Source organism: Pyrus communis, chromosome 13, assembly GCF_041283825.1.
Source record: "Pyrus communis isolate YQ-2024b chromosome 13, ASM4128382v1, whole genome shotgun sequence".
Classification (NCBI taxonomy): Eukaryota; Viridiplantae; Streptophyta; class Magnoliopsida; order Rosales; family Rosaceae; genus Pyrus; species Pyrus communis.
This window is the reverse complement of record NC_142577.1, coordinates 18499940-18570799: the sequence shown is the minus strand read 5'-3', so window position 1 is coordinate 18570799 and position 70860 is coordinate 18499940. Positions and strand designations below refer to the sequence as shown.

Below are 70860 nucleotides of genomic sequence, written 5' to 3'. Positions count from 1 at the left end.
TTGGTTTACAGGCTCTCAAAGTTCGAGGTCGTAATTGGTTATTGAACTCTTAATACCCATGATTCCATAAACCTCCAAAGGCAAAGAGCAAGGCTGTCTCTTATAATTGTTTTAGTTCTTGCAGATCCTCATGATTGTGATTAAGGGTTTTTCATTTTATGTTACTAGACAAAATATAGCGAGGAAACGGCGGAATAATTGTTGTTGAGGGTACCACAATGGTATAAAATCACATCCACTCAAATTCCAAATGGAAAACCTTAGTCACTTCATTAGCCTCCACTAACTAAATTCAGTTTTTGTGATGACCAATTCGTCCCAATTCCCAAATAGATATGCAAGATTGGAACTTGCATAAAAATGCATTGTTTCCTTTGAAGTTCATATTATTGTGCTTTAACAGTCCTATAGGGGGAGGGGAGGAGCTGGAGCACTTACAATAGTGGCTAAGTCTCACAATAGGTTAGCAATTTTAGTTAGGTTGTTTATCCCTTTTTGTTGGTACTTTCCAAATCTAAAGGTAAATCAACATTAAATAAATACATTGGTTACAACATGTGTTAAATTATTACGCCGTGTAGTAATGTGAAAGTCATATAAAAAATATGTCTAGAAAAATAAACAAATGACCACTGGTCAAAATCAAGAAAAATTTGGCATTGGACAGAAATAATTTGTCAGTTTTAAGCTATAGTAAATCTTTGTTGAAAAATAAATCTAATGCTTAATATCAGCAATAGCCACTTTTTGTCAAAAAAAAAAACCCTATATTTCTAGGCTCCACCCAAAACAATATCCAGATTTTTCTGAATCTGTCACTGTACGCGCCCTACCAAGTTTTAAAACATGTAATAACGAGTGGACTTCCATTTTGTTCATCGAGGTGATCTAATCAGCATTAAATCATTTAACCTTGATGAAGTGGTGGTAAATTGTGTGCTTTTGCTTTTGTATGGATTTTAGGACGACATGGTTATTGTTTTGGTTCGCTTAGGCTAATGTGGGTCTTATGAAATGATTTGAAGCAATAACAAGAAAAAAGTGAAGATTGACTAGTGCAAAGAAACTTGTGAAAGTGAGAGGGATAATATCAAAGACAAAGGGTAATGGGGCCATCCCTTGCAATTGGAGATCTAAAGGGAAACAAAAACTCGACAAGTGACCCTACTAGGATTGGAAACATACTCCATTCTTCCACAGTTTGACAACCTTGACGATTGACGAAGAATTTCATGAAATGGTATCTAACAAAAATAATATTAGTTTGATTCAATGAGGACATGATGAAAAGGGAAATTTGGACATGCATACTCATCAAATATGCGCCATTATAACAAGAGAAAAGGATGCGAGCTAGTAGAGAATGTTTCCTTGTCCATAAATTTGGTTGCTTGTGTGCAAATAAATGATGCAAAATTGTAACAATTTTCATAAGAAATATTTCCTCGCATAATTAAGCATGCTATTGTGGATGCAAATTTCTTCCTTCTTGTTATTGGACAAAATTGTACCTACAAAAAACAAATAACACTTTAGGTCAAGGCTAAGAGCCTCACACGCCCACGATGAATGGGGGAGGGGCTTTGGCCGAAGAACCTCCGATGCCAAAGTTAGAATTTAGAGAGAAAAAGTGTTTGGAGAATTTTGAGTATTTAGCAAGAGTGTAGACCTAGGTTTTTAGAGAAAATGGGGTAGTATATATAGGGCATGGGGGGAGAAGGTGGCCGGCCTTTGTGGTGTTTTTGAGTGTATTTTGTAGTTAATTGGTAGTTTAATTAGCCATTAATAGATTAATTAGGTAATAAATCTATTAATTAGCTAATTAACATAATTTAAAGGGAATGTTTTGGGGGTTACCTTATGGAGAAGATGGATTAAATAGGTTTTGAATAAATACTTATTTTGGGCACTTTTGACTTGATTATAGGATGATTGTCCACTACTCGCGTGTGGGAATTCTGGTGCTCCTCAAGGGTAATTTTGTCTTTTCTGCTCAAAAATTCACGTGTCATCTCTTAATTATTTTTTGCTCCATAGCTATGTTATTAAATTGTTGATCTAAACATTAATCAAATAGCTTTTTGGTTTTTTTTTTTATAGTGTTGTTAAGAGTGTGTTTAAATTGAACTTTTTTTTTTTTTTTTTAACAAAGAATAGTATTAGTGTGTTAAATTGTTAAAAGTTGAGGGGGAGAGTTGGCGGAGATTGGTCCCACACAGGGTGCATAAGTATTATTACTTTTTGCCAACGTGGTAAAACGTCATCTACAGTGTGGTTAGATTGATGGGTATTAAGCCAAATTTCTTGTCAACCAAAATCCTTGGAAATACCATTTTAGCCCTTTATACATAATTGAAAAAAAAAGAAGATAATTACTAAAATTTGGCTTTTAATTCAAACCTCAACAAAATTAATTTCTTTTTTATTTACAGAAAAAAATATCAATTGCTTAACAAAAAAAAAAAAAAAATCTCATTTCCACCACTGTATAAACTGTTCATACTGTGCGTGCAACAATACTAGTACATGTTAGAAAACTTTTTTAAGACGGATCAACCGCATTGCAATATGATGATCCGATAAAATCGCTCACCCCATCCAAAAAAACAAAATTCTATGGTGCTCTTTTGTATTGGATATTTTGAGGTTTTTAACTGTTAAATCTTAATTTTTAAATTTTAAAAAAAGATGTCACTTAATACTACAGTTATATGGTATTTCTCTTCACTTGCAAGTGAGAGTCTTAAGTTCGATTTTCGTCAAAGGTGAGTTTGAACTACATTATTACTAGCCCATTGTGAGGCTAAGTCCACACTCTCCCCATTAGTGTAGATAATATCTTTTGTTAAAAAAAAAAGAAATTAAACAAAGACTTCACGGTTAAAACACTTAAAGTATCACATATTCCAGAGCATCGTAGGCAATCACATAATATCAATGAAATAAAGAACTATTTAGTCATCTAACAACTACAATACAACAAATAAACGAGCACAATATTTGCAATGAACACCTTAATGTTCGAGAATTGAATTGGTCAATAAATTTTTTTAGTTTTGTGAATTTTATAATGGGGATTTATAAATTGAATGATTTCCAATTCTTTAAAAAAAAAAATTGATGATTCTTAAATTGGGATCTAAAAGCTAGACGATTCATATGCGGGTCTTCATATGTGTTGTTGGGGTTCCAAGATGTTGCACAGTCGAGATTTTCGAAATCCTTAGAGTTCTCTCCATAGAAGAAACTTATTTTTCCTCCTCCACTTCGTCTAGTATGGTTTCTGTTAGTTGATGGAGGCTAAAATCTGGAATCCAGCTTCTTCGCCTCATTTGGTAAGTGCAAGGCCGAATCAAAGTGCGCCGAATCAAAGTGCGCAAGCTTCGCTTCACCTAATTGCCCTCGACTTCATCGATTAACCAACGATGATCAGTCGTTGCCTTGTTGCTATAAGGCCTTCCATAATAGGCTAAAAGTTTGAGTTTGTTTAATTTGATAGGAATCAAACTCCTACAATGGATCGAAAAATTTGATTCTATAAGAATGATTCTAATTTTGAGTTCAATATATTGAATTATGAGTTTGATTCCTACATAATAAATGAGCTACTTTTCTTTTCTTTTTTTTTCTTTTTTTTTTGTTTTTTGTTTTTTGTTTTTGTTTTTGTTTTTTTTTTTTTTTTTTTTTTGTAATCAAACGATAGTATTACACTAAGGGGGTGGGGGTGGGGGAGTAAATGAGTCCTACATTTGATAGTTAGAACTCACCTCTGTCAAACTCAAACTATTGTAGCAACTGCCTTATAGGAACATAAAAAAGTTGAGTGTCTTTTTCAAAATATAAAATAAAATTAAATAAAAAAACCTTGTCTTATAGTAACAAACAAACTCAATGTACATGATTCCTATATCTAGGAATCAAACTCACCTAAATTATTGTGGAAAGCATAAGTGTGTCATGTTCCTTAGCGATGATTTATTGACACCATAACAATAAGCTATTGATGTCTCGATATATGTAGAGGGTATTTTTGTAATTTTCTAATTGTTTTAGCAGTTTTTTTTTAAAATCATTTTGACAACCATGATTTAATTTATCAGTTTGCCCAATTTTTCTTTGTTTTTATGGTTGACAAGATGATATATGAAGGAAAATAGGTTGTATATGACATCCAAATTGCAATGAAAAGGTCCTACACTACACCTTAAAATCAAAATGTTGATCGATGCTTCTATAGAACACAAGCAGTTCGTGAAGTGGTATCTAGGGAACACCACGTTCATGGATTCAGACAAGGCATTATGAATCCATGATTTGAAAGGAAAAAAAAAAAAAAGAAGAAGAATGGTATATGGGAGTTGATTGCATCTAATTAGTCCCACTCATTGACTATGAGAGCATAGGGAGTGGCCATAGACCCTTGGCAAATCCCTTCCCTAGTTCCACTGTAAGCAACTGATGAAAAAAAAGAGTGATAATTTGATTATATTTCAATTAGCACCATCCACTCTGATGTTATGCATGAAATGAAGACATTTCTATTTAAGGCAAAATCCCCAATTATTTCAAAGGAAAATTAAATACTCTTTTGCAATAGGCTTTGGTTTTTTATTTTTTATCGTTGATGTGTTCAGATTCATCGTGAAATCTACAATATGCTTTCAACATTTATAATATTCACACGTACTACAAAGTAACATATGTTATTAGACATAATTACTACTTAGTCAAAAGAAATGGTGATATAAAATTAACCTCAAAGTTCCCACATGATTAAAAAAAATGGAATATAACATATATGATTACTTATCTTCTAAAGAGTAAAGATTAAAAATAGATGTTCACAATATTGTATGGCTATGAGAAGATTTGCGTTATCCGAATAAAATAAGATTCATGCAAAAATAGGTCAATAAAACATAAAGAAACTCAAGAGAAGATTTGGTACTGCTGCTTTTTCTTTCTTCTTTTATGTTTCCCAAATCACCCGCCTTGCCATGCCCTTGAATCTGAGGCTAAATAATGAAGATTTACGAGGCAGTCAAAGGTATCCGGCAATTGATTTTTCTTCCAAGATTCTTCATTGCTTTGTTTTTGCTCATTCCTCTTCCTTCTTTTTCTTTCATGAGATTTGTACCCGTTTTTAAGACATGGTTTTGTTCTTTGTTTTCAAAATGTGACAAAGCTTTCTCACATGTCATTATCCTTGGCAGATTCTCTCACCACAGGATCAAAACTTCATTTTCCCTCTGTGTTTGTACCAAATATTATGTATATAACCATTAGATGTAGACCACTCGCATACGTTTATCATCCCTTGGAAAAAGGAATTTATTTACACTATTCATCAAAAAAAGAAAAAGGAATTTACACTAATTTGTTTTTCTTGTTTATATATATATATATATATATATATATATAATTTTTGTATTTTGGGGATGAGATATGAGAACCAAATGGAATATTCATTGGATGGTGGTGCTTTCATTGCTTCATTGATTATATAGATGAGATTAGTTAAATTATCTATTACAAAAATTTCAAATTTAAACTTGTCTAACAACCATTAAAGAGGTAATGAGCATCATTCACCACCACTTAATAATGATGAGCAAAAATATTTCCAAGATTTGCTAGTAATTTAACAAGTTAATAATCCATTCAAGAGAAATACTTATATACGATTACCCTAGTGCATTAAGATTTTGAATCAGGGTCTCTCCCTCTCACCACAAAGTGTAGGATCCATCATAAAGATTAATCATTTTCTTACGTTTGAAGTGCACAAAACTCTTTCGCTAAACATTCCGCATAAACTAATATTCATAATCCTCCTAATGTGTGCACGTAAATCTCACAAATATTGAAATGATTATGAATAGTAACATTGTTGTGCAGTGATGATGTTAGAGATTTTACTCCTTGATCATGATCATCAGACCATTCTACAAACTAATTATTACCGACAATAGTTAAAATATCACTCACGATAGTTGTTGATAAAAGAAAAAAACAAGATATATAAAAGTAGATATATATATATCTTTGTAAATTGTATACATAATATATTATACATATGAACTTACTATATATACTTGACGGGATATTCCATGCATGCAAAAGGTTTGTATTAATCATACACATGAGAATTAATGTACATGGAGGAATATCAGAACTTTCTGTTGGTTTTTTCTTTACTTGTTACTTTTACTCTAACTATGCATATAGGAAACATGAAATTCTTTTGGCAATTATTATTACTTCACGTCCATGAATAATTGGATAATTATTCTGGACTATCTTTACGATATTGTTCTTCTTTCTCTTTCTCTCCCCAGTTTTCCACAGTTTCCTTTTGGGTTTACGAGAAAAAAATTAGGTTGTTCCTTTGTACATTCCCAGATCCGATTGTTCATTATTTCTGCAACTGTATCCTGATTGGTAAGTATGTATACCTTGCACGAGATTTATGTCAAGAACTAGGGCATGGTCCGGACTACGTACTCCAAAGTATATTTATATATAGGACCACTGTCTTTAGGGTTTTGAACAGAAATAAATCATTTGACGTAATCTAGTAATCTTTTTCTAGAAACAGCAACCTTTGAAGAGTTTACATGCTACCTATAATTAGTGTGACACTAATCATTCCTCATAATTCATAATGTGCATGCCAATATTATAGAGTGGAGGACTGGGCTGTACTTTAATCACATTTTAAAGGTCTGCAGTAACTGACTTTGGTTAACGGATATACTATGATTTAAGACGTCCTTTTGATTATTAACCATACCCTATTTAAATCAGACATACTTCATCTCTACATCTTACATGCTACAAAAGTGTGTGTGTGTGTGTGTGTGTACATTTGTTAGGGTGGCGTTTAAATTTTTTACTAAATTAGAAAGAAAAGAAAAAGAAAACTCAGACAACCAAATGTTTTATAGAAAAAAATATCAATAACTCATTGAAGAAAAAAAAAAACTCTCTTCCATCCACTATTTCAATTGTAATACTCTAATTTATTCAAAGTTACAAAATTCTTTTAGAGCACTTCTCCCATTAAGTAAGCTTGAATTTTTCGTTTAAAATAATAAGGTTTGAAGCATTTTTCCTCTAAAAATAATGTTATCAAAGACACATATGTGACGCAATCTAACGAATTAAGAAAAATAGGTACCATATAGCTTGGTTTAGTGTGCGATTTCAACTTAGGCTTCAAATCGCACACCTAACCAGAGAAATATCGCATTTAGTTTAAGCCTCAAAATAGTATGACGAAATTGGACTAATCCATTAGTATTAATAATGTTGGGTAAATTTGAACATAAAATTGACATTTGTGGTGGTCATCTCTTCCTCCTCCACAATGCATATCAAATCATGAGGTTCTGACCATTTCAATTGTCATCGCATGAGCTCCCTAACATGAGCATTCAATATGGATGAGGATCCTCTCCGAATCTTTTTTGTGAATCTCTAATCGTTCATCGTACATCGTACGGTCAGTTTTTGTTAGGTACTATTTGTGTTTAATTTTAAATAAAAATATTCAAATAATTTATAACCATACAATGTACGATGAATGACTAAGATATGCAAATCCCTAGGATCCTCACCATTTGCATCTGGATGATATCCAAATCCATTCATTATGACTCAGCCCAGGGTTAATAGATTGGTATATGGTAGATTTTGCGTTTAGGTCATGAAATTGAAATATATATATATATATATATATATATATATATGTACGTGACAACCCGTTCCAAATTTTACGTTTTTATTTTATTTTAAAAGCGTGAATTTATGAAAATGCCATAGAGGCAAAGATTTTGACTTATGTTGACCATTGTCTAGAGAGACGTATGACTTATTCTTTTAACATATTCTCGTAGTACTCGTTGGTGTGAACGCATAGGCGAAAGTCGTTTGCGAGTCCGGATTATAACAGTATAGTTACGGACGTTCGAAATTGGTTATTCAAGGTTTAGTTTTAATTAAATTAAAATCCCCACTTTGTGGGGGGAAGGAAAATCAGAAATAAGAAAGAAAGAAAGGAAAAAAAAAAAAAAGCTCCCAACTTTCAATGGGTTTTTCACTCGTGACCACCCATTTTCCAAGGCCGATTCCAGCCAACTCCGGTGGAGTTTTTCATCGCCATCACCACCATCTTGAAGCTCTCATTCCTCTCTACAAAATTCACCCAAGAACCACCTTGATTAACCATGGTATGTGGCAGTTGGAAGCCATGAAAGTTGACGAAAATATACGGTGCTCCGGCCACTCTTTTCAATTTTCCGGCAAATCGGCAAAGCGATGGCCGATGCCATCACTTGGGCTTTGTAGCCCATCATCCCAGGAGAAAAACCCAACCAACCTTGACCCCGTTGGACCACTGTAGAAGACGAATCGACACCGGGAAGTTTTAGGCACCTGCCGGTTGGGCAAAATTGACCATCTTCCGTCCACTTTTGAACTTTGTGGCAGGTATGAAAGTTGCTCCACTCACTGAAATCTTCATTTCTGTGAAGTTTGAGAATTTTTGGAAATAGTTGGATTTTCTGGCGAGTCGGGGCGGCCGACCGCCACCCGCAGCGGCGCGTGGCCAGTGGGCCGCCAATGCTATTTTTAGGCTATGTCAAAATTCTTGAATTCAGTTTTGATATTTGAATGACGTAGGTTGATCGTTGGAACCTAAATTCGTTATGATACGTTACTTAATAAAAATGTGAATCGACGATCTAACCGTTGGATCGTCACCAAACTTGGATACATTTTAATACATAATATTTAAAGATCATAGGAATTTATGGATCGGGAATCCGACATATGGATCTTCCCGAATTGGATTTGTAAGTTAGTAAAATAAATGTTAACCACCACTTGATTTTGGGCAATTGGCGGAGATCCAACCATTGGATCATAATGAAATTTTAATATGTTATTCTAGAAGCATATTGTGGATCTTTGGGAGTTGTGGATTGGAAATCTAATATACGGATCTTCCGGGTTGAGTTATATAGGGTGTAGACCCTACCGTCGATCAAAGATCAACGGTTGACTTGTGGTCAATGAGTCTCAAACTATTTTAGAATGCCCTTGAGGTTGTGTTTTATGTGAATTACGTATTCTATTGATAAGAGTTTTGAGATATGATTCGATAATTGGTCACAGGCGCCAATCATTCGGGACGCCTCGATGTGTGCGCTAGAGAATCATAGCGTGAACTCCAAGTGAGTGGATCTTTTCCTTTTTATCGTACATATTATTGAGAGTTCTATCGACACTTTTAAATTGATTAGGTATATTACCTTCATATAATTATTGTGAATGCTTGAAGTACTAATATGAACTACGAATGGTTTGATCCCTGTTTATGGTACGTAGGCAGTCTAACAAGACGTTAGATGCAGCCATAATATATTTGAGACAAAAGCCTTATTTGGGAAATTGAGTAATGCGAATGAGATTGGTAAAGGCAAGCTTTAGTTTTGTGAATTAGTTAGTTAAATTAGTGTTAATTGGGTTGTCATGGATAATTATCTCTGAAAATAAGTAATTCGAGAGTAGGGCGTTATTGATTGTACATTTCACACCGTATTGTATATAATTGAAAATGCTACGATATGGTTGAGTATTAGATTGCATCATGGTATATCCATATGTATATTACTTGCACATAATTATTAGGAATGCTTTCAAGTGCAAAGGTGAACGCAGGACACCCAAGTAAGTTCATGTGAGTTTATGGTATTAGTTGAATCGATTGAGTTATAGCATGACTACATTTATGTGTTAGGCAACTCCAATACTGTCGTACTGGTTGTCATGAGTTGCATATGTTATATTGAGATGCATTGAGAGCTCATAACCTGCACCCCGGTGTTAGTGCTCCCGCCTGTGGCCAAGGCACAGTCCTTCACGTGATGTTCATCTCCCGCACCTTACACTTACCTTGGATTCAAGGTAGGTGCACAAGCATGTCGTATAGACCACTATAGGTGGTTTTGACTCGTAGGTGACCCACGATTATTCACCCAGTTTTCACGTAATCGTAGCACTTGAGCATACTTATTTACACCAACTCCTGTCATACAGACCACTAGAGGTGGTTCCGACTCGTGTGCAGGGATGTTTGATGAGCTATAGATTAAGTCGTACAGGTCACTATAGGTGACTCCCGACTTGTATGCTAGTATTGATTGATAAGATATGGATACCTGCACCCCGGTGTTAGTGCTCCCGCCCGTGGCCAGGGCACAGTCCTTCACGTGATGTTCACCTTCCGCACCTTACGCTCACCTTGGATTCAAGGTAGGTGCACTGGCCTATCGTACAGACCACTATAGGTGGTTCCGACTCGTAGGTGACCCGCGATTATTTGCCCAGTCTTCACGTGATCATAGCACTTGAGCGTACTTATTTACACCCAGTCCTGTCGTACAGACCACTAGAGGTGGTTCCGACTCGTGTGCAGGGATGATTGATGAGATATGAACAAGTCGTACAGGTCACTAGAGGTGATTCCTGACTTATATGCTAGCATTGATTGTTGAGATATGAGAACAGTCGTACGGGTCACATTAGGTGATTTTGGCTAATATATCATTTTATATTGATCAAGTTCATTTGGCCTACTTGTTAATACATTGTAGAGTTTATGGACATAGCATACCCGTGGTTTGGGCCATTTTTTAGCATGAGTGGATATCTATATATATATATATATATATGTAGTACTGTCCTATAGAAAACAATAAGGGAATTACAGTGAGGGGTTATTATTGTTAGAAAGGTAATAGTTTTGGGAAGCTTGGTTTTACTGCTTACTCACACTTTCTGTTTTGTACCCCTTCAGGTTTTAACTGCTAAGTTTGTATTGACAAGGATATATGGCTAATCTTAGTATTGGTGGCTACTTTTAAGGGTATGATTCTTACCCACACTACTGTACTTTACTTATGCTCTGACATCGCGTGTGAAATGGGTTCGCTCCCACTCATAGCGCACTCTAGTATTTAGACACTTTTAGGTTCAAATTTATTCACATTTTATACACTATCACACTTTATGGCTTCGTCACCTTCCAGATGTCGGCCAACACAGCTCGATTTTGGGGTCCTAGTGGACATTCCGAGTCGGGGTGTGTCATATATATATATATATATATATAGGGATAAGATCAATGGACAAATATTTTTACACTTCTCTTTAGCCATTAGATTTCATAACATCCAAAGATCTTGATTAAGAGTAATGTGAAGGCTTTTCAACATTAAATGACGCGGATTATAATTAATAGTATCTAAAACTACATTAATGAAACCTTCTTTGTCAATCAAACGATGATGAAAAGACATATTTGTCTTCTAACACGATAAAAAAGTTAAAAACAGTAACGTAATTTCACAAAACAAAATTTTGCTTTTTTTTTAATCTCATCTACATGTAATTTTATCCTCTCTAATTAAAAAAAAACCTCTCTCCTTTAGTTTTAACAACCAAAGTAAAGAGATCACATGGGTTTCTAGAGTAAAGAGATCAGGAAGCTTTTTTTTACCAAGGATCAGAAAAATAAAATAAAATAAAAGACCAGGAGAAGATCCATATGCGGCAGAGCAATGAGGGATTCCACAATCTAATTTACCACTCAAAGATACCAGGAATGAAGAATTAGTATTTCGGGTTTAGTTTTGTTTACCAAACAAAATGATCAAAAAGATTAAGTGATAGTTTGATACGCTTTGTGCGTTTCTTAATTTTGTATCAATCAAATCAAATCAACATGTAGTGAAGACAATGAATTTTCTCTCCTCCTTCTTACGTTCTTGGCCAGTCCATATTCCTGGATTTCAACATTGTTTTGATTTTTTTTTTCTTTTGAGTTTTATTCTATTAGTTGATTCTTATTCATTTAATATGTTTATTTATTAATTATAATCCATGCACGTCATCATCCATGTCACTTAAGGTTTAAAATTTTCGACAATACTCTTAATCAAGACTATTGAGCATTATTAAATCTAATGGCTAAGAAGGGGTGTAAAAATATTTATCAAAACATTACATTCCTTCTTAGCCATTAGATTTAATATGAATTTTTATCACAAATAATTTTTTATATTTTGACAAGTTATCACTTAGGTCATTTATGTTTCGAACTCATCAATTCCATCATTCATCTTTTTGACACACTCCGACCCGAAATGTCCACTAGGACCCCAAATCGAGCTGTGTTGGCCGACACCTGGAAGGTGACGAAGCCATAAAGTGTGATAGTGTATAAAATGTGAATAAATTTGAACCTAAAAGTGGCTAAATACCAGAGTGCGCTACTAGTGGGAGCGAACCCATTTCACACGCGATGTCAGAGCATAAGTAAAGTACAGTAGTGTGGGTAAGAATCATACCATTAAAAGTAGCCACCAATACTAAGATTAGCCATATATCCTCTTCGATACAAATTCAGCAGTTAAAACCTAAAGGGGTACAAAACAGAAAGTGTAAGTAAGCAGTAAAACCAAGCTTCCCAAAACTATTACCTTTCTAACAGTAATAACCCCTCACTGTAATTCCCTTATCATTTTCTGTAGGACAGTACTACACACACACACACACACACACACACACACACACACACACACACATATATATATATATATATATATATATATATATATATATATATATCCACCCATGCTCAAAAATGGCCAAAACCACGGGTATGTCATGTCCATAGACTCTACAATGCATTAACAAGTAGACCAAATGAACTTAATCAATATAAAATGATACATTAGCCGGAATCACCTAACGTGACCCGTACGATTGTACTCATATCTCATCAATCAATGCTAGCATATAAGTCGGGAGTCACCTCTAGTGACCTGTACGACTTATCCATATCTCATCAATCATCCCTGCACACGAGCCGGAACCATCTTTAGTGGTCTGTACGACAGGACTGGGTGTAAATAAGTACGCTCAAGTGTTACGATCACGTGAAGAATGCGAATAATCGCGGGTCACCTATGAGTCAGAACCACTTATAGTGGTCTGTACGACAGACATGTGCACCTACCTTGAGTCCAAGGTGAGCGGGAGGTGAACATCACGTGAAGAACTGTGCCCTGGCCATGGGCGGGAGCACTAACACCGGGGTGCAGGTATCCATATCTCATCAATTAATACTAGCATACAAGTCGGGAGTCACCTATAGTGACCTGTACGACTTAATCTATAGCTCATCAAACATCCCTGCACACGAGTCGGAACCACCTCTAGTGGTCTGTACGACAGGACTGGGTGTAAATAAGTACGCTCAAGTGCTACGATCACGTGAAGACTGGGCGAATAATCGCAGGTCACCTACAAGTCGAAACCACGTATAGTGGTCTGTACGACAAGCCTATGCACCTACCTTGAGTCCAAGGTGAGCGTAAGGTGCAAGAGGTGAACATCACGTGAAGGATTGTGCCCTGGCCACGGGCTGGAGCACTAACACCGGGGTGCAGGTTTATGAGCTCTCAATGCATCTCAATATAACATGTACAACTCATGGCAACCAGTACGACAATATCGGAGTTGCCTAACACATAAATGTAGTCATGTTATAAGTCCATCGATTCAACTAATACCATAAACTCACCTGAACTTACCTGGGTGTCCTGCGTTCACCTTTTCACTTGAAAGCATTCCCAATAATTATGTGCAAGTAATATACATATGATATACCATGATGCAATCTAATACTCAACCATGTCGTAGCATTTTCAATTATATACAATACGGTGTAAAATGTACAATCAATAACGCCCTGCTCCCGAACTACTTATTTTCAGGGATAATTATCCGTGACAAACCCAGTTAACACTAATTTAACTAACTAATTCACAAAACTAAAACTTGCACTTACCAATTTCCTTCGCATTACTCAATTTCCCAAATAAGGCTTTTGTCTCAAATATATTATGGCTGCATCTAACGTCTTGTTAAACTGCCTACGTACCCTAAACAAGGTTCAAACCGTTCGTAGTTCATATTAGTACTTTAAGCATCACAATAATTATATGAAGGTAATATACCTAATTAATTTAAAAGTGTAGATGGAACTATCAATAATATGTACGATAAAAGGAAAAGATCCACTCACCTGGAGTCCATGCTATGATTCCTAGCGCACGCATCGAGGCGTCCCGAATGATTGGCGCCTGTGACCAATTATCGAATCACATCTCAGAACTCTTATCAAGTAATTCACGTAAAACACATCCTCAAGGACATTCTAAAATAGTTCGAGACCCATTGACCAAAAGTCAATCGTCGATCAAAAATCAACGGTAGGGTCTACACCCTGTATAACTTGACCCGGAAGATCTGCATATCAGATTTCCAATCCACAACTCCTAAAGATCCACAATATGCTTCTAGAATAACATATTAAAATTTCATTACGATCCAACGGTCGGATCTCCGCCAATTGCCCAAAACAAGTGGACGTGAACATTTATTTTACGAACTTACAAATCCAATTCGGGAAGATCCGTACGTCGGATTCCCGATCCATAAATTCCTATGATGTTTAAATATTACGTATTATAATGTATCCAATTTTGGTGACGATCTAACGGTCGAATCGTCGATTCACATTCTTATCAAGTAACATATCGTAATGAATTTAGGTTCCAACGATCACCCTACATCATTCAAATATCAAAATTGAATTCAAGACATTCAACATAGCCTAAAAATAGAATTGGCGGCCCACTGGCCACGTGCTACCGTACGCACCACCGTGGGTGGTGGTCGGCCACCCCGACTCGCCGGAAAATCCAACTATTTCTAAAAATTCTCAAACTTCACAGAAATGAAGATCTCAGTGAGTGGACAACTTTCATACCTGCCACGAAGTCCAAAAGTGGACGGAAGATGGTTAATTTTTCCCACAAAGTCGGCGGATGCTTAAAACTTCTCGGTGTCGATTCGTCTTCTACAGTGGTCCAACGAGGTCAAGGTTGGTTGGGTTTTGCTCCTGGGATGATGGGCTAAAAAGCCCAAGTGGTGGCATCGGCCATCGCTTTGCCGATTTGCCAGAAAATTGAAAAAGTGGCCGGAGCACTGTTGATTTTCGTCGACTTTCGTGGCCTCCAACCGCCATATACCATGGTTAATCAAGGTGGTTCTTGGGTGAGTTTTGTAGAGGGGAATGAGAGCTTCAAGATGGTGATGGTGGCGTCGTTCCATCGGAGTTGGCCGAAATTGGCCTTGGAAAATGGGTGGTCACACAGGGTTGGGCACAGGTGCACGGGAAGCTTTCCCATTTTTTTTTTTCTTTCTTTTCTGATTGGGTCTCACCCTCTCTCTAATTCTAATTGGTTCCTTGACCTTATACTTGATTAGTCCTTCCTATTTGTGCCTAAAATCTGATTGGCCACTTTCCCACAAAGTGGGAATTCAAATAATTTATAACTAAACTTTAAAAAACCATTTTCAAACGTCCATAACTATACCGTTATAATCCGGACTCGCAAACGGCTTTTGCCTATGCTTTCACACCAACGAGTACTACGAGAATATGTTAAAAGAATAAGTCATACGTCTCTCTAGACGATGGTCAACGTAAGTCAAAATCTTTGCCTCTAGGGTATTTTCGTAAATTCATGCTTTTAAAATAAAATAAAAAAGTAAAATTTGGAACGGGTTGTCACAATTTTCGTCTTTGCTGTTAGATTATGTTAAAAATTATGTTAATTTGCTTACCTAGCACATACATGAAAACCCCATAACCAGTTACAATAAGCCACATGTGTTATATAAAATATTAATTTTTAAAAGTGATTTAAATTTTTGAAAAACAATTAAGAAAAAAGGAAATAAAATAATATAAAAAACCCCAGCGGCCAGCCATCTTCCCCACCCCTCATCTCTTTCACTTCGGCTCTGCCATCTCCTTCTCTTCGAATGAAGGGTCAATCCAATTTGGACTTTGATATTAAAATTTGAAAAAATGAAAATAATGAGATTTAAACAAACTTAAATGAAAAAAATACTAGCTGCTGGGCTTTGGTTGTTTATAATAAGATTTAAACAAATTGGAAGACAGTAGGGAAGGAGATAACAGAGAGGAAGTGAAAATAGGTGAGGAAATTGGCTGGCCACGGAGCTTTGGTTTTTATTTCAGTTTTCTTTAATTGGCTTTTCAAAATTTAAAAACCCATTCAAAATTAATTTTTCACACAATACACATGGTGTAATGTGATTGATTATCAGGGTCTCATATATATGTCACGTAAGCAAGGTAATATAATTTTGGATCATTTTGGTTCCTGGTTCCTAATCAACTTAATTGTTAGACTAGAATCTTATTTATTTAAATATTTTGATCGAGGTCCTGAAGATCAATTAAAATATTTAACTCATGCATTTATGCATTTAATTTCTCAGAAATTATGCATGAAATTTAAACAAATTCAAATAATATTTTTAAAATATAATAAATACTTAAAATTAAATATTAGAGAAATATTGTTCTTCACAAAATTATAGCAAGAAAATAATGTACCCACATAATTATTAACATATTTTAAAAAATAACTACTGATGTAGTTTAAAACATAACATAAATACATATAATTAGCATGGGTACATTTAGTAAAATTAAAAATGGGTACAAATACAAATAATTTTTAAAAAAATATGGGCACTAAAAAGAAATTAATATATGGGTACAAATTAAAATTGAAAAGAAAATTCATACAAATTAAAAAAAGGTTGCAAATTAAAAATGGGAACAAACTAAAACTAAATTAATATATTTAGAAATAAAAAAATATTTTACTATTAAAATAATTAATGACGTTTATTAAAACCTAAGGACCTTAATCAAAAATTGAAAAGGAATAAGGTTTTTAATTAATGGAATAGCAAAAAGAAGGATGATAACCTAATTTCTTCTGTAATTTTTAACAAAATCTAACGGCAAGGACAAAATTGATATGTTTTCTCAAACATAAATGACGAAATTGATGAGTTTAAAACATAAATGACCAAACTGATGACTTGTCAAAACTTAAAAAACCATTTGTGATAAAAGCCCTACATATAATTATATATATGGTCCTATGGAGAAGAGAGGAGGGGCATATTTCATTATGGTATAATTTGGCAAAAAAGAAATATTTCAATTTAAAAGCAAATTAAATATTTGTTATGGTTGACGTAGAAACATGAAACACTAGGATGATCCTGTAATTGCGACAACACAGGTCGGCACAACACATGAGACTAAGTTTTACCCAAAGGCACATTAATGAAGGAAAAGTGATTTTTGCGCACGCAATTTTATCTTCTACCCCTCCAGTTTACTTATGGTCTTAAATGAGAATTAAGTGAAAAATAATAATAATAAATATGAGAGTGCAAAAATCATTTCCCTTAACGAAAGATATACCGGCCGGAGTACCTAAAGATACTGCAAAACCAAAGAAATGAGCTCATTTCCAATGGGGTGGAATGTACTCTTGGAGCCCACCTGGAGATGAAGTGGACTCTCTCTACAAACCATTCAGCTAAGTAATGGGCGAGTTTGTTCATCCTTTTTCCGGGGATTTCCTTGTGCACTCAAGGATTTGATCATTACCCCCTCAATCCCCAAAATTTTTATTCTTCTTAAATTTTCAAATTCCCCTTAAATGTACTTCGTCCGTTAATTGAAAAAATCAAAAGAAGAGAAAGAAATTGACCGGTGGCCGGAATGTTCTGCTCCCCGCCTTATAATGCTCTCGGCAATTGTCACTCCGAGAACATCCGATTTGTTCTATTTATTTTGCAACAACGGACAAGGGAGGTTAGAGGAGGAGTTGGGCAAATGCTCACCACCACTAGAGCTACAAGTCGTCACGTATATTGAGTTCTAGATACAGTAAACAATTGGGTGTATTTAGAAGATCGTTTAGTGGGTGTCCAATATGTCCAAGCCCCTTCATATCTTTTGTCATTTTGGCCATGTTGGATTGTTAGGTATGAAGTTTAAGGCTTTGTGCGTTTGCAAAATTGGGGAGGGAATTTGTGGGGGTTGTTTATGTCAATTAGACGGGTGATATTATAAGCAAAGTGCAGGCACACGATATACACAGAATGGCTCTAACGATGTGAATGGCTGGTAAAAATAAAAAATAAAAAAAATCTCTCTTGCAAAATAAGAAAAACAAAACTCTTAACAATTTTTTTTTTTTGAAGAAGTGTGATGCACATCTTAATGACAATAGATCCTACTTGTGCTTTGTAAATAGTTTTAACGAATTTAGATAATAGAAATAAGTGAGACACAACATGACTTGAGTTTTGAGAAATTAAGTAAATAATTTGATTTTTCAAAGTTAAAAAAATATTGCTGTAAACAAGCATAACCTTCTTAATTATACCCAAATAGATCATTTAATTCGTTATCAAAATCGAACCGTGCCTAACCCTAGATGTCCAAAAGGATGCTTGGATCATTGGGGGAAAGAGATCTCTTCCTCCAAAGTCAGGGATCAAGTGATTCGGATTTTAAACATTTCGATCAAATAATTAAAAACAAAAAAGTTAGTAAAAACTTTTAAAAGGTATAATAATTATTAACTATTAGGTCAAATTTTAAAAGTTGGATCACTTGATCAATGAGTTTTGAAGAAAGAGATCTTTTCCGAATTCCAATCATCATCAATGACAATGAGGGTTCGTAGCGTTTGTAATTTAATAGCCAATTCTAATACAATTTTCTAACTTTAGGACCAAAACGGATGGTTCTGTGAGTACAACCAAGTCCGGCAGCGAACCCGAAGATACGAGCTTTGGCACCTTGAGTGTTCGAGAGACAAGAACCAAATCATGACCTTTTCTATTGTTGCTTTTCTTCTAATTTTTGTTTGACAATTCTCACAAACGCAACAACAGCAGCAAAAACAGAAGCGTTTTTGGCATCAGTTTCTTTTGTTTTGGCAAGAATCTCAATTCTCAACCCAGAAACAATGGCGGCATCGTTGATACTCTCCCGAAGAATTTCATCTGTGGGCGTTTCTCGCACTCTCCAGGGTATGTTCTTCCAAACCCACCTTTGTTTTGCACGAATATGTTGTTATTTTTTGTTTCAGTTTGTTGGTTTTGCACATATAAGGTGTTTGGCTGCTGAGAAAATGGTGGGGAAAAGGCAAGCTATAAGTTGTTGTTTTCTCTTGTTTTCCATGGTTTTGAAATGTTCTTCTTTTAGGATAAATGAAAGTTAAGAAATTTGATTGTAGTGGGATTAAATTGACCACAAGTATTGAACTTTGCATTCAGCATTCAATCTGAATTGAGATATGTTAGCCTAGAAGAAGGTTCTAATTTTAAACGTTATGGTTCATTCGAGTAATTTGAGAAATTTCTAACCCCTGCGTTCATGAGGCTAATGAAACCATTTGACTTGGTGATCTGATCATGTTAATTGTACCAATAATATACTTTCATAGTTTGCAATAGGAGGGATACATCATTTACCATTTGTAGTTTGTTTCACATGTCAATACTTCCAAATGTTTTGAATTTACTGCAAAAATTGGAACATTTATATGTATCCCCATTCTCCAATTCTCGTGTGGGTTACGTACCGGAAACTTAAGCAGTTTTGCTTTACCAACTTTGTTAAGCAACAAGGGAAAGTGAAGCGTTAAAATCAAGTTCAATCGTATGGCTTTTACTAATAGGTCCAGATATTTCTTTTAAGTCCGATTTTATCTTTTTACCATTGATAGAGGTGTGTGCAATCCTTGTTTGGATTGAGAGAAATGAGGTCAGAACCTCACTTTCTCATTTTCCATACTTCTATTTCTCTCCAAAAGAGTGGGGAGAGTTGAAGAGAAAGAGAGATAGCTGTTAAAACGTTCGTGATCCAAATTTTTCAATGTCGTTAGCTGTTATAGCCAACATGATTTTACAATAGTATCTGTACAGAATATTATGACTTCTTGGTATTTGCTTATTTTAGCTAAAGTTCTGGATGGACTTATTTTTGAGTTGATCATCTGATGGTCACAGCAACTAATTTGATGTTTCATGTTGTTTCTTATTGTTCCAATTCCACAGGTCTAGCAGGTAATGTGCGGTCCTCTTGTCTGCACTTGGAATTGAAGGTCGCGGCTTTGATTAATGTTGTTGATAAAACAAAACAGTATAGCGGCTCCAGTGGTACAAAGCAGTTTGATTTTACTGACCTGACGTAAGAAATTTGTTCCCACAACTATTGAAGATTGAAACTAGTTTTTCCTTGGATATGCAATTGTAAATTATGTAAGACTTTTAAGAATCAAAGTATAACTACCAATTTCCAATTCTCTTGTGTAGTGTTCTATTCTTCTAGATGAGTTGCTCTTTTTTCTATTTCTTTTGTGTTTTCACCTTAGAAATATTTTTCTTTTAGATTTTGTTGGTTAATTTGGCTACTTTAAAATGTCATTGCTTAATAATGTAGATTGTAGTATGCGGGATGAAAATTTTGGGACTTTATATAATGTGAGTTCGCAACTTTTAGTGGATCTCTGTAATTTTGGGTCCGTCATTTTGTACATTATGTGGATATATGGAGGTAATGCTTGAGTTTACATACAGCTGTAGCTCAAAGCTTAGAATTTAGGATCCAACGATGAATCAATTTCCCCTTTGTATTTTTTATTGTTAAATTTACTTTCATGCTTATCTAACATCCTTTAGTTTTATCCTTGTAATTGAATATGGTCATATTCCAGTTCTCCTCATACCTGGTATCCAAAAGCTCGAAGTAAGCAGCGCAAGGTTATCCTGCACATGGGTCCCACAAATAGTGGTAAGACGTACAATGCTCTGAAGCGACTGGAATCAAGTCCATCTGGTATGTTGTGAGTGCTAAACTTGCAGTGTATTGATTATATAGTTTACCTAGTTATTAATTGAAAACTGCTATAATAATGCAAACACACCCGTGAACATAGTTCGGTCTTTTTCCTTCCCTACAGGAATATACTGTGGTCCTCTGAGATTGTTGGCTTGGGAGGTTGCAAAACGGTTGAACAAGGCAAAAGTTCCTTGTGATCTTATTACAGGACAAGAGAGAGATGAGGTTGATGGTGCAAAACACAAGGCTGTGACAGTTGAAATGGCTGATGTAACTTCCAGCTACCATTGTGCCGTTGTTGATGAGATTCAGGCAAGTTGGTTTTATTTATGTGGACTCTAGGGATTTGCTTCCTACCATATATCAGAATGATTTTAAAGATCAGTTTGTGTTGTTCAATTTGAGATTGTCGTGTTTAGTGGAAAACTGAAAATGCATAATTATTGAGGTATAAGGACTAGTGAAAAATACTATTGGCCTGAACATAGCAAAATACTACCATCTAATAGAGGTCTGTGTTGATACAGCTGATTTTTCTTATGGTTGCAAGTCAACATGCATTCTGCCACATAGCGAAATACTATGGTCCTGAACATTGCTTTATGTATTTTAATAAGTTAATGTTCCTTCTTTTGGACCAGATGTTGAGTTGTAAGACAAGGGGCTTTTCCTTCACACGAGCTCTATTAGGAATATCTGCCGATGAACTTCACCTTTGTGGAGATCCAGCTTCTGTTCCTCTTATTCAGGAAATATTAAAAGTGACCGGTGATCATGTTGAGGTAATAGGATATTTTTGCAGCTAGGTTGGTTCAAGGTTTTTCTTGTTTAGTAATTTAGTTATTCTTGGACTAGAGTGCTAAGGATGCTAAATAATTCTCTGTTACTGAATTTTTTTCTTTGTGCATGGAGTTTATACATTTGAACTATTAATTAAGTTTTAGGCATTTAGTATTTACTGATCCCAAATGGTGTCCATATGTAAGTTCATTTCACTTTGATTCAGTAATATATCAGTAATACATCTACTGTATTTACTGATCCCAAATATTATTTATTCTGGATTCTGGTTTCCGCTTTTAAAATTCGGTTGTATGCATAAGAGTAAGGGAACAAAAGAATCTGAATGTTATTCTGAGAAATTTGAGAATGTCTACATATTTTCCTTAGATTATTCAACAAAGTATAGGGTGAACATAACTAATTTATCTGAAATTTTCATGTTTTGACTTTAGAATGATATTGTATTGGTTAAGTGCTTTTATGAGTCTTATGCGTTCAGTATTGCTATGCCGATCTGCTTTTTGTGTCTCATGTTATTCTCTTTGTTCCTCATGGTATTCTTGTTTTTGGCTTTGCTTTAGGTTCACTTCTATGATAGACTTTCGCCTCTTGTTCCAATGAAGGTTCCTCTCGGCTCTTTTTCTAATATAAGGACAGGCGACTGCATTGTAACCTTTTCACGCCATAAAATATACAAATTAAAGGTAGTGATTGGCAGTTTCTTGTATTTGTTTTGGTATTCCATGAAATATGTAGGTGCATGTGTGTGCGGTTTATGTTTATCAAGATATCTTTTCAACATTTTTCCCAGAGGTTCATTTTCTTACGGTATGAATATGGTATGAGCTTTTAAACTTTCTAGGTATGCTTCATGCATAGCTATATTTAGGTAGATAAGAAGAGTTTCTAGAACTTAGATCAGATATAACATAAGATCTTTGCTGGAGGGGGGAAAAAGTTGTAACATCCAAGTTTCTAACAGGCTGGCTTAACCTAAAGGATAGATTTTGTAAGACTGATTGATTGGATATATTTGTACGAGACGCATGGCTTATGTTTGTTGGTTGGATGAGAAAAATTGGTCTCAGAATAAGCTTTTCTGAATCTTGATAGTGAGAAGATTCACTACTTTGAGGTACATGGGAGATGGGGCTGGGAAGAGAGACACTTGAAAGAAATTGGGACTTAAAGGACAATCTTGAGTTCAAAATGGTCATTGGTTGATGAAGCACCATTCTATTCTCCAGAGTGTCAACCCGAGAGTCTGAACAGATCACACGTCCCTGATATATTAACATTCAATTTTATTTCTCGTCTTGCAGAAAGGAAATCATTTTGATGTTTTAGTTCTGATGCTGTTTCAACTTCTGTTGACCACATTATTTTGTACTAACTTCTCAAAGTGAATTTGTATTGTTTATCGTATTGCTAGAAAGAAATTGAAACTGTGGGAAAGCATCTTTGTTCGGTTGTTTATGGTTCGCTTCCACCGGAGACTCGAACGAGACAGGTATTAGTTCTTTCCTGTGTATATACAGCTCATCTTGCCATGCTGCAATTGGTTTTCCTTTAGTCAGAAGTTTTTTACTGTCATGTGTGAAAAAGTAAATGCAGATTTCTACTGAGTTGTGGATTTGCGGTCGTGATTATTGATTTATAGTTTCAACCCTTTGTGATCACCACATTTTCTGAGTTAATACACCCTTTAGGACTGCAGGCAACCATGTTTAATGATGCAAGCAGCGAGTTTGATGTTCTCGTGGCTAGTGATGCCATCGGGATGGGTCTTAATCTGAACATTTCACGGATCATATTCTCAACAATGATGAAATTTGATGGTTTTGAGATGCGGGAGCTCACTGTACCAGAGGTCAAACAAATTGCAGGTACTCTTTTCTTTGGCTAAGTTATGCTGCATATACGTTAGACTTCTAAGTATATAGCTGATATTCGAATTTTACCCTGATGCTAGTGCAAGGAGCCTATTTGCAAGTAGATCGTCATTAAAAGAGATAATGGAGCTTGAGTGCTATTTTGCTCTATCCTTATCTTTTTAAGTCGACTCATGAGATCTGGGCATCATTCATTTCCCCTGCATTTAAGAATCCCTGATTTGCTCGAACACCTTACTGTCTCTCTCTTAGCTATCGCCAGAAATATTTCATAAATGGGAGGATAACTTGGCCTAATAATAAGAACTAAAATCATAGCTTTCCATTTCATTGAGGTGTATCTGTAGTTCATAAAGTTGCTGTTGTGTGTTATGCCGTAAACTTTGTAATGTGCACTAACCTATAGTTATTTGGCGCAAATGGTAACTTGTTATTCTCTTACCTTGAAATGGTGGATTCTGTATATAAGGACAGACATGGTTTTTATTGCAGGAAGAGCTGGCAGGTATGGATCAAAATTTCCTGTTGGTGAAGTGACTTGTTTAAATGCAGATGATTTGTCCTTGCTTCATTCATCGCTAGAATCCCCATCTCCGACTCTCGAGGTGATTATACTATAATGAAAATGTTCATTGCATCCACTTCTAGATGTCAGTTTGTGGTTAAGTATGGTGTTACCTGTCTTCTAATTGGGTGCTGTTGTTATACTGCAGAGTGCTGGATTATTTCCTACCTTTGATCTTATGTATATGTATTCACGTTTACACCCAGAATGCGGCCTCTACCAAATTCTGGTTGGTTTCATTTGATCATTTCTATATTGCCATGTGTTCTATCTTTAAATGCTTGCATACAACCCACGGGGGCTCAGTGGCCATGGGTGAGGCACAAGGGAAATTATAGAGCTATTATGTGATTAAATTTCAGTTGTGCTTCACACCGATAGCAATTTGGTTCTGGCTGCTCGTTGAACCCAAAGATATAGATGATTTCAGAATAGTGCGGTCTATCTAAGTGGATCTGAACTTTTTAGGTGATACATTTCGAGTTGAATCCAAAACTGCTCATTTTGTGTTTGCTATGAGTCTATAACAACTTCAACCAAAACTTAATTTATCATCTAATGAAGAATTAATTTGATTGTTTGACAGTCTATTTAACTGAATTTTAATCCTCTTGTTATATATATATATATATATATATATATATATATATATATATATATATTTACATATCATTTTCTTCTCCTACGTGTTGACAGGAACATTTTTTAGAGCATGCCAAATTATCAGACAATTATTTTATTGCTGACTGTGAAGAAGTATTGGTATGCCTGTCAACCTCAATGCTATATTTCTTCTTGCAAATCACGTACGACAACTGACTTTGGTAATTTTTTTTTTCTCCCTCTGTTGCTTCCACCTTCACTTTGATCAGAAAGTTGCTGCTGTTATCGATGCATTGCCTCTTGGGTTGCATGATAAGTACCTTTTCTGCATAAGGTAAAAACTTCTGCCTGAGTTTGCCTTTGTAAAATTTAGTTTGCCATGTATGGTTGGTAGATTTCTGTACCTTTCTCGAATTCAGATTTATTCATCATTGTGATTTGCAGCCCAGTTGACATGGATGACGAAATTTCATCCCAGGGTCTTACGCAGGTAACATTGTAATACTGTTCATGAGTGTTGTGAATTGTTTGTTCTTTATCAGAAATCATTATAACCATTCTGTCCTTTTATAGTTTGCACAAAATTATGCACAAAAGGGCATTGTTCGGCTCCGGGAAATATTCACGCCAGGATCACTTAAGGTACCAAAAACGGAAGCTGCACTCAAGGAGCTTGAATCCATTCACAAGGTAATATAGTTTGTTTGGATTGCCAATTTTGTGAGACAAATGGGGTTTTAATTTCCAAATTTCACCAGTGGAATGTTCACCCCCAGTCGATGGAAATTACTAAATTGTAGCCTGTAAGATTCAGATGTGGTAATCATTTTAATTCTCACTTTACCTGAAGGTATCCTCGTCTGTACTATTTGTTCAATAGTAAGACTAGGAACCAAAAGATATAAGTTTTCTGTGAGGCGAGCTTCTGATAAGTTTTCTGTTGGTGCCAAAATTGAAGGTTTTGGATCTATACGTTTGGTTGAGTTTCCGATTGGAGGAATCATTTCCAGACCGCGAGCTTGCATCTACACAGAAGTCCATCTGCAGCATGTGAGTTCACTTGTAACTAGCATTGGTTTTTTGGTCTTCAATTGCTTGGGATCTCTAATTAGTTCAACTTCGAAATTGTAGGTTAATCGAAGACTTTCTGGAGAGGTTAGGATGGCAGAAGCCGAGAAGCAAGAGATTAGCCTCACGTACTCCCTCAACTTCACTATTGTCCCGGAAAGCCAGACCGTACTTGTGAGATTTATTGTCTTTAAGTGTGTCCATTCCTTCTCGTCGGTGGTCAGTTGAACCATTCGTGCGTCTTCTCACACAAATCACTAAGCTCCAATCTTTGAAGAAAAGTTCACTACTTTTTAATTTTTAACAGCCTGAAAAGCAGTTTAATTTTGTAATTACGTAGCAAAGGAAATCAAATCATTGGATTATTCTTGTTATGTAGGCAAACATGGATGACAGTAATGGCAATTAAATTGATGGATACAAGTTCCCAGCGGATCTCTCTCCAATTTTATATTCTTTTTTTTCTTTCAATTTTATGGGGAAATTACAAGGAAATTCTCACCAGCATTGAGTAGAAAATCACAAGACAAACTTTGCACAACAAAATGCTCTAAATTGCTTTCTCCAAATAAACAAAGTCCGAACACATTGTCTTTTAAGTGGCTCAGATCAACCTGTTAAGTTCGCTTAAATTCTTAAGGGCACGTCCGGGCCATTAAATTGCTTACATCACACAAACACATGGCCCTTGTGCATTACTCTCTTCAACATTAGACATTGCGGAATCGTTGCCTATTATCTCTTGCCCTCTTGCCTGCAACATCAACCTCTCAACATGTTTCTTCTCTTTCTGCATACTCTTCCCCTCCAATTCCTTTATCAACATACTGTATGTGCTGTCCTTCGGAGCAAAACCCTTCAATACCATCTCCTCAAAGAAGGAGCAAGCAGTTGCAAGTTTACCGTTCATACACAGCCCGCGTACCAAGAGTGCATAAGTTCCACCTTCAATGCCAATGTCGTTCTTAAACATGTGATCTAACAAAAAGCAAAGTACCCTCATCCTTTTCTTTCTGCAGAATAACTTCAACAGTGGAGCATAGGTCTTGAGATCCGGCTTGCATGAATCCTCCTCCATTTTCTTGAGCCATTTGAGAGCAACCTCTTCCTGTGAATGCGTAGACGCTATATTAATCAAGGTATTATATGCCAAAACGTCCAGCTTTATACCTTGCTTTTCCATGTCCTCAACTATTTCCTGAACATCCTTGAGCCTACCAGCTTTACCAAGGAGGAAAATCAATGAGCTATAAAATGAAGTATCTGGAATACAACCACTCATTTTCATCTTCTCGTAAATCTCCAAAGCTTTAGTTATCTCCCTTACCTTCCCTAAAGCATGCATTATGATGGTATAAGTCACGGCATTTGGCTCGCAACCCTTGTCCTTCATCTCGCCAAGAACTTCGGCAACTTTGCGAAAATCCTTGTCGTTACAATAAGCTTCAATCAAAGAGGTATACGAGAAAACATCGGGTTTAAACTTGTGCTTCTCCATCTCCTCCATTGTCTTCCTAGCAATGTCCAAGTTCCTGTATTTGCACCACCCATGTATCAAAACATTGAAAGTACTAACATTCAAAGGTATAGATTCCTTAAACTCCAAGAAAACTTCGTGGGCAAGCTCAACGCTTCGCTCCTTCACCAATGCACCCATCAGAGCGTTCAAAGACAACACATCTTTGCTCACTCCAAATCGCTCGATTCCTCGAAATGTATCGATTGCCTCCTTGTACCTACCAGCCCTAGCAAGCCTCCTCATCACCTTACTCATCGTATCCAAACTAACATACCTTTCTCCAATTTGGTCCATTTCTACGACCAAATCCCACATAATGTCAAACTTCTCGGCCTTCCCCAAGATGTCAACCATAAAATTGTACACCTCTGGCGCATGCCTATAACTTGTTTGCGTTTTTGCCCAAGTGAAAAACCTGAAAGCCGGAACCCATTCATTGCTAAACCTCCTCAAAACCCGTTCCACCAAACCGTTTGACAAATCCAAAACAATCCCACTTAGAACTTGAGCTACATTTTCTGGTGACGGGTGCTGGTTTTTCAAAACTTTACTAATTATGTCTATGTCGGTATCCGCAATCTCGACAATCGGGAGCTTGACGGCTTTTCTGGGGTCTTTGAGCATCGGGGCTTCAACCCACTTGGCAAGTGAAGGGATGACAAAATCTTCGTCTGAACTTGCGGCTTCTGGGTGCTTGGTGTCCAAGAATTTAACCCAGTTCGGAAGGTCAGGTGACTCGGGGACTTGGGTCGGCTCGGGTTTGGTGCATAAGTGATTGGATAAGAAGTAATGCAGGAGTTTGAAGTGGGTTTTGGAAATGGAGTAGAGATTGGGGTTTTGGAAGCTTCGAAGCATTTTGAAGGAGGCGCCAGTGCTTGGTAGGTGAGATTCGAATATGTAAACAGATGGCTTAAAGCGGAAACTGAAGCATCCCGAAGGAATTTTAATTTTAACAAGAGAATTGCTTCATATGCCACTTTGTGGCACCATTGATCTTGAGAATTGATATCCGGATTTCACCTGGAGAATGAAAAACACCTCAAAATTAATTTTAAATATTTTTAATTTTCTCCAATATCTTAACACGACTATTTCACAAACAATATTGCTTGTAACAAAGTCGAATAGTATGAGATCATATAATTTTCTTCTTATTCTTCCTTGTTTCGTAACGAACAATATATCAAAAAGTCACACAATCTTTTTAGCAAAAAAAAAAAAAAAAAAATTCACATAATTGTTGCTTACCTCCATACAATTCACATGTCTCAGTTCTCTGACTCATAATGTTATAGCATACATACTATTCTTCTTCTTTGTCATAAAATGCCAAAAACACTCGCATTTATCAATCAACACTTACATGAACAACAACATGCCAACAAAAAATTGACTTGAAAAACCCCGTTTTCATATGTTTTATGATGTGCTCAAAATAAATGGTTAGATTGGCCTAAGTGTTATGTTTTTCATGTATAGATTGATAATGTTTGAGGCGGTGCCACTCTTCTTGTATATACCAAATAAACAACCAAAATCAACAAAAACCCAGAAAAGCAGCTCACAAATGTAATTATATGAATGCAAGAGGACTCGGCATCTTACTTGATAAATCAGACTCGTGTCTATGATCCTGATGAACTCTTAACGATACAAAAAGAATCACTCTTTTTTCTTTATATATAACTTAGTCCAGCAAAAACTAAAACACAACCCCTAAATCCAACTGAATCAGATGTAAAACAAATTCAAATATAATTTTCTAAATTCAGAATAAAAAGAATCTATTTGTTTGGAGCAGATGAAATTGCAATCCCCAGGCGAAATTTCTAACCGTTAAATTGGATTAGACAAAATCATGAAATTTTTTCAAAAGTCGAATTATATTAAATCACAAATTTGAAGCCGATTTTGACATGCAATAGGTTAATAAGGTAGGAATCGTTTCAGACTAACCTTGATGGCGTGTGTCGGAGGAATCGTCCAATTACCGTCGGAAAGCTTGAATCCGAACAAAGCTCCTAGGCTACAGGGAGATGTTGATGTGAAATCCCAACATGCAAAGGTTGAAGGAGAGGAACTTCAACTTGAAAGATCTGCAGCAGAGTGGCTGCTTGGTGAGGAGAAGTCACACAAGATTTTTAATTGGAAAACAAGACAACGGCCAGGCAGGAAGAAATCAGGAGGAAAGAGATGAGTGCGGGGCATTTTTGTCCATGTAAAAACGTAATAATGCAAACTTAGCAGGGGTAAAACAGGAAGAACACTCTGCTTATGAACAGTGTTTCAGAGTGTTTTGGGTTTTAGTGTAGATTAAACTAGCAAAAACACCCGCGCTCCACTGCGGGGAATGCCACAAGTATAATCTTATATAATCTAATTGTTTTTGTTATTCCTAGTTCACAGCAACAAAAGGGTAATTTCACATTCTCCATAATTATACTTAATGCCAATATTCATAGCTAATATACTAAGTTACCACTAATTGACAGTTCACAGCATCAATATCCCAATATGAACTGAATTAAAAGACGGTTCACAAAACTCAATACCTCCAAGATTTGTGATTCCCCGAATCTCTCAAATGCATATATTTATATCCAAGCAAAACCAAAATTGGAAACTAAATTTGTACCGAAAAACATTCAAAAGTAAACTACATTCACAATGTCAACCGAAATCAGTAAAGAAGAGCAATATTAGCAAACATCGAGTACTACCTCAGAAGGAATCCCATTTTAGATAGTGTTCTGCTCGTTTATGAACCCTATAATGGCTACACAGATGCCATCCACAGTCTCTAGAGTGAAAATATCGAATCTTTTACTTATTGGTGCAGACGAAAACCATCTCCTAGCTTCATGCCTGAAATTCAACATAACAATTAACAATAATTCCTACAAAAACAGAATTATAAAAAATAAGAACTCAAAATGATTAAATTACAGAAATTAACAATCACGTCGGAAAACTTGAACCCTCCCGCAGTCAGTCCTTGGACAGGTTCTGGTTCACAACTACATTTATTAATATTCACATAATCATGAGACACGATTAGATTATTAGGTTCACAACTAAATTAAAAAACATTCACATAATCACGAGACATCATTCCAACTCATTTCATAAACCCAAAAGAAAATCTAAAATGAAACTATGATTTCCACCACAAAGAAGTTGGAATTCTCTACTGTCACCTGTTTTCCCCGCCCAGAAATTGGAAGAATCCAATCTTGGGCCCATATTCTCACACTAAATAGCAAAAAAAATTCCAAAGTTTTAAGAAATTGTGAACCAAAATTCCGTAATTAACCAAAACAAAGAAATATATCTAAAACCCAGATTTGAAATCATAGAAATAAACATATATGCCACTCGCCATTTCAGTGGCGTCTGGTTCTGTAAGGTTATTTATTTGACTGCTGCAGGGTATACGAAACCAAGCGTAAAATAAATGGAGCATGTTCAGAAAATAACCCAGATCAAAACCCAAAAAATCAGAAGAAAGAAACCCAAAAAAAAAAAAATACACGTTCCTACATTTCTTGTTGAGGTTTTATCAGAACTTTGTAAATCAAAATTAAATTGCAATCCAAACTCAAATTCCAAGAAAATCAGAGCATACATATTTAATAACCCAAAAAGTTAATGAAACCAAACCTATTTCAATTCCAATATAATCCAGAACACCAAATTCGCTTACCTTCAGCCAAGCGGGTTTTGGAAAACGTAGCGGAGACCGGTGGTGCAGGAAGATTCACACGTTTGTTGTGGCGCCCTTCGTCGGATTTGGGTGAATAGGTGGCAGTGGTGGCGGTGGACTGGGTGAACTGGTGGAGGAGCAAGCGGTGGTTTTGTCGTTCAGAGTGCTTGAAAGCGTTGAAAAGAGTTGAGAGAGGAGGAAAGCACGCGTAAGAAGGCAACGACGGTGCACAATAACGGTAAAATAAAAAAAATAATAATAATAAATAGTTCGAAAATTTTGAATTTTAACAATAACGGTAAAATAAAAAATAAAATAAGCAGTAGTATAATTAATTTTTAATGTAAAAATATAATTTTTTTATTAAAACAAACAGTACCGAAAAATTTTCGTTAAATCCATCTTTAAAAAAATGTATTGGTCGGGGCGGGGCGGGGCGGCCCAGATGCTGATTAAGCATACGGACGGGTCAGAGATGTAGCCGAAAGCGGAACTCTCTCTCTCCTCGGTCCCCTCTGCGGTACTTTTGTATTGCTAATTAGACCGAATTCGTAAAACTGACTGAAAACAGTCGACATCACCACAAAAATCCGTTTCTGCTTTGCTGTTTAGAGGTCAGTCCCCCGCTGCGCGATCTCTGTCTCTCTCCCTCTCTCCCACCCCTCCTCTGAGAAAATTCACTTACTTCTTCATTCGGTCTTCGAATTTGACCAAAAAGAAAACTGATTTTTTTTGTTCTTTCTTTAATTAAGAAAATTGGGTGATTCAGTTCTCCATTTTTGGAAAATTTGGAAGAATCAGGTGTTTGTGGGGGAATGTGTGAGTTAATTTTTGAACTTTTTTAAAATACCATATAATCGCAAACTAATTAGGCAAATGGGTCGCTGAAATTCACTGCAAAAATGCTCCGCAGAATTGTTAATTCTAACAAAATTGATAGAACCAAGTGGAAATTTGTAAGACCCATTTGCAGGAAGGAAATGGGTGCTATGTAGAAATTGAAAGGATAGAAAATTGATTGTTCATGATTTTGGTAGTCCAGATTAGATTAGCTTTAGAGACTGCCAGTTTATTGCCTGCCTTTTATCCATAATTCATGTCCTAATTTATCTGTTTAGATTTTAGTTCTTGCCTTTGGGAATTGGGAATAGGAAATTTTTTGGGACAGTTGTTGTTACCCCGTGGGCAGCCATGATTTTTAATTTAGCAGCAGGTATTGTTATGCATCTAGTTTCATCGGGACGCCATTGTTTTTTACTCTTTGTATTTGAAGATTAGCGAAAAAACCCGATGATATTGATAGTTCTCTCTGCAAACCTTCCGTGTAGCTTATTTATCGAAATGATGCTTCATGGTGGTGGGTGGTGTGTGCTGCAGAAATTAACTGATGGTTATTTTATTTCAGCTAGCTCTTTAGTTTTGTAATCCATGAGAATGCTGAGTGAGTGATGTTGTATGCAGGTTTACAGTCCAGATACTATGAAGAGGGCGGCTCCCTGGGATGAGCAGGTGGATGTTATTTCATTAGATGACTCTTCTTCCCCGGACACAGAGATGGAATCTGTTAATGAGTGCGATAGGAAGCAGTCAGACGGTAACATCACATTTGATCAACCTGTCAGAGAAATAACACCGGAAGGTATGTGCAGTCAAGCTATTGGAGCCTTGTTTTGCTGAAACTGGTGAACCGATCTACGCTGAAATCGTATGCACTATCATTTAAGATTTATTGCTACATTTTTTCTAACCATAAAGAAGTATGAAGTCCAGTCGAAATTGCTAGCACTTTAAACATGCTCTCAAAATATCTTAAATTCAAGTTTCGAGGAAGTCAAGATCATATATAGATGCTTATTATCAACCTTGTATAGCTGGAACATTATGCACCCGTATCATGTGAATCCAGTGATGGAAATCGGTGACGATGATCAAAGTTGTAGCTTTGTGGATGATTCTAGTGAAGCGTTAATTCTGGTAATTTCTAGGGTTTTTGTGCGTGAACTTTTGGGGATTTGGTTTGGGTTTCTGGGTAAGCAACTGTCACCTCTATCGAACTTAAATTTAGTTCGTCTTTTTTTCTCAAATTTGTTTCATGGAATGAATGTTTGATCCTTTGCTAAATAGTTGTTGAGAAAAGTTGGAATTTTTAATAGTTTTGATTCCTTTTGAATTTTATATATTTCATTTTCAAGCCTTTAATATTGTTAGGACTGTTTCATTATTAAAACTGTGAGTTGATGATTACATGAGCCCGTTATCTTGAAGAATTTAAATAATGTAATGATGTCTCATGATTATGTGAAATTTATAAATTTAGTTGTGAACCACAACTTGGATATAGGGTTCAAGTTTTTCGATGTGTTTCTCAACAATTCCAGCGACAGTCGGCCTCTAGATTGGTCTCAAACGATTCCTCCTCGCCTCTGCATGCGATTAATTATGAATCTATGGTCATGGTGCTATTTCTTGATTGCTGGACTTTAGGGTTTTTTTTTTTTTTTCTTTTTCTCAATTCAACCACAGAGAGAAGTATAAAATGTCTACTCCTAGCACAATCACTAAACACTGTTTCAGTGACGTATATCCTTTTTTTTTATTTTACATATGTATTGTTAAGGGCTATTAGATGATATTGTGCGCCTAATGGAAACTATATTGTTATAATGTTGAATTGAATAGTTCTGAAATCAGTTTTTGTGCAAATAATGTATATATGGTAATTGATGTTTGCATGTATTTCATTGTGGTATTAATCCTAAAATGTATTTTGTAGGAAACCAAGGAGAGGAATATAATGCGTAAATATGTCTGGTTATTCAATACGAAGTTTTTTACTTGATTACCAGAACTAGACTTACTTCTTCTCAAAAAAAAACCCGAACTAGACTTACAATTACAATTAACCAAATGTTGATTGGCTGGTCTGTCCACGTTCAGTTAGAATTAACTCCATAACTCTACTGAACTTGCAGGAAATGGAATTCAAATGCAACATTCGAGGGCAGATGGAGAAACTCTACCGTGAGATGTCGAATCTACGAAAAGTAATTAAGAGTTGTGTTATGCAAATGGTAATGCAGCATTCCATGAAGCAGGAAGTTCATTCAGGTTCGAAGCTTCGAATTCTCATTCATGTTTTATGATTCTCCATCAGATGTTTTTGTGTCAATTCTAGAGTCTAGACTCTTAACATGATTGCACCTCAATACAGTAGGCTTGGGTATTAAATATAATTGAAAGAAGACGTTGTATGTGAAGAGTTCTTTGTCATTATAATTTCTTTTGTATAATATAAAGTTATAAATCCATAGCCATAAAACTTTGAAATAAGTGGAAAATGCATTTAAGGGTGGTAGTAGACTATTTAGTACATTTGATACATATTATATCGGTTGTTTATGTTGTTGAATCCAAGATAAATGCAGAAGTGGAACCATAGTATGGTTGCATCTTTCTAACTTATGTCATTTTTCTGTAGCTTTCTTCCTTCCCTACGAATTTAGGACTTTACATCTGTGAAGCACGTCTTCTTGGCGGCCGATGGCTACTCTTTAGAGGTATTTGTGGTGGATGGATGGTATGTTGAGGTAGTTTTCTTTTACGATATAACGTGTTTATCGTCATTCACTGTGTCCTTTCTATTGTTAGAGTTTTGTATCTTGAAATTTTGCGTGTTATTATATTATTAAACGGAAAGTTGGATGGCATATCTTAAAATATATGATGCTACAATATGCCTATTTTTGTTGGCTATGGACTTTGCTATACTGCAAACTGTTTATGTGCTTTCTTTTTGTAAGCATGGATGAACGCTTTTTAGTCAGTGTTTATTTCTGATCTGTAATATGGATTGTTGCTGTGATTACAAGTTAGTTTATTTATACTCATTTTTAACAATTATGCACCGAAGTTAATCTCTTGCTTGGAGTTTACATTTTTTGCACATGATGTGAAAAAGGAATAGGAATAGCAAAATAAATCATATAGGACAATATCATACTTCTGTCACTCCCTACAGCGGAGCTCGGGCGATTTTGCTCATTTATTTCTATACATATATATTTAATTATGGGTAAATTACATTTTACCATCTCAGGTTTAAGGTCTATTGCAACATCATACAACATCTTTAAAATATTTCACTTTCATACATCAATTACTATTTTATTTCAATATAATACATCCGTTATATTTTCTATCCATTAATCCGTTAAAAGCTGACGTGGCTGTCAAATTTGTGCTATGTGGCAAAAATAAATATATTTTTATGCATTATAATATTATAATATTTATCCTATTTAAAAATAAATAAATAAATAAATAGAGCCCGGAAATTGTCTTCCCCACCCATCACCTCCCTCTCCCATCCATCATCACCCACCCCCAAAAATCCCACCCGAACTCATCCCCTTCTCCCATCTCCCATCACCCCTCCCAAAAGTCCGCTTCTCAGTCCTCTCCTCACTCACCATTTCTATTGCTTCTTCCTCCGCTCTTCTTCTTCTTTCTCTCTCTCTCTAGGAGATGAGCTTCTCTGTGAAGCTTCAAACCCTAACCCTAATCTCATGCACTCCTTTCTCTTCTTCTTCCTCTTCCTATCGCCGATCGATTTGTAGAGACACTCGCCGGCAGTCTCCAAGATAGGGGTGGGATGGGGTGGGTTTTTGGATGGGAGGGGAGGTAAAGAATGGAGGAGAGGGAGGTGGGTCGGGGGGAATAAGTTTCTGGGTTTTAGTTTTTTTTTTTTTTTTTTTTAATAGGGTAAATATTATAATATTTTTAATGCATAAAAAATTATTTTTTTGCCATGTGGCACAAATTTGGCAGCCATTTCAACTCTTAATGAACCAATAGATGGAAAATGTAACGGATGTATTATATTGAAATAAAATAGTTCGTGAGGTATGAAAGTGAAATGCTTTGAAGATGTTGTATGATGTTGCAATAGATCTCAAACTTAAGATGGTAAAATATAATTTACCCTATATTTAGCTTTAATTGTTGCAATAGCTTTAATTGTTGATACATATCCAACAAGGCCTTCATTCTGAGAGGGACAAACTACCACAGAAAGGTTGTCATTGTCGAAGTGGATGGTCACTACTCATGCTTCTTTTTTCGAGGATGCATTGGTTCCTCAAATTTCTTCCTTTTCTGCGGACATACTTTCTCGTGATGGACATTGATATCATCCTGTTTCATGAGAACTATGGCTTCTTGATGATGTCCGACATTAATATTATCGATTTTCATAAAAAGTGAGGTTTTCTGTTCTCGCTGATAATTGTCGCCAACAGCCATGCCGTAGTCGAAATCATCCTGGTCGCATACTATGACTAAGCTAGCATTACAGATTCTCAACCAAACTGGTTGTGTGCCTCGCTTGAAGTAAAATCGAACTCTACACGTATGAGGGCGAAACCGAGCCTGGGTTTCCAAGATCCGTGCCTCAATCCCAGTACGTAGTGGAATATGCTTGATCCACAGATGAGTAGACGTTGTCTCTCTCGAACAAGAAGAAAACTCATAATTACGATTTAAGCACGCGTTACTGACAGATATAGTAACTCCAAAACGCCAAGCAATAGATTCATGTGGTGTTAATTCAAAAACAGCACAGAGCGCCAATCCCGCCTTCTCCAATTGGACGGTTGCAGGAATTTCAAAAGAAAATTCACATATACTCCCAGGTAGGGCTGGAAAAAAATCCCAAAAATCCCAAACCAAACCGAAAAAATCCCGATCCCAAATCAAAAAAATCCCAAACCAAAATTCCCGAAAATTTCGGTATGTCATCCCGAACCAAACCGAAATTTTCGGTATGGGATTCGGGATTACATCTCCATTTTTTCGGTATTCCCATACCGAATAGAAATAAATATTATATATATATATATATATATATTATTTTTTAATTATAAGAGAATTATTTTTTAATTAATGGTATTGGTAGCCACTAGTGTGATTAATCTTTGTCTCAACTAAATAACTAATGTTTGTTTGTTCAATTTGTTTGTTTCTATATTCCAGTTGTCTCAACTAATGTGATTAATCTTTGGATATTAGTTTCCTGCATACCTAGCCACTAGTGTGATTAATCTTTGGATATTAGTTTCCTGCATACCTAGCCACTAGTGTGATTAATATGTGGATATTAGTTTCCTGCATACCTAGGCAAATCAAGGAAACAAAGGAGCAAAGACCATTATGCATGCATGAACATATCAGTATACATATATTGTATATATATACACGGACAAGGTGGGTACATGGCATGCAATTAGTTGAGCTCAAATTTTTTTCTTTTGTTTTCGAGTACACAATATAGTTGTTCTTTCAGACATGGGCGCCGCCAAAATTTTCATTTAATTACAACTATGTGGAGGAGGAATCAAAGTTGGAATGTGGGGTGAGATGGCATTAGCCCAAAAACTTTGTGCACAAATGGGTAGTGGGTAGATTGAAACTTAATTTTAGCCCAAAAACATAATATGTCAAATTTTAGCCCAAAAACATAATATGTCAAATTTTAGTCCAAAAGCCCAAAAACATTTCGGGATTCCCGATTTGTCCCGAAATCCCGAAATTATTTCGGGATTCCCGAAAATTGGGATTCCCGAAAATTTGGTTTGGGATTGGTATTGAATTTGGGATTCCCAAAAATTTCGGTTTGGGAATCGGGACAAAGGTTTCGGTATGGGATCCCATACCGAACCACCCCTACTCCCAGGGTATGCACAGTCCTCACCATAAGATGCACAGTCCTCACCATAAGATGCCTGTACCACAGTAGTACCAATGTTACCTATGTTAATTAATATCTAATCCCCTGATTACCACAGAGAGAGAGAGAGAGAGAGAGACCTGATTCAAAGTTTGTATCTTATAAATAGGAAATTTCCAAAATCCTTCAAATGATTCACCATCATTCGCAATCAGCCAACGTATGTGTGGTGGAAGCTCTGGAATTTCTTGAAGCTTCTTGCAACAGCGCAGTTCAAGAACCTTGAGGTTTCGCAGCTCATAAATGCTGGATGGCAGAGTTGTAAGATACTCGCAGTTTGATAAATACAACTCTTCAACCCCAATGAGATACCCAATTGATGAGTGTAATTCTTTTATGGCAGTGCCTTCTAGATTCATATATCTTAAGGTTTCCATCATTCCCACAATCACTGGAAAATGCTCAAGCCTGAAGCAATTGCCAAGGTCAATAACTTCTAGAGATTTCAAGCTCATTCTTCTTGGAAATATCACGAGGTTAGAGCAGCTCCTAAGTCTCAACGCAACAAGTTTATCAAGGAATCCAACGGAAGGATGAACCTCAACTAAACTTGTGCAGTACTCCAGATTCAGAGCAACTAAGTTTGGGATTCCGGTTAAGTCAGGGATTTTCTCTAAGAATTCACAACGTTGAAAATTCATGTGTTTCAAATTTGGGAAGGCCTGCACAATGAGAAAAAGAAGGGTTAGATAAAAGGAAGGATATAATCAAATAAACCTTTATAGAAATCTTCAGCCTAAACGTTTGAGAAAAATAGGGGATGAATACTTCAAAGTACCTTGAATCCCTCCCATAGTCGGGTTATGCAGCTTCGGGGCGTATCGAGCTTATAGAGTTTCTTTGGATGAAAATTTGATGGCAAAGATCGTAACGAACATTTAGGCCAATCAAGCCACCTCAACTCATTGGAGAGATAATCAAAGTCGCCAGAAAAGAGGGCATCGCAGTTCAGAAAGAATTTCAGATTTTTCATCTTTGAGAAGCTTTTAGCATTCAAGCAGATCTGATTATATGGTTCAGGCACCTTTACCATAATTCCTTTGACTGTATTTGTTCCCTGTTGCACGAAAAAAAATGTGTTAAGAAACCTGGTTATACTTTATCCAGTAAAATGTACGTTTTTTTCAAAATATATATATTTTGCTTAAGATTATAACAGGAAAGTAATAATCGGTATGGGCCTTGCTTGTAGAATTGAATATCACAACATATAAATTTATACTTACAGTATTTTCAGTTAGCACACGATAAACATCCTCGTGGAACCACAATCTGCTACGCTTTCCAGGTTCATTTGGCGATTCTTGGCGAACTATTTCTTTACCCATTTCTTCTAGCAAGTCATGCATCAGAATCCGAGTTCCATCTATAGTTATGAGAGCCTTTTCTACAAGTAGTTGAATGCCAATCGTAGGGTTGAGGTCACAACATTGTAAAATTTCTGTTACGTAGGCTACATCATACCCTTTAAAGAAACATGCAATATCAAGGAAAACTTCTTTCACAAGAACTTCCAATCCAGAATAACTTATTTTAAGTACTTCATGTATCTGTTTGTTAGAAGCTCTTTTGTAACTATCTATTGTCCCTAGCCATTGATCTGCACTTCTGCCACACAAATGAGAACCCAAAACTATCAGAGCCAATGGGAGGCCTTGAACATAGTGTACTGCACATCTAGCGAGTTCCACATAACCATTTGGGGGTTGACTTGTTTTGAATGCATTCCAACTGAACAACTCAAGAGCTTTTTGATCATCTAATACCTTGACCTCGTATACAAAATGAACTTGATGAGCAGTCAGCAAATGTTTATCTCTTGTTGTTATGATAATTCTACTGCCCGATCCAAACCAATCAGACCCTCGAGCTAATTTGTTTAACTGTTCCAATTGGTCCACATCATCCAGAATTAAGAGAACCTTTTTATTGCCCAGCCTCTTCTTTATCAGCTCAACTCCTCTATCAACACTAGAGACCTTCAACCCTTTGCCCCTTAGAATTTCAGCTAGAAGAGTCTCTTGCAATTGGACTACGTCTCCACATGTCATTGAATTTTCTCTAACATTTGCCAAAAAACAACCACCATCAAACTTCGAGGCAATTGAATTATAAACAGCTTTCGCAATTGTTGTCTTGCCTATTCCACCAGTCCCCCATATCCCTACCATTCTAACACCTTCTCCCCCAACATCTAAGAACTTTTCCACTTCTTGTATGCAAGACTCTAGTCCAACTGGATATGTAGCAACATCCAAACATGTCTGGTGTAACACTTCACCAGAAATCTCCTCAACGATCATATGGATAAATTGAGATTCATGCCTGCCAATTTGAAAAAATAAAATAAAATAAAATATTTCATATATCAACGCTACACATTGAAAAACACACTTTACCCCAAAATTAGTTGACCACTTGACGCAGTCTCATTGTGTTAGTAAGCCTCAACCTTCGTTTTTTGTCTCCTTTTTACCTCACTGGTGATGTTACTACCTTCCTTTTAAATGTCCCTAAATTTGTCCTCCAAAAAATTGTGTTCGAAATTTTTTCCATAAAACAATATCCCATTTTATGTTTGGGCGACGATTTTCGCACACCCCATAATGAAATTGGTTTATGAGTGGTGAATATATTCGAAAGTTTTTTCATTTTTTAACAAACAAAAGGAAATTCTTTAGTAAAACAAATAATAAAACGGTAAACCGAAAGGGAAAACTGAAATATCCAAAAATATACAAAAAGGCCAGTAATCAGGCACTGGAGTGGTTAGTAATAAACGTACCCATCCAAGAAAGGCCACCCAGACAAGTTTGCTGCTTCTGAAAGAGCTTCCCTCCATCTGTGCACCTTCTCAATATCATCCTTGAATTTACGTTCATGTTGAGCAAGTGCCTCACCATAAGATCCTCGTTGGTTTCGTACATCCGACGGATCCACCTTGTAAAAAATTGGCCTAACCATTTGTTGTTTTGATTTTTTACACTCAAGGATCTTCTCGAGTTCATCCAAGCACCACTTGGACTCGGCATAATTTTCAGAGAATACGACTATAGAAATCCTTGAATCTTCAATTGCTCTGAGAAGAGATGCTGATATGTTTTCTCCTCTTCCGATCCCATCATCTATGAAGGTACTGATTCCCTTCTGACGCAAAGCGCTGTTCAAATGACCTGTAAAATTATTGCGCGTGTCCTCACCTCTGAAACTCAGAAACACATCATAAGTGTATGGATTTGAGATAGAAAAAGAGGAAGAAGCTGCTTGATTGGCCAGACAAGCCATCTTGTTTGTCTGCAGGGCCAGATAACTAAGCGGCCAGAGAGTTGGGGATTGTACTCATTTCTGAAACTGTTCGTGTTGAGAAAAACTTTATTGGGGTTGACCCCGATAGTGCATCTCTCGCAAAAACACGAGACTCGGTATTTTGGTCTCACCAGATCTTACTGGTCCCACATGGTGTGAGAGCCTCCCTGCTCGGGCAGTGCTGTGGAAGTTTATCTCCTTGTAGGAAGCAGCTTCCTGCTGCCTGCAAATACAAATGTGAAGTCAAACGTGAGGACCCTTAAGGTTTGCTATTTCTTTGTTCCTGACGCGTTTTTCACACAAAGAGACAACAAGAAGTGGTCTTTCGCTCTTATCCAATTGACTTAATTTATACCGTCTCGCATGCGTGCGTGTGTGTCGAACGGTTCCCGGTCTTATATTTTGAACACAAACTTGACTATTACACAACAATGGCCCAAACCAACATAACTATTACACAAAGCAAAAGGGTAAAATCTTTTATTACCAACATAACTATTACACAACAATGGCCCAAACCAATTACACAAAGCAAACGTAACAACAAACGTTCGAGCAGGAGATTAGGCCCAAAAACAGAAGCAAACCAAAAAAACCCTAGCCTTCTACTATTACAGCAGCTGCAACACCTCACGAACCGCACGAACCATCGACCCAACGGACGCCAGAAATCGAACCAAACAACGCCTCAAAGATGGATGGAAGGAAGACTCCATCATCCAGCAAAGAATCCCTCTCCGATCGCATCCACCAAGTAGAAGAAATCAAAGAAACCAGTGAGATATCCACAATCAACACTGCCAACAAAGATAGGCCGAGAGAAGGTGGTAGTGCGAACACCCAAGCCAGTGTGAACACCAAAACTCTACACACCTTCCCGATGGACCCCAAAAAATCGCGGTCAAAAGTGATTGCATACCGAATGGCAGAAAATGGATGAGGGATGTGAAGATGGAGGGAGAACATGGGATAGAGAAAAGAAAAGAGTTGATCTGAAGAAGATAGTTGAGCAGGATCAACGGCGTGTGGGGTGGAAAGACCATGCAGGTCGGAAAGGAGAGCGGGGGAAAGACAGTAATAGAAAGAAAGGAAGGAAAAAAACAAAAAGAAGTGACTGCCACCGACCCTGGCCAGAGCAAGGCCGCCGGCTGAACTGAAAGCCGGAAGAAGGAAGGGACAGCCTCACACAAGCGGTGGGAAAAGGTCTCACTGAAAGAGGACTCTCACCAACACGGAAGAGACACTTACGATTTGCATTGGATCCATGATAGAGAAACTTAGTTGTAATATGTGCATATTACATTTCTGTATCTCTTATTACGATCTCTTGTATCATTCTTTTTAAGATTTCCTTGTTCCTTAGACTAAAACAGTTACTAACCACAGCCGACGCCGGTATAAAATAATTTCCGGAACATGTAAGAATGCGACAGAGTACGTACCCAAAACCTCAGAGAGAGAGAGTGCCACAAAATTCTACCCTTGAAATTAATAAACACTGTTATTTTGGAAAAACCTCACCATAACAAGCACTGTTATTGACTTATTCTGGAACAGACTCGCCATGGTGATATTTTTACTACTTCCTCGGAGTTGTAAAAGAAGCAAAGAAAAATGATACAAAGGTTTTTATTCTTAGCGCGGATTAGAAATATTTACACCAGTTTCTGAGAACTCGGTTAAGCATCATCGTTAACGATGGAAGAAGACTTGTTGGAGAGAGCTTTAGATATGGCTCTGATGGTATTTGGAGTAGTCCTGCAGCAGCCTCCAAATAGAGAAGCCCCAGCCTCACACCACTTGTCTATGGCTATGTCTGCAAACTCTTCATCAACCACACCAGTCGATTTCTGCAATCGAAAAGTTCCATTCAAAATCTTTCAACAACACTTTAGACATCAACATTGTCATATCACATCCATGGATTAATTTAGCATCAAGATTTCATAACTTTTAACAAACGTTTGCTCCGAGGATGTTTTTAGGTGCCAGTAGATGTTGTAAAAGGTAGGGTACGTAATGTTCTATTGTCCGACGTGTTCATGTTCCTAGATTGTAACTTGGGCCACGTCTTCAAGCATCAAATTCAGTTTGACAACGTAAGTATTTTCCACATAACACAACTCTAGATTGATGCTTATTGCCTAATTTATGACATATGCATGCTAATTAATTTAATAGAAATTATACCATTAATTTGAAAGAAAAGAAAAACATATTTTATTTGGGAGGGATAACGAGTAAGGATCAACAGTTTAAGATCTAAGGTTTCATATTTTGAAAATCATGTGTTTCTCTTTAATAATGTTCTATTGTCAAACTTATGTTGTCAGACAAGTGATTATGTTGGAAGATTATAATTTGGACTATGCGTTCAAGCAAGAATTAATGTGACTCATGTTGCAGATAATTCACGATCTAGCAACATAAGTATTTTTTGTGAATAGTAAACTCATATGGTGGTATTGATGCCTACGTGACATATATATGGTCATCTACTTGATGCAATACCATTTGAAAGCAAAGCAAACAAATTTTATTTTAGGAGGGTTAGTGTTGGAAAATGGAAAGTAACAACATATATAGAAGGGAAACTCACCACCCATTGCTTGGTCTGACCATCATAAGCCTCACCACTGTTAGGGTATATCACTATTGGTTTGCTTGTAACCTGCCAGGTAGATAGGTAAGGAACATTATATAAGATGGTTTTATGGGCTAATTAAGTATCTTAAATTACTCATAACTTGGTTGAAGATTTACATTCCGAATAGATGAAACCAGTCCGTAGATAAATCTAGGAGGTGTGCAGTTGATTCCAACAGCAACAACGTTCTTGCATGAATCTGCAATGGAGGCACATTCTAACATGGAATCCCCGCTGACCACATTGATTCCATCCTTCGAAGCGAAGGAAAACCAGGCTGGAATTTCTATTCCTTCTTCATCAAGAAGCTCAGCATATGCCTGCATCACATTTAAGCAAAGAATATTTAGCCAAAATCCAGACTGGAACTGCTGATACCAACAAATCCACATACATATTTTGGACAAATTGCAAATGAGAGTGCAATGGGGCATGATGCCTAAAGAATATGAATTGATTTAATGAATTGTAACTAAATAAAAGTAATTTGTCCGATTGCCTCAAGGGAAATATCAGCTACCTTTGCTTCTATCTTATTTGGAATCGTCTCAAATGCGATCAGATCAGCACCAGAATTGGCCAGAATCTGTACCCTTTCCCTGTGGAAATCCTTCAATGTTTCTACAGTTATCGCATCTCCATAGTTCCCACTGCGAAGGAAAACAGAATAATCAAGCCAAAGAAAATGAACTAAAATCAAGATCAGTAATGCTCATATAAACAATGTACATGAAGAAACTGCAGGCAGAGTTCTAATTATTTACCATTGATCAGAAAGTTATCACTAGTCACCTTAGTAATATATTTGTGTCAATGAGTGGAAAATGAGTTCACTAGTTACCTATATTCGGAACCATCAGCCAAGTAAGCGCCATAGCTGCCGATAGATGCTGCAACCAGAACTGGACGTCTTGATTGAAACTTATCATAGTAAATTTCACGCGCCTCAATTGCAATTTCAACACTTTTCCTGAGCAAATCTTTGGCTTCTTCCTTAGAGAAACCTTTGGCCTCAAAACCCTGAATGGTGGCCTGTATCAAACATAAATTATAACTCCTCAAACTTTAATTAATTTAAAAAAAACTAAAATAAAAAAACACAACTTATATGCGTTGAGATCATGTGGTGGGAAGGATGAACAAAATTAAATACCTGATAAGATGCGGTTAGTATGATGTTTGCACCGGCATCAAGGTAGTCCAAGTGTACCTATATTTTTTTTTGCCAACCAAGTTAAAAGAGGAAAACAAACAATTGAGGTTATGTTTTAATTTTTCTTCTTTGTTGTATTTAGCAAGTGTGTAAGTTTAAAACACGACGTGGTGATGATATGAAACTGTGTCCAAAGTATGACACGATTCCTCAAACTTACGCAATTACATGATGAGGGATATAGAAACAGAAGAGTGTTGAACTTATTAAGGGTAAGTTTTAGTCCACGAGAAGTATGATAACAAAACCATGATACTAGAACACGAGAATAAGTTTTGTTGCATAATCAATAAACTAAGGGGTAATGACGCAAACTCAAGTTTTGGTCTAAAAACTAAAAATTAAGGTATAATACCAGAATAAGAACCTAATTAATTAAAGTATGAAGAGCTTTTCTGAAAATTCCCATACCAGAATAAGAACCTAATTAATTAAAGTATGACGATCTGTTTTAAAAATTCTCACTTAGGTGGCGTTAAACGGTTTATCATTGTTCCGATTAACTTCTAAGCATTAAAAAAATAAAAAATAACGTCTAAAATTCCTTAGATGTTCATCTAATTCGCCCTGGTACCCACCTAGCCCGTCTAATCAACTGCCCATGTCTCTACTGTTATTTAGACGGAAAGTTGATAGGTTTCCTTATGCACCAATGTTTTTTTTATTCATTGTTGTGCAGGAGTCCTGAAATCATGGCGTGAGTTCATCAGAAGATGAGCTGAAATGTTTTGTGGTTCGCCACGTTGCTGTCAGAAGCTGATGTGGTTCACTTACTAAATCTCTATTTTATTATTTTTAAGCATCAAGAAATTACTTGAACTTATCTTAAAAAATGTCATTTTGCATTCAGAAGACCAAAAAGGGCTTGATATATCAAACAGACATCACCAACAATACACATTCCACTTCATTTATGCTCCCAAAAATATGTACACATAAAAAATAAGCAAAGACAAAGAATTTGCATATATAAAATGAAATGAAAAATAATGAAAAGGGTTTAAAAACTTTAAGTTTTAATGATAATAATAAAATAAAGGGTAAAATAAATAGTACCAGGTTTAACTTTTTAGTGTAAAAATATGATTTTTCGTTAAAGTGAACAGTATCTTGGGTTTTTCGTTAAAACTCCCTAAAATGAATTTGATCATTTTCTTCTCATTTCTTTCAATTTTTTCTTTTATGTGTTAATTAAACTATGAAAAAAAAATTTCGCACTTATATTTTCGCATGAACTACAATTTACATGTTTAGTTTAAATTAAATAAATCAAAGAAAATCGTCAAAACAAAACAAAAAAGGAAATCGAAAGTCTTTAAAGCAAAATATAAAAGAAAAAGATAACAATCAAGCGTAACCGATCGAATAACAGATGAAGTACCGTACGTACCCTTCTAACAAGGTGAGGGGAAGTGATAAGGCATTTGGCGCTCCAAAGAGGGTCGTTGAGGTCAGCTCCATGCCGTTCAAGCTCTGTAGCAAAACCGCCGTCAAGGACAGCATAGCCACCACACTTTTCCAGGAAACCAGACAGGAACGACGACGTTTCCTCGCTTCCTAAATCCATAGTGCTATAGGTGTGCTGTAGTTGTAGGGGTAGCAGGAGGTCTCTGTGTATTTTCTGTTTTTGTAACTGAAGCGGCGTCTTGAATAATGGATGTGGCCACCTTCCTCAAGTTGAAGCATTTTGTAGAGGGAAGACAATGATGTGGATTTACAATTATACCCCCTTCACGTTGCTTAAAAACATTTTTTGTGTATAAATTTTTTTCCGTATTCGTTCTAATCTCTACATTGTTTTATTTTATTGGGTATATGACCTTACAACCGTGACTCTCTGGTATTCCAATAATAAAGGAACAAGGATAGCGTGATAGAAACTAAAGGCTAGAGTAGAAAATGGAGAATATGGGATGTGAGTGGATTGCCTTAATTAAAACAATAAGATTTACAAAATAAGAATGAGATCATGTATAATTATCAAATTGGTAACAAAATACCAATGAAAAAAATAGTTTTTTTTTTTTTTTTTGTTAAACTGTTCCAACTGCGTATTTGAGCCAAAATTGACTACGAAGGATTTAAGTTGCATTTTGATGGCAATATATGTTTTGTTAGACTTATTTTCCAAAGTCGGATTTGAGCCAAACCAATTTTCAATGATTTAATTCGCATTCTAATAGCAATATGTTATTTTAAATCTACGTTGAGGGACTAACAAGGTGTAATCAACAAAGGCATAAATTCACGCTTTACATGAATCAAGCAAAGAACATTTTGTAATATATGATTTTTTTTTTTATATAACGATATATTTACACTAAAAAATAATTAAATCCAGACATAGTCTAATTAACACATTAATTAATCAACTCTAACGTACGTTGTGATATTTTTCTTTTTTGGTAAACCATACATTGTGATATTTCCCCAAAATAAGGAATAGGCACTATATGGCCAAACGTATGGGGGTCACTAAAGGACAACCCAAAAACTAAACAAGCAAACATTTGTTCTTATCACCAACTCATCAAAGTCACATTTCGTGTTGAAATTTCATATGAATAAAGCACGCACTAACACCACGTATGTGGTTCCTGTCTGAAATTTATACCAAACAAATATCTAATGTGCAAGTAATTGTGTTTCATTGGAGCGCATGAAAGTTGTGATCCAAAATGGGGTCTTGTATGAATGTGATTGAACTGAACAAGTTTTCTAGGCTCTAGGCCATTCGATACTTGACATTTCTCAAATATTTCTTCTCCTTTGATAATCATTTCAACTTTTACCTTTTAATTTTAATTTTCTAGTTTTGGTTTTTATTTAGACAAAAAACCAAAACTTATTCGTTTAGCAAGTTGTCATTATCACAGTGGTGGAAATGTATTGAGTCCTTATTAACGGCATAGATTCGAACCCCGTCGGTAACTAATCTAACATTTAATCTAACAAAATCTATCGTTTGACAAAAAAAAAACAACAAAAAAACTTATTTGTCCACTATTTTCCGTTTAAACTTGTTTGATAACGTTTACATTCTTTTGAAGAAGAAAAAAATTAGAATCAAGATGCATGTCGGTTTGATAACCACGGGTTTTGGTCTTTGGTATATGGTTTGTGATTTTTTAGATTTTAGTTTTCACTTTTATGGTATGAAAGAACAATGGGTAAAAACAAAATCTGAAAACAAATTCAAATACCTTTTGATTTTGGTTTTAGTTTTTAGCTATTTTTATATATTTTTTCTACATCTCTCCACAATGATTTCTCCAATCTTCTTTATTTAAACTCATGTAACATATTTATACATCCAACTTAGTCTTTGCACCCATTTGATTTTTAACTAAACTATTAATATCTCTTTAAACCCAATTTAATACCTAAAATACCCCCATAAACCCAATTCAATATATGGATTTATTTTTACACCTATTTGATTTTTAACTCTATCTTTACGCCGTCTAGAAATGGACACTGAGAATTAGGATGTGAATTCAGTCATGGCTGACAACAAGACTGACATTTCTATAGATGTTGACAATATTTTGAAATCTTCTCCAGGCATGATTCTTAGACGAATCCTGCATAGACATCAAACTCTTATAATTGACCCCTTCAATGGCTTCCGCAAAAGCATTCTTCTTAACATCATTATATATTTCCTCTCCTTGCTTGATTTATAGGTGAATATAGGTTATGCATTGTGTCTTGAAAGCGAATCATCTGATTAGGTTCCATGGTAATCTGAAGAGTATATGTTGAATCTAATATTATTCTCATAGGAAGCCCTTGCTCAATGTCTGATGGTACTCTCGGAAGGATTTGTTTACCTGTGCAATTTATAAAGGTAAGAAATGTTATATGTTTTTGGGCGGAGGCCTAATTGCCATGGTACCGAAGAACAAACTAGGTTATAAATTGCACGAGGAAAGAGGATAAAAGCTCTGGGGAGAAGTTGCGTAAGTATTTCAATCGTGTGCAGTTGTAAATTGAAATAAATCAATCTGCTTGTCTAAAAAAAACTTCAAAATCATACATTGGTTGGAGGATTCAAAACTTCATAATCACCATCCATAAAAAAAACTTGTTTTTCTCTATGAGAACTATTAGGGTTTTGGCCAGAATAAAGTAAGATAAACAAAGAATGATAGTAGGGTTTAAGTATAATGTTAGGGTTTATTGATAAATTTGAGTTTTATTATTAATTTTATTTTTTACTTAATAGTAATTATGCAATAAGGTAAAATAAACAATTAACATTTAAAATTTAAGTTGGGTGTAGAAATAGGTTACATAGGTTTAAATAAAATTTCTCCTCATTTTTTCATATCTTAAGCATAAAAATATAAAAACTAGAGAGTAAAAATCAACTGGCCATCAAAATAATCCTACTTTTATGAGTTTTTAAAATTTAACTCGACGAACACTAAACAACTTAATCCAGATCAAGCTCAAAACTGGGAATTAATTTATATCATCTTGCACATCATAATAAACGTGACATATATGGAAACGAGTATAGATGCAGCACAATTTTTTTTTTTTTTTTTTGGAGTTTTAACAAAAAGTTGCGGTATTGTTCACTTTTATGAAAAATTACATTTTTACACTAAAAAGTCAATTCTAGTACTATTTACTTTACCCTTTATTTTTTTCTTATCATTAAAACTCAAAGTTTTCAAGCCTTTTTTGTCACATCCCGGCCCAAGCCCCCATCACATCTCGGGCTCGACTCTGCCGTAGCACGATATTGTCCAATTTGGGCCCCGACCACGCCTTCACGGTTTTGTCTTTGGGAACTCACATGAGAACTTCCCAATGGGTCACCCATCATGAGATTGCTCTCACGCGAACTCGCTTAACTTCGGAGTTCTGATGGAACTCCAAGCCAGTGAGCTCCCAAAAAGCCTCATGCTAAAGAGAGATGAGAATATACATATAAGACTTACAGGGATCCACTCTCCTGGACGATGTGGGATCTTACAATCCACCCCCCTTAGAGGCCCGACATCCTCGTCGGCACACTTCCAGACAGGGATTGGCTCTGGTACCAAATTGATACATCCAAGCCCGGGCCCCCACCACATCCTGGCTCGACTCCGCCGTAGCATGATATTGTCCGCTTTGGGCTCCGACCACACCCTCACGGTTTTGTTTTTGAAAACTCACACGATAACTTCCTAGTGGGTCACCCATCACAGGATTGCTCTCGCGCGAACTCGCTTAACTTCGGAGTTCCGATGGAATCCGAAGCCAGTTAGCTCCCAAAAAGCCTCGTGCTAGAGAGAGATGGGAATATACATATAAGGCTTATAGGATCCACTCCCCTAAATAATGTGGGATCTTACACTTTTCATTAGTTTTTATTTTATTTTTTTGAAGGTGATGAAGCACAAAATTTAAACTGTGTATTATTGTAGTACTTTTTTGATATGTGATTTTGCACATCATTCCTTTAACTTGTACTGTGAGATTTTGCACATGGTCCCTTTAACTTGTACCAAATCACACAACTCTACCAATGTATAATGTTAGAAAAATTAAATTTATAAACAAAATTTTATAAAAAAAATAACATAAAAAATGATAATCAAATTATTATTTACTTATTAATAAATATACTCATTTTTATTGGTACGTACATAAAGTGATGTTATTGTCGAATTATTCAAATTAATAATACTGCCACTTCCTTGCTTCTTTCTTTTAAAAATTGATTATCCCTTTTTTCCATAATTGTTGTTGATATCCACAACGAGTAGCGGTCCACTAAATTCAAATGTCTAATCACCAGCTGAAAGTTGAATTTGGGATTTCGGACTCACTTGTTAATTAACATATTCCCTTAATATATTTTTGAAAAATATTAATAATGTTGTCACCTTAGGCTATAACCGAAGGCTAATCAGAAAGTTCGTTTTAGCCTTATGGCCCTTCAAGAAATTAATATTTTAATGAACAGTGCATGATCATATTCCTTACTATCTCCAACCAAGGGCCAAAGGGCCATAGAGCTCATTTTAGCTCTGTCACAAAAAACCGTCTCAAACCGAGGGCCAAAGGGCTATAGTATGGAATGTGAAGAATTGAAATAAAATGAGGTAAGATAATATGGAATAGTGAAAAATATGTGAGAAATGGTGTAGGAAAAAAAATAGAAATTAAAAAAAAAAAGGTTGCTAGGCATAAAAACAAAAAATGGGATGGGACCATAAAAAAAAAAAAAACTAAACCCTAAACCCCAAAGTGGGCTGGCAATGGAAAAGGAAAAAAAAAGGGTGGGCTAAGTAAAAGAACAAAAACAAAAAAAAAATTGAAATTGGGCTAGCCAGTGGGCTGGCTGGCTGGCTGGCTGAAAGTGGTCAGTCGGTTGGCCTTTTGACCTTTTCAGATTTCGTGGGGCCCACAAGCCCTCTGGCCTAACCTTCGGTTGGAGACAGTTTTCGGACGTTTTTCGGCCCTCTGACCTTCTAGACCCTTCGGTTGAATATGGCCTTATATTTTTGTTAATTAACTCACTCTCTTAAAGTGACCCTTATTAACTCTTCATAGATTATTTGTCACCTTATAATTTAATGTCAATTATAATAACAACATTATAAAACAGTGTGACAAAAACATGAAATGTCAGAAAGTTCATAGAGAGCCTTACTTTTAAGATAGTTCCCTTAGCATTTCTCTATTATTTTTGGTCAATTGTTCCCTCTATATTTTGCGCACAAACAAATTTGGGAACCAATTTTTCGAATTTTCTATAATAATTAAAAATAAAAGTTTCAAGAGGTCGGGTACAATATTATTTGCCCAATTTTTTTTTGTAGTCTCTGTGGTGAAAAGCCACTTTCAAAGTTATTCTTGTGGTGAAAAAGTTGTTAATTAAACCCTCATGGTGAACTCTGCTGGCAATTGAGGTCCAAACTCAAACTGTTAAACAAATGCGCGTGACTGTCACATGAAGGGTTAAATTTGTCATTTCAATCTAAATTATATCTTATGTCATGGACATCTAGTATGACTTAAGTATTGCTTGATATTCATGAAGTTATGGCATAAGCTTGTTCTTCTTCTGAGTTAAAAAGTTGACATCTAATTCCAGGACATGAAGACCTGGTTTGGTACTGAGGTGATTCTGAAAAAAGCTAGTATCAAAAAAAGCTGGGAGCTGTTTTTGTGTTTGGTAAACATTCAGCTTCAGCTTTTTTTCACAGTTTTGGGTGAAAAAAAGCCAAAAACAAGAAGCTGCAAAACCCAACTTTGAAAAATCGGCTTTTTTTCACATCTATTTTACATAAAAATTTACCAAACACTATAATACTGTTTTTTTTTTTTTTTTCAAAAGCACTTTTACAAAAAAGTTTACCAAACACTCTGCTGCTTTATTTCACAGCCGCTTATTCTCACAACAGAGCAAAATCAGCTTTTTTTCAAAGCACAGCAATACCAAACCAGCCCGAAGACAACTGAAACAAGTGAAAAAGGGAAATAAGCTGACATCAACCATTTTCCAAACGAAAGACCAACTTCATCATTTCTAATAACATAATATGTTTTCCACACTAACAACAAAAGCATATGTCCAAAAAAAAAAAAAAAAAAAAAAAAAAAAAAATGACAAAAGCATGTCTTCCAAAATATAATACAGTTCATCATTACAAAAAGTCACCGAAAAAAAGACTTCCACAAAATAGACAAATAATCTAGTTTCTCACAAAATAAAATCAACTTCCTCCTCTCCATTATATCTTTTGCAAGGTAGGGTGCTTTTTTATCTGTCGATGTTGCTTCTTGTTCATTGGGGCATTTCTAGAAGGTCGCCAAGGTTATCGGTAGAGTTAGATGATGTTGCAGAGGTCATGCCGTTGAAGGCAATCCAATCGGTGGAGTTGAACTTTCTGCAATTTCTACAGTTGTTTGCCTTCTACACTATTATATTTGTACAATAATGTAATTTAAATTGAAATGACGAATTTGACCCTTCATGTAATAGTCACGTGAGTTTGTTTTTGAAATATCAACAAAAGTTTGAGTTTAGACCTCAATTGCTAACATACCTCATCACGGAAGTTTAATTAACAACTTTTTCACCATGAGGATGACATTGAAAATAACATGTCTCCACAAGGACCATGAAAAAAATTTGGCAATATTATTTCCAATTTCTATGCATGCATACAGTCCATTTAACGTCCACATTCTTCATGGGTGAAAGTAATAGATAAGGTGAAGGTGGAGCGGTAGAGGCTGCATTATATGGAGAATGACAATGATTTAACTTGGCGCAAGTGGTGTCACCACTACTCCCAAAAGGTTACGGTGAATCCATATAATAATCGATTAGGCAAATTAAAGAACGTCATATCATATCAGATAGAGATTATCTTGTTATCAAGTTTTTGTGGCATTGCCGACATTATCAAGATAAAAGAGTATTTTATAAAATAAAATAAAAAATCATATAACGTCCGATCCGAAAGTAAAAGGTTTGGTTTGTTTCGGATTTACCAACTGTTCAATATTTGGGAACCAGTTCAACTCATGACGGAACCAGCTTTTACTAAACAGATCAATTTGTGTGGTGACCGAATTCAATGAATCGACGGGCCGCCTCAAGCTGTGCATTTGTGCCTTAGGCATTACAAGGACATTTGGTTCCAAGTCCCACTTCCACCAGTACCTACAGGAATCAAGAAAGCAATACTGCAGCCTGCAGGAGACAAGTGAAGTGGGGATCCTCCTCATGATCCATTACAAAACAAATTGTCATGGAGTGAGTCTAGGTTCATCATGCAAACAAAACATGTTCACATTATTCGTTTAATGAACAAAAGTTTGTTGATCAACAAATGGGATTTCCCTTTCCACAATTTTAGCCACAAAAATCACATATGACAATACCATTTCTATACAACACTACTGTAGTATTATTTAAACCTTTTAGGTAGATTGGCGCTAACCATACATTATCAAAGATATCAAACACGCATAAGTATCCAAGTTTCATTCTTTACTTCATAATACCACACAATATCTCCACTAAACATAATTCTAAATTTTCATTTTCTTTTCCTCAACTCTTCCACCTACTCACATATATATGAATCACATCAAGTTCCAAAAACCTGTAATCTCATGTTTTCGGTGGTGGTGGAAGTGATTGTTTCCGATTGTAATCTGATATGTTGATTAGAGCATCCAATTTCATGTGGAATTTGTGCTGGATTTGCGCTTACTTTTTGCGGTTTTATGGTAATTTGCTTGCCGTGTAGCTTGCCAATTTACTTTGTGTTTGAGAGGATAAATTTCTTCTGTGTTCCTAGATACTTTCTACTGTTGTGGCTTTGAAATCAAGAGTAGAGAATCCACCCTGCAATTTTTGAAAGTGTAGAGTAGGATAAGTTGCTAGCATGGAGACCCCACAACACAACCCACTCATAAATATTCTAAACTCTCATCCAAAATCGAAACTCTCTCCAATTTCACACGAAAATGTAAACTTGAACGACAATTACTACAATTTGAAGCAAAATTCAAGCTACCAATGCTCCAATTCAACAACTAGCAATAATACCAATATTCCCAACAGAGAAAAAAAAACACAAAAAAATGGAACCCCAAATAAAAAATACAACACTTTGCAGAGAAAAATAGCAGCTTTACCTCCCTCCAATAATAGTCACTTACATTTGTTGGGTGGCAGCGATGATTCCATAGAGAAAGCTGAGCTCCCATCCCACGCCTATGCACTTGGTTAGACTGTTACTCACGAAAGGAAGTTAAGTCTAACTGAACCTGCATAGGCCATCCAGTCAACACTCGGTTAATGTTAATTGTAAATCCCATTTTAGGAATCAAGTAAAAAAAAAAAACTCGTATTTGAATAGCCAAGCGTACTTACACATTATATTCCTCTCTTTGGTCCAATGCTTTGCAGACAATCCAACATTTCTTCTCTTGGTACATACATTTTTTGGACTGTTTATGTATCTACGCATTTAACGATATTTTGGTAGAATTGAGAAAGAAAAAAGATAGATACACATCTTTTGAGTGTGTATGCTGTATTCCTACATCGTCCTTCTGAACCTACTGACTAAAACAAAAGTAAAGCAACAAAAACACTGCCTCTTTCTCTTTCTCATAATGCAAAAGGTCTCAAAACGACATGTAGTGCACACAGCACACTCAGAAACAAAAGCATTGGTGTAAATTAACCATCTAACTGAAGAAACTAAAACAAAAGTAAAGCAAATTATATACCTCAAAATGTCATGCAACCAAGTTATTCCTCTAACTACCCAAAACTCTGAAAATTCCAACAAAAAAAAAAATGGTAAATCCCTTAGAGCCTGTTTGGTATTCTATTTGAATCCAACTTTTTAAACTCAAAAACAATTTTCAAGCTTTAGGCCTTAAAAACTTGTTTGGTAAGACTATTTTCAAAAACTGAACTCAAGACTAATTAAAAAATATAGTCTATTATCTAAAAACAGAAAAAGTAAGTTTTTAGAGTTTTTAAACTTAAACTCACTCCTTTCTTTTCTCTCCCTCCTCCTCTCTCACTCCAAATCTATGTCTCCTTTATTCTCTCTCTCACCCTTCTCTTTCTTTTTTTTTAACCTTTTTTGTCTCTCCTCCAATCCGCTCTCTTAATTCTCTCGGTTCTTTTTCTTGCTCCTCTTCCTTTTTATCTCCTCCAATCCTCTTACTTCTTTCTCTTTCCTCCAATTATCTCTTACTTTCTTTCCTCCTCTATCCTCTTTTTCTCTCAAACCCCCTCTTTTTGGATCTCTTTGTCCAGTTTAAGTTGTAAAATTTAGAATTTTTAAATTGCAAACCAAACAAGTTTTTCAGTCTTAAAGAAAATTATTTTCAAAAAAAATTCTGAAGAAATATTTTGAGAAATTATAAAAAAAAATTAAATAGGATACCAAACAAGCCCTTAGCAATTCAGAGTATTTAAAATTTGCAAAAAAAACTAGGACAATGGTTAAGAAATTCACAAAAAATTACTTGCATACGAACCATATCTATGTCTAGTAGGAAAAGGAGAAGAATTGATTGCCAGTGCCGGTGGCAAAGGAGGTATAGTGTTTAGGGATTGATTTTGAAGGAGGATTTGGGCGGGAAAGAGGAGGAGGGAGAAGTCGAGGTTTCTGAGAGAGGGAAGATGAGGAGGTTGAAATGAAAGCAGAATTGGGGAGTTTGTACTCGAAGTAGAGCCATCCATGATGGTCAACACGTGGACAATATGGGTAGTTTGGTAATTTAATTGTTCCAAGCAGAAAAAAGAACGGGATATGAAGAAGAAAATAAGGGCATTTTCATCAAAACACTAGATGAATAGTCTTTATTCGCGAGTCAAAGCGTGAAAATACTTATAATTGAGCTACAAACCACCTTACTTTAAAATTTGAAAACAAGACCAAAAGTCTTAATTGCATAAATAAAACGGTTAGTTTTCAAAATTCTCTACCTATCTTCCTTATCAATCAATTACGAAAGTATTTGACCAAAATAAAATCAACTAAGGAGTAAATCAACAAACAGAATGCACTTACTTGAGATTTTGAAGATTAATAGATTTATAAATCTATGAGGTTTGATGAAGTTTTCAATGATTCACATACATTATATGTAAGTTTTGAGTGAAATCTCGCAAGATCTCAATAGGAAAGGTGAAATTTATGAATAATTAAAATACATAACGAAATCTCTCAAATTTCCTCACTTTTTTAAGTTCCTTTAAAGCCAACCCGAAATACATTTTAATAAGCCGTTCAACTTGCTTTTGAGGAGCTCCATAATCCGTCCAGTCAATCCTGGTTAGTTCCTAAGCAACGATTACCTCGGCTTTTTTTTTTCTTGTACAGCACGCGTTCGATCCCAAGTTCGATCAATTTATTCTCAAATGCACGAACACCTTAAGCTCTCAACAGTAACCACCTTGGACCATTTGATATGGCACGTCCCAATATCAAAACAGAACCACATCACAAACACAAGCTGGAATAGAGATTGATGAAAAGTTCATAAACCTTGTTCATTCAATAAAGAAACAAGTTTGCAACGCTAATAGGAAAATCTGCAACTGCATATCCGAGAAAACATTACCATCCTTCTTTTTATCATCTTTATGGCAAGAAAACAGCCCAATCAATTTCCTTTGGTGGCTGGTACAAATAAGGGGTAATAAGCTCATGGCCCGCGAGTGGGAGCAAAACAGAAACAGCCTGGAGAACGGTCTTCAGGTATCATTCCGCCTCCTTTGCTTGTATCAATTACTTCCAACATTTTCACCACCTCACCCATTTCAGGACGTTTATCTGCATTTCCATCCCAGCACTTGCGCATGATGTTTGCCAAAGAACTTGGACAGCATTTGGGGATTTCTGGTCGTAGGTTCTGATAACAAAACCAAAAAATATGCACGATAAAACGCCCATAAAAAGTAGATGTCAAATCATCAACAGGACACAAAAATTAAAATCTTTACCAAGACAACCAAAGTTCATTCAGACTAAACCAACAAACAGAAAAGCAAACTCTATGTCCTTGTATTTACATGAGGTAAAAGAGATATATCTATTAGAGAACAAACTGACCTGCCGAACAACTGCAGATGATACATCAGCAAAGCTAAGATCTGGGTAGGGCATGTCGCAGCAATAAATTTCCCATAAGCATATGCCAAAGCTATAGACATCACATCTTCTATTATAAGGCTTACCATCCAGAACCTACATAAATATCTTGTCAGCTTAATGATTTACCACTGAAACCCCTACATGCTACCACATGAGCTACTATACTGAATTGCGTGTTCAGATATGCAATGAGCATGTAAAGCGAGGAAAGAATATTATAAGTTCATTTTTGTTCATTGACATTCATTTCAAGTCCAACATAAAAAAGGGAAAAAAATTATGTACATATTCTTAGCAACTAAGAGCACAAATGATAGTTTCACCTCATCAAGGAGGAACACAATGCAATTAAGCCCCATAAACTTTACGCTCGTTCTCACTATTCTAAAAATGTCTGCCTAGTGTTGGCTGGCCACCGTCCCTATTAATCCATAGGCGTTTGAAAATTAAGAAAAAGCACCTAGACCCTCCTAGCGCCCTCCTAGCCTACCTAAACCCGCATAGGCCGCGACTCTCACTTAGACAAAAAATAGTTAACTTTCATTTTGCATTTTATTTTTTCAATGAATTGTAAGAGACTTGCTGAACACTTAGATGAACACTCATTATATGCTTGTTCCCCATGTTTTCAATATGTTCTAATACTTTATAATCTATATGTCATTCTATTTCATAATTTATGTATCCCAAAACAAAATTTATGTATCCTAATACAACTATGTTTTTTTTTTTTAAGTAGAAGTAGACATTTATTTATATGTTATATGATAAATTTAATTAAAATTAAAAAAACTGCCTAGGCACTAGGTCATGTCCGCCGCCCGACTGACGCCTTTTAGAACCTTGCTTGTTTCAAATGATAACTTCTAATTCTACACTTAATAGTTAGACCATTTTTTACTAAACTCGCATTATACCCCTCAACTAGCACACATCCCATTTTCTTGATATCATAGTCATAATGCATTCTCTCTCTATCCAACTCTCTAACACCCTTCTTAAAAGGTTGGCCCTTCATGTGCCAAGTATTGGTCCAGGCAAGGAACTGGACTCCTCAATCTGTACCATCAGCAACAAAGACTTCAGTATGATCCACAATTATGATCCTATGATCCACAACTCTTCAATTAAACCCTCTCACCTTCCCTTTCTTTCTCTTTCGTCTAAAGCTTGTTTCAACATAATCAGTCAAGCTTATCTTTAATAACAAGAAAAGGTCATATGACTGGTTCTTAAATGCTTAGTGGTGCTGCTTGTGTGCTCAATAAAAGGTTATCAAACTCGACCTCAATGTATTACTTGTTGAGTCTTGCTGCCTGGGCATTGCAAGAATGCCAAGGAAGGTGATTGGGAAAGACTGATTTTGTAATCAAGTTTGGATGTTCAAAAAAACATCCTCATTTGAGTCTCCGTCTTCATCGCCTTCAATTGCAAATTTGGTGGGTTAAGAGTAAGGGGTCATAAGGTGTGATGGAGTAGGAGTGAGTACAAATAAGTGGTGATTACTCCGGGCAAAAGTAAAAGGAAGGTGGCCTTGTAATACTATCTTCAACGCTGTGAATACGAGCTACAACAAGCAATCCCCAACATTTCAATACGGATGTTAAGACCATGTCAGAGCTTTTCTCCATACCATTTTCTTGAGCCTGGTTACCTTTGCATTTGCCCACAACAGGCTTATGGCAGTTTGGTCGCTTTAGAAAATATGTGGGTAAGGTTTTGGCAGGTGGTTTAGGCTTTTCTCACATGAAGAGCGCATGCTTGCTCATGCATGAAGGCCGCATGTTATTTCCATCCATTTTTGAAGTGCATTTAAAAACGAAGCATAATTATCGGTGTTGTAGTGAGGTTAGTCGTATTTCTCTTTTCTTTTTGTTCTTATATTCCAAGTTCATAGAGCACAACAAAGAGTTAGCTTTTAAGAGTAAAAAAACATATGAAGATATTAACTAGAAGTAATACCTCTGGAGCCATGTATCCAAGGGTACCAGTTTCACCAGTCATGTCTCTTGGATTTTGAGCTTCAACACGAGCAACACCAAAATCAGCTATTTTAAGGTTTATGCGAGTATCAAGTAGCATATTCTCTGTTTTGACATCACGGTGTACGATCTTTTGAGAATGCAGATAGCTAAGACTGCAATGGGAATGGTTAAAAACCCAGATCAATAAGAATTTTACTAGAAAAGTATATAGCACAGAAATGTAGAGAACAATCGAACTCACCCTCTAGAGAGGTCCAAAGCAAGTTGGATCACAACCTTAAAGGCAAGTTTCTTTTGCCTGTTTCTTATCAAGAATTGCTTTAGTGTCCCACCAGCGAGATATTCCACAACAACACAACACGCTCTAGCAGGATGTGAATCTACACCATCACTTGAAGAGCCTTTTGTAGGAATTTTAAGATCTGAAGTTCCCATTGAAGCTCCAATGAACTGTGATAAAAGAAGGGAGGGAGGAGAGGGGAGTATCGTTAAAACCCAAAGGATTATGACAAACAAAGAACCACATTAAGGAACTAGGACACTACTATTTTACCGAATCATTTACTAAAATAACTATCAAGATCACCAGCACAAGATGAAAATAATCACTCCACAGCCGACAATTTCTTTAATATTAAAATGCAGATTTCAAAACTGGATACAAGATAAAAAGAAAGAAAGGCGGGTTTGTACTTTGGTAACATTAGGATGGTCAAGCTTGTGCCAGACAGCAACTTCTTTTTGAAATGATGCCCGCAGAGCAGCAGTTTCAGCACCTGTGGCATAGCCATCCTCCCCCCAGTCCAACAGCTTCACTATAATATATAGCATGTGGTTGCAATTAGAATTCGGTATGCATGCAAACAAAGAGGCAAATAATTTTGTTGCTCTTATTTGCCATCAGTTTACTGGTCCAAATTTAAATCGCATGTTCTTATAATGTCAAAATGCCAATATTCATTCATAATGCTAGGAGACCACCATGAAAAATGACTGAAACTCCACTGAATTCCAGATAAAGACAACACCAAACAAATCCCAATATCAATAGTTCATAGACACAATACTTTGCAGATTTTAGAACTATACAGAAAATTCTCATGCCAGAATAGAAAATCCCAAAAGTATGACATTTAGCTCTACACAAATTAAGCTCTTCCATCCTACCCGTTTTTAAATAACCAAAATAATATATCCATTATTAATTTACTGGCATCCACAAGTTTTCTTTTTCTTTTGAACTACTATATTCAAGGGCTTGTCTAACATTATACTAATTAACACATTCATTATAAACTATTACCAGTTGAGATCATTCAAATACGAAGTTGTACCCCTAAGTTTACATTGTCGGAATCATCCAAGATAACAGATACGAGGTTCAACACCTACTTATATGACTGATAAATATTTAGTGGAAACAGAGTGAAACAACACGATTTATGCACATATTCACATCTAGAAAGAAAATCCGATAAACATCAGTACAGAATTAACTATACATACAATGGTACTTTCAGTAACAGAAGCCAAAAACTGTAAATTCAATTCATAATATTTGAGAGTTGCTGCAGTCATATCAGAATTATGAATGGTCGTCAATCACAACCTTCTAGTACAGCACTACGTCAAGAACAGATAATGTGAATATCTACGAGATACCATGAATAATATATAACACTTATATATCACGCCTCAAATGTGAACATGGAACATGCAATCAGTTATGCCGAAAAACGAGATATATTCCAAATTAGTGCTTTAACATAACACACCATTATTCAAATGCTAATATTACATCATTATCGTTATATTCGAATCCAAAATGAAACTAGTGACGAGATCCCAAATTAACATCCAAGATACATAGAGAATATGCATTCAACAAGAAGTTGGCAACTCAATTGCAATGAAAATCAAAATACAATATCCTATGAGACCGAACAAATCAAAATTACAATGGAAATGGATAATTAGTGATAACCTGCAACATCTTGATCATCATAGGTGCCCCTGAATACGGTACCATAGGTCCCTCGAGCTACAATATATCTTATTTCCAATTTAGCTAAATCAATCTCCCATTCTTCCTTAGGCCTGGTACTCTCAATGTTTCTAGACCAAACCCGGCTCAAATGTTTCTCAAGCTGTATATCTAAGTTCTTCAAATCGATTTTATCTGCTCGGAAGATCATCTCTTTGCTACTAATACTTCCTGTACCATTAATTTTTGGTTCCACCTCGTTGAAACTCATACTCCCTGCACTCCTAAGTTTTGAATTCATATTACCTTTCTGGTGATCCACCATGTTTGGTACATCTGCAACTTCAACATTCTCACTTGTCCTTGAATCCATTACTAACAATCAATGCAGAACAACCAAAACACGGAACACCAACTGCCAAACGGTAATCGAAACAACCAAAAACAATAAAAAGAAAACAAGCAAATCCCGGAAACAAATCTGTGTTAAACTGCTGTCTTAGAGAGACATGATCAACAAAGCTTAAAATTTTTCGCCGTCATCTTGTTTGCCAGATTTGGATGAATCCCATCAATGACAAATGCTCAAAACAGATAAATTCAAAAAGCCTTCTCGGGTTAACAAATCGATTTCCCCGGCACAGATATCCTTAAATTCAACAAACGAAATAGAAATATCTGATCCAGTTGAAACTCAATCACAACAACCCAATTGCCTCCAATGTTGGTAACTATGCACCAATGAGAAAAATCAACACCAGCTCCCTTTCTTTTATATTCCACATAAATTAAAACAAACAAAACAATCTTCAAAATCCGAAGTACCTCGTCACCAAACACTCTTTTTTTTTTTTTCCAAAAAATTAATCAAACAAAAGAATGGCAATAAACTCTAAGAAAACGACTCAATTTCCACAGCTGGATAGAAAAAATTCAAACAAACAAAGTCTTCAGGTACAAATCAAACCCACGGACAAGCACCAGAAGAATTTCACGCATGCAAAAAGTCCCAATCGACCCCAAAAGATGAATAATTTATAGAGACAGATGAAAAGGTTGACCTTGAACACACTAGAGAATCGAAGAAAGACAAAGTCGTTCGTTGGAGAAAAAAAAAGTAAAAGGATCAGAAATTTAACAATACAGAAAGACAACGTTTTTGGAGTGTTTTGGGAGGTTTGGGGCTAATGGGTTGTTCTATTGTTTTTGTTTGGTTTTTCCTTTGCAGATGATATTTCGGAGAGGATTAACCAAAAACTAGAACAGGCAGCCACAGCCCAGAAGGCAGAAGCGAGTGGAGAGAATTTTAGAGAGAGAGAGAGAGAAAGGGGGAGAAGCGAGAGAGATGCGCGGGTTTGCCTAATCTACGGCTTTGGAGGAGGGAGGGACTGTTTCAAAATTTAAGGAAAAGAAAATGTAAGAGGTACATATACGGATACTGGAAAGGTGGCAACAACAAGATAACAAATCAAAACAGAAAAATTCCGACTTTTTCGGTCCAAATAAATCTTATGATTATCGTAACTTCTCTATTTAGTTTTTGAGATTTAAATTTGATAGGATTAATTCATAAGTTTGTTCACGTTAATAATTTTAATTATTTCGTGCAAAATGTTTGTTAAATAAAAATAAAATAAGTTACATATAATATTATTATTTTTACCATCTTATTATATCACATTTAAAATGTCATCATATGTGGCAACTTAGGTGTACAACGCAGTTGTAATTTTTTTTTTACCTTTTATGCTTAAATCTCAATAATTTTAATCCTTCCTTGTCATCGTGGTCGCAGACTCCACCCGATATGGTTTTTGGCGATCAAACATATGATAGCTGAAAGTCCAAGCCAAAAGCTTTTGCAATATGTCAGGAAAATTTTCATTCCTTGAGAATTATAAAAAATTAATTCCTTGAAGATTAGAAAATGTTACAAACTACAATTCCACGAAGGATTGAAAAAAAGAGTTGTTGTCTATGATTGGTATTTGTAATCAATCTTCTTCCTTTAGTAAAATTCCAGAAGTAGAAGAGAAATGTTGTATACAATATTTTTGGAAATTGTTATTGGCACTTCAAATTTCACATTCTACACTCCAAACTTTATATATTTAGAGAGAAAAATACACTTGCGGAGAGTGTACAATGAGATTTTTGAAGTGCCAATAACACTTCCCGTATTTTTTTTTTTTCCTATGTATGTATCTTCAATGCCGATGAGATTAAAAACGCAAAGAGATCCAAAATTTGGCTAGAAGGCGTAATTAAACGCTTTGAAATTGAAAACTTGAATTTAGAGACAAAAAAGAATAATCACCATCAATTGCCGGTGGAAGGGAAGGGGCACCATCAGTTGCCGGAAGAGCAAGATGACGGTGGAGAGATGAGAGGGAAAAGGTGGCAATAGCAAGGATAGTAAACGTGAACAATAAGGTTTCATCAACTTCCAAAAAAAAAACTATTAAGACATAGGGGTGAGCTTAACCTCATAATGAATTAGCAATAATGTGGTTCAAATTTGCATTTGGCGAAAATTGAACCTAAGAACTATCACTTACAAGTGAAGAGGATTGTCACTAGATCAAAGTACTAAGTGACGGAATTGTATATTTAGATGATAAAAATAGCATTACTCGGTACATATTTAACAATTAAAACAATACACTATACAAGTGAGGATGAGACTAAGAGTTCGGATGGCTTTCGTTGGGCTCAAGGAATGCTGCCAATATCGAACAAATTCACTGCTATAATAACATCTCAATTTATAGTACAATGTCATGTTGAAAGACACTTCAACATGACTTTGTATATTGGATCAAAACATGATGTTTGCTATTGTTGGCCCGTGCCTGCTCATAACTTGATGTTCATGACCAATTAAGTTACAAGTAACTCGTCAAACATCTTCCGGAACTTAGGAAAGAAAAAGAACACACCATCATACAAACAATTTCTCCCAAAAATTTATTTAAGTAATTAGTGTATCTGTATATAAGATAATTCTTTTTGGGTGGTGTTATGGCAACTCAAAATAGTGAAATTGCACTCCTCTTATTAAGAATTCGAAGAGATTCGAATACTAAGAAATTATAATGTCAACTAGCACTCCTCACATTAAGTAATAAGCATATATGATAATTTTCTATAAGGTGAAGTGCCAATTTATCCAACTGAAGTCACTTGATAAACTTTAAGTGTACCGTCATTTTCTCGCATATAAACTCATAACATTTCATATATGTTGCGAATCTAACATCTAATTTACCCTCCAAAATTAACTCCATACACTATTTTTTTTATAAAAATTATCAATCTACCTTCCAATGTGTATCACATGCAAGTAATGTGACTCAAATTAACGGAAAATTGAATATAATATTAGTGATGTAATTGGCCGATTTTTATAATTGAAGGACTGATTTTTCTGAAGAAAAAAAATAGCTCAGGGACTTAATTTTCACTTAAGTGATTATTCAGAAACTAAATTGATAATTTACCTTTTTTTTTAAGAGTGACAATAATAACTCTCTTCTTTTTATTGATAATTATTGCCAAGTTTCATTAATTAAATATAAACACATAACATAAAATAGTGCTTTTATTCATATAACAGAAAACATTCCAATATCCATGAAACTCAAATTCTATAAAACTAAAAATAACTAGCTGAACATGGAAAAGACCAACGCTCATACTCTTCAACTTCTAAGAAGGAAGGTCATTTGTTAGTGATGGCGTTCTTTGGTTATGTGGATCGCTTGATTATAATATTATTGGCTGCGGTGAAAGCTCTCTGATTTTCACACGAGTTCTTCTTACTTGATCCTCGCAATTGTTGGTCCTTGCCTCATCCTCTTCAGCTTTCGTTGGCAAGAAATTGTAGTAGGATGTGGTCTTGATGTTATTAGGGTTCTTATTTCCTGTCATTGCGATGAGAGAAGATTGAATGTTGAAAATCTAGATTGTGGTATGGATTTTATAATGATACATGCATGGTGCGTTATAAAAAAAGTTGTTTATCTTTATGTTAACCAAATCTGGAGCAATTTCAAGAAGACATGTAAAGGGAAGTTTTATGTGTAAACGTATAAAACTTTTCGTTACTTTTGCAGTTTCCATATATTTATGATCTGTGAGGGATTCTCATATAAAAAAGAATTTAAATTGTTCGCAAATATTTACACGTATCACAATATTCATATCACATTTGTACCATCTCTAATACCGATAGGGCCTACAAATACAAGTGGGGAACCCCACCTCTATTAGTACAAATGTGATAAGAGTAATTTTTTTTTTTTGTTAATGAATTAATTGGATGTATGAAGGTACGTATTTAACAACTAAAACAATACACTATACAAGTGAGGGTGAGACTAAGAGTTCGAGTATAGTATCATTCCGATTTAATTACATAATGTTATGTTGAAAAAGACTTCAACGTGACATTATCTATTGGATCAAAACTTTAAAATATAAATTTTTATTATCCCAATCTACTCGTCTAGGCTCGCTCTTTAATATTTTTAATAACTTGAACAAAACATCTTTTTGGTTATTACTAAAATATCATCTTACAAAATCAAAAGACGTTTAGTTATCTAAATATGACCTGATAAAATATATATCATTTTACTTTCTTATATTTATGCCACTAGTGCTACAACATAGCAATATTTCTTTTCACTTGTAATTTGAGATATCTTAGGTTCAAACAGGGACGAAGCTAGAAATTTAACTAAGAGGGGGCACCTTAAAAAATTTGAGCTCCCTTTTTGGACAAATAAAGCTAGTTCTTTTACAAATGCTGAAAAAATTAATTTCAAAATGCCTAATTTTATTACTCTATTGTCTAATTTTGTCTTTAATTGTTGACAATATAATGCTCATTTGTACTAATTAACCAAATACATGCAACTCAACAAGGTTTAGACATTAATGTGTGAAAAAAATATACAGGACGGAGGCGCATTTAAAAACTAAAAGAGGATTTTCACTATTCTAATATGATTAATTGAATAATCTGCAAAGCAAAAAAAATGGGAATAATTAATTGAATAATTTGTAATTAAAAAAAAAAAGGAATGAGAGGGGGCATGTGCCCCCAGGGCCTTACCTCCTTCCGTTCGTGGGTTCAAAACCAGTTAATAGCAAATTTGATATGTTTTAATGTTTAGTTTTTAGGGTGAAATATTGTTGTATATAAAATTATTAGTTCTCAGATTAATTGGTAAGTTTACGATATAATCTTGATTTATCCCATAACACTAAAATAATTAAATAAATTTAATTAAAATAACCATAGGAAAAAAAATACTTTTACTTTTTTTTTTTTTTTTGACAGATGGTATTATTTACACTAAAAACAGAAAATGAGTTTAACCTCACAATAGGCTAATCACTTTACTTATTTTTTTTATTATTATAAACAATATTACTATCTCAAATTACACTGAAAAAGGAGAAGAATGGTTTAAGGAATTGACCAGTGATTTAATAAGGAAGACTCAATTTCTTACATTTACTTTTACTTTTAATAAAAATGTATAATGGGGCATATAATTTAAGGAACTTTAACGAAAAACTTCTTGTACTGTTCATTTTAACAAAAAATCATATTTTTACACTAAAAAGTCAATCATGTTACTATTCACTTTACCATTTATTTTGTCCTTATCGTTAAAACTCAAAGTCTTCAAGTCATTTTCATTAGTTTCCTTATAATTTATTGGATAACAAAGCTAACAATTTATATACAACTATTACATACTTCTTTTGGGACTTCTTTTTTTTATTTGAACAAGAAGGGGAGATCATACTAAATATCTGTTGTGCAATGGTTATACTCCTGACCAATTAAGTTACAATTATCTCACTAAACAACAAACTATACAAGTGAGGATGAGACTAAGAGTTTGAATGGCTTTTGTTGGGCTCAAGGAAAGCTACTTCTATGCAACGAGTTCACCGCTATAATAATATCTCAATTTAATAATACAAAGTCATGTTAAAAGACACTTCAACGAGACTTTGTATGTTGGATCAAAAAGTTAAGAGGTTTGCAATTGTTGGCCCTTACCTGCTTATTACTTGATGCGCTTGACCAATCAAGTTACAAGTACCTTGTCAAACATCTTTCAAGACTTAGGGAAAAAAAAGGACACGCCATTATACAAACAATGTTTCCCAACAATTTATGTAAGTAATATATTAGCGTATATGTATAGGATAATTCTTTTTGGTGGTGTTATTCGCAACTCAATATAGTCAAAATGCACTTCCCTAATTAAGAATTCTAAGATAACACTAATACATTATCAACTAGCACTCCTCTCATTAAGTAATAAGAATATATATAGGATAATTTTTTTAAGAGTGTCAATAAAAACTCACTTCTTTTTATTGATAATTCTTATCAAGTTTCATTATTAAATAAACACATAACATAAAACAGTACTTTTATTCAATAACTAGAAAACATTCCAATATCCATGAAACTCAAATTCTATAAAAGTAAAAATAAAATTCCAACTCCACTAGCTGAACAGGGAAAAGACCAACACTCATACTCTTCAACTTCTAAGAAGGAAGAAAATCCTTTGTTTGTGATGGCATTCTTAGATTTTGCGGATCGCTTGATTCTATTATTATTGGCTGCGGTGAAAGCTCTCTGAACTGCACACGAGTTCTTCTTACTTGATGCTCGCGATTGTTGGCCCTTGCCTCATCCTCTTCGGCTTTCGTTGACATGAAATTGTGGTAGGATGTGGTCTTGATGTTATTAGCATTGAGATTTGAAGACTTCTTTTTTCCTGTCATTGCGATGAGAGAAGGTTGAATGTTGAAAATTCAGATTGTGGTCTGGATTTTATAATGATACGTGCATGGTGCATTATAAGAAAGTTGTTGATCTTTGTGTTAACCAAATCTGAAGCAATTTAAGAAGACATGTAAAGGGAAGTTTTATGTGTAGAAGTATGAAACTTTTTTCGTAACTTTCTTAATTCACAGATATTTATGATCTATGATAGATTCTCATACAAAATCAAATCTAAATTACTGGCATATATTTACTCTTAACACATTTTTCATACTACATTTGTACAGTCTCTCTAATACAAGCAGTGACAATGCCACTTTTGGATCAGAATGATCGTGGACCCATCTTGAATTTATTTTATTTTTTTTTATAGCTGATATATGCATATTAGGTTAATTAGTTCACTATTTTATCTTAACAGAAATCTGGAAACTTATGATAAAAGCACACACAGAAGTCAAGTAATATTTGTGCAAATTTCTTTTTTCCTAATTGGATTCACCCCGAGTAAAAATTGCCTAAAGGAATATATTGAGGACTTGGGAAGCACACAAGTCAGAAGACTCGGAACACAATAAGAAAACTGCGCATCAGACCAATACCACGCTTAATATAGCAATGACTCATTGGACCGCAAGTATATAAACGTAAATATTTTTAAATAAACATAATTGTTTAGATATCTCAACCGTTCTCCTTTAGTTGCCACTTAGTACTATGGTACGGTTTAATGACATTCTCCTTCACTGGTAACTAAGAGATCTTACGTTCGATTCTCACCAAAGACGAATTGGAACCACATTATTGCTCGTTTATTATGAAGCTTAGTCCATCTCTTAATGTATATAACATCGGTTATTAAAAATAAAATAAAAATTTAACGAAACACTCCCAATTCACTTTTAACGAAAATGATATTTTTACTCTAAAAAAATCACTCCTGATACTATTCACTTACAACACATTTTTGTCATTTTGATTAAAACTCAAAACTTTCAAACTTTTTTTCATTAGTTCCTAAAATAAAAACTTCCTCCCTCGGAGATGATAAAAAAAAAAAAGGGGGTTTTTTTTATATGGGTCCAAAGTAACTAAAAATTGAACTTATTTCAAAAGTCAAAAATCACTAAAAATTAGACATATTTCAAAATGTAGTCTATAAAATTAGACCTATTTCAAATTTTCCCCAAAATAAAGGATAAAAATACCTAATACTCCACAAATCATAGGATACTGACCACTTTTGTTAGGCCTCTCATATGGGCCTTTTTGGACTCAAATAACTTGTATTTTGGGCTTCTAGTTCAGTTTTTAATGTCAATTGATTATCTTAATAGTGGTTATGTTTGCCCCCTAAATGATGATTCTGCCAAATAATAACATCTCCCACTTAGAGTTAGGGATGGTCTTGCTAAGTAAGATGTTATCAACGAAATATCAAACTATAATGACGATTCTACCCTCCTTAAAAAGAGAAGAATGGTTTAAGGAATTGACCAGTGAGGAAGACTCAATTCTGCCAAGAGAATCCACGACTTCTTACATTTACTTTTACTTTTAATAAAAATGTATAATGGGGCATATAATTTAAGAAACTTTAACAAAAAACTTCGGATACTGTTCATTTTAACGAAAAATTATATTTTTACACTAAAAAGTCAATCTTGGTACTATTCACTTTACCCTTTATTTTATCCTTATTATTAAAACTCAAATTTTTCAAGTCATTTTCATTAGTTTTCCTTATAATTTATTGGATAATTTATTGGATAACAAAGCTAACAATTTATATACAACTATTACATACTTCTTTTGGTACTTTTTTTTTTATTTGAACAAGAAGGGGAGATCATACTCAATATCTGCGGTGCAATGGTTATACTCCTAACCAATTAAGTTACAATTATCTCACTAAACAACAAACTATACAAGTGAGGATGAGACTAAGAGTTTGAATGGCTTTTGTTGGGCTCAAGGAAAGCTACTTCTATGGAACGAGTTTACCGCTATAATATTATCTCAATTTAATAATACAAAGTCATGTTAAAAGACACTTCAACGTGACTTTGTATGTTGGATCAAAAAGTTAAAAGGTTTGCAATTGTTGGCCCTTACCTACTTATTACTTGATGCATTTGACCAATTAAGTTACAAGTACCTTGTCAAACATCTTTCAAGACTTAGGGAAAAAAAAGGACACACCATTATACAAACAATGTTTCCCAACAATTTATATAAGTAATATATTAGCGTATATGTATAAGATAATTCTTTTTGGTGGTGTTATTCGCAACTCAACATAGTCAAAATGCACTCCTCTAATTAAGAATTCTAAGAGAACACTAATACAGTATCAACTAGCACTCCTCTCATTAAGTTATAAGAATATATGTAGGATAATTTTTTTTTAAGAGTTTCAATAAAAAATCACTTCTTTTTTATTGATAA

General features: G+C 35.3%; 5 protein-coding genes and 3 long non-coding RNA genes across 13 annotated transcripts; 2 read left to right on the top strand and 6 right to left on the bottom strand.

The window, feature by feature from the left end:
• Nucleotides 1-18496: 18496 nt before the first annotated feature.
• On the top strand, nt 18497-26234 carry LOC137737214 (DExH-box ATP-dependent RNA helicase DExH16, mitochondrial). Its single transcript, XM_068476636.2, has 16 exons — nt 18497-19077; nt 20107-20239; nt 20766-20887; nt 21012-21202; nt 21532-21672; nt 22255-22377; nt 23106-23183; nt 23391-23559; nt 24058-24170; nt 24279-24359; nt 24827-24892; nt 25003-25067; nt 25178-25223; nt 25307-25423; nt 25692-25783; nt 25865-26234. The coding sequence occupies exons 1-16, from the start codon at nt 19014-19016 to the stop codon at nt 25977-25979; spliced, it is 1716 nt and encodes a 571-aa protein (XP_068332737.2). The 5' UTR covers nt 18497-19013; the 3' UTR covers nt 25980-26234.
• Nucleotides 26235-26333: 99 nt separating this feature from the next.
• On the bottom strand, nt 26334-31260 carry LOC137737215 (Pentatricopeptide repeat (PPR) superfamily protein). 4 transcript variants are annotated; one of them, XM_088682623.1, is made up of 5 exons: nt 31024-31257; nt 30267-30337; nt 30041-30185; nt 29277-29416; nt 26334-28340 (listed from the first exon to the last, which is right to left on the bottom strand). In XM_088682623.1, the coding sequence occupies exon 5, from the start codon at nt 28173-28175 to the stop codon at nt 26466-26468; it is 1710 nt and encodes a 569-aa protein (XP_088538749.1). In that variant the 5' UTR covers nt 28176-28340; nt 29277-29416; nt 30041-30185; nt 30267-30337; nt 31024-31257; the 3' UTR covers nt 26334-26465. The 4 variants fall into 4 exon arrangements, with proteins under 4 accessions (XP_088538749.1, XP_088538750.1, XP_068332738.2 ...); XM_088682624.1 differs by having other exon boundaries at nt 30283-30337; nt 31024-31231; XM_068476637.2 differs by lacking the exon at nt 30267-30337 and having other exon boundaries at nt 31024-31260.
• A 230-nt stretch (nt 31261-31490) lies between these two features.
• Nucleotides 31491-34932, top strand: LOC137736487 (uncharacterized). 2 transcript variants are annotated; one of them, XR_011068754.2, is made up of 4 exons: nt 31491-31637; nt 32485-32662; nt 33996-34131; nt 34502-34932. It is a non-coding gene; the product is annotated as an uncharacterized LOC137736487 (long non-coding RNA). The 2 variants fall into 2 exon arrangements; XR_015954701.1 differs by lacking the exons at nt 31491-31637; nt 32485-32662 and adding an exon at nt 32682-33052.
• Nucleotides 34933-35878: 946 nt separating this feature from the next.
• On the bottom strand, nt 35879-41427 carry LOC137736899 (disease resistance protein Roq1). The gene is made up of 6 exons (XM_088682411.1): nt 40593-41427; nt 39034-40132; nt 38586-38864; nt 37888-38469; nt 37754-37802; nt 35879-36713 (listed from the first exon to the last, which is right to left on the bottom strand). Exons 1-6 carry the CDS (start codon nt 41090-41092, stop codon nt 36124-36126), a joined length of 3099 nt encoding a protein of 1032 aa, XP_088538537.1. The 5' UTR covers nt 41093-41427; the 3' UTR covers nt 35879-36123.
• On the bottom strand, nt 36965-37747 carry LOC148691892 (uncharacterized). The gene is made up of 2 exons (XR_015954702.1): nt 37148-37747; nt 36965-37101 (listed from the first exon to the last, which is right to left on the bottom strand). It is a non-coding gene; the product is annotated as an uncharacterized LOC148691892 (long non-coding RNA).
• A 1150-nt stretch (nt 41428-42577) lies between the features above and the next one.
• LOC137736900 (homocysteine S-methyltransferase 3) lies at nt 42578-46793 on the bottom strand. Its single transcript, XM_068476215.2, has 7 exons — nt 46364-46793; nt 44914-44970; nt 44602-44792; nt 44281-44410; nt 43877-44080; nt 43713-43784; nt 42578-42963 (listed from the first exon to the last, which is right to left on the bottom strand). The coding sequence occupies exons 1-7, from the start codon at nt 46538-46540 to the stop codon at nt 42793-42795; spliced, it is 1002 nt and encodes a 333-aa protein (XP_068332316.2). The 5' UTR covers nt 46541-46793; the 3' UTR covers nt 42578-42792.
• A 6893-nt stretch (nt 46794-53686) lies between these two features.
• Nucleotides 53687-55304, bottom strand: LOC148691891 (uncharacterized). The gene is made up of 3 exons (XR_015955291.1): nt 54872-55304; nt 54658-54765; nt 53687-54340 (listed from the first exon to the last, which is right to left on the bottom strand). It is a non-coding gene; the product is annotated as an uncharacterized LOC148691891 (long non-coding RNA).
• A 1236-nt stretch (nt 55305-56540) lies between these two features.
• Nucleotides 56541-63016, bottom strand: LOC137737089 (serine/threonine-protein kinase 52). Of its 2 annotated transcripts, XR_011068816.2 has the most exons (7): nt 61590-62978; nt 60299-60420; nt 59847-60055; nt 59583-59757; nt 57579-57713; nt 57088-57378; nt 56541-56979 (listed from the first exon to the last, which is right to left on the bottom strand). XR_011068816.2 is itself a non-coding variant. In XM_068476453.2 (6 exons), exons 1-6 carry the CDS (start codon nt 61960-61962, stop codon nt 57172-57174), a joined length of 1221 nt encoding a protein of 406 aa, XP_068332554.2. In that variant the 5' UTR covers nt 61963-63016; the 3' UTR covers nt 56992-57171. The 2 variants fall into 2 exon arrangements, 1 of the variants encoding a protein (XP_068332554.2); XM_068476453.2 differs by lacking the exon at nt 56541-56979 and having other exon boundaries at nt 56992-57378; nt 61590-63016.
• Between the last annotated feature and the right edge of the window lie 7844 nt (nt 63017-70860).

What these genes read in the sequence shown, in the direction of transcription:
- LOC137737214 (XM_068476636.2), top strand. Translation starts at nt 19,014, where the DNA reads ATGGCGGCATCGTTGATACTCTCCCGAAGAATTTCATCTGTGGGCGTT. An exon ending in CCCCATCTCCGACTCTCGAG is followed by an intron (nt 24,171 to 24,278) that starts GTGATTATACTA and finishes GTTATACTGCAG; the next exon opens with AGTGCTGGATTATTTCCTAC. An exon ending in CATCCCAGGGTCTTACGCAG is followed by an intron (nt 25,224 to 25,306) that starts GTAACATTGTAA and finishes GTCCTTTTATAG; the next exon opens with TTTGCACAAAATTATGCACA.
- LOC137737215 (XM_068476637.2), bottom strand. Translation starts at nt 28,175, where the DNA reads ATGCTTCGAAGCTTCCAAAACCCCAATCTCTACTCCATTTCCAAAACC.
- LOC137736899 (XM_088682411.1), bottom strand. Translation starts at nt 41,092, where the DNA reads ATGGCTTGTCTGGCCAATCAAGCAGCTTCTTCCTCTTTTTCTATCTCA. An exon ending in GGGTGGCCTTTCTTGGATGG is followed by an intron (nt 40,133 to 40,592) that starts GTACGTTTATTA and finishes TCAAATTGGCAG; the next exon opens with GCATGAATCTCAATTTATCC. An exon ending in GTGTGCTAACTGAAAATACT is followed by an intron (nt 38,865 to 39,033) that starts GTAAGTATAAAT and finishes TTCGTGCAACAG; the next exon opens with GGAACAAATACAGTCAAAGG.
- LOC137736900 (XM_068476215.2), bottom strand. Translation starts at nt 46,540, where the DNA reads ATGGATTTAGGAAGCGAGGAAACGTCGTCGTTCCTGTCTGGTTTCCTG. An exon ending in CAAATAAGATAGAAGCAAAG is followed by an intron (nt 44,081 to 44,280) that starts GTAGCTGATATT and finishes AATGTGATGCAG; the next exon opens with GCATATGCTGAGCTTCTTGA. An exon ending in GTCAGACCAAGCAATGGGTG is followed by an intron (nt 42,964 to 43,712) that starts GTGAGTTTCCCT and finishes TTTCGATTGCAG; the next exon opens with AAATCGACTGGTGTGGTTGA.
- LOC137737089 (XM_068476453.2), bottom strand. Translation starts at nt 61,962, where the DNA reads ATGGATTCAAGGACAAGTGAGAATGTTGAAGTTGCAGATGTACCAAAC. An exon ending in TGATGATCAAGATGTTGCAG is followed by an intron (nt 60,421 to 61,589) that starts GTTATCACTAAT and finishes TATATATTATAG; the next exon opens with TGAAGCTGTTGGACTGGGGG. An exon ending in TTGGATACATGGCTCCAGAG is followed by an intron (nt 57,714 to 59,582) that starts GTATTACTTCTA and finishes ATATTTATGTAG; the next exon opens with GTTCTGGATGGTAAGCCTTA.